The following is a 72089-nucleotide window of genomic DNA, read 5'->3' on the forward strand; positions in this document are numbered from 1 at the left end:
GAGTTTTTTTGCTTGTTTTCATATCCTGGTGGTTGCCTCATATAGACCTCCTCTTCCAGAACACCATGCAAAACACGTTCTCTACATCTAATTGTCTTAAGCAACATCTCTTGGACACAATAATGGCTAGCAGAAGTCTTATGGTCGCAGCCTTTACAACCGGAATAAAAGTGTCCTCATAATCAATATCGTAACGCTGCTTAAAACCTTTAGCAACAAGACGTGCCTTATACCTGTCAATGGAGCCATCCGCCTTTCTCTTCATTCTGTACACCCATTTACAGTCAATGATATTCTTTCCCCTCTCATTTGGTACCAAGTGCCAGTTCTTGTTCTTCATGAGTGCACTATACTCTTCATCCATGGCCTTCTTCCACTTTTGATCTCTTAATGCAACATCCAATCTTGTTGGTTCACCTGAAATACACAACATGCCATATGGTATATGGTACCATCCGTTCTTAACTTAGGATTCCTAATACCTTTTTGCAACCGAGTCATAACCCTTCATGTGCTAGGTTGAAGGCGCTGTTGAACATGAGGGTGAACTAATCTATTTGTCGAAGAAGATCTCGGAGAGGTTTCAGACCTTGTTGCAGAAGACTCAGTAGCTAGCGGTGTGTCCACCTCGCGCCTCGCCAGCTACAACCGAGCCCTGACTAGCCGGATCGTGATCCAGGGGCGATCCATGCGCACAGCTCAAAGAAGATTGGCGTACAGGAGTTTCAGGTGCTGCCATATCCTCTTCATCTTGTTTTGGCACATGAAATATAGCATCATCTTGGGCTTGATTTTGATCATGTTGATCGTTCTGTTCGCCATTTGCTCCAGGAACTTGCACACGTACAAGAGAAGAACTGGTTCCAACAAGAGTATTATCATATTGGTTAGCACAATTATTTGCCCCGTGATCAAAATCTTGAATTGTGGATGGAAGAAGAAGAATTTATTGACGAAGAAGGGCACCCGCATTTGGATGTAGGGATTCAAAAGGAAACACCGACTCGTCAAAGACGACATCTCAAGATATATAGACTCTGCCTATGGGCACATCAAGGCACTTGACCCCTTTATGCATAGGACTATAGCATAGGAACACACATCTTTTTGAACGAAACACAAGTTTGCGTGTGTGGTATGGCCTTAGGTTCGGCTAACATGCACAACCGAAGACTGAGAAATTTGTAGTCTGGTTTAACACCAAAAAGACGTGTGATGGGTTTTTCAAAGTTGATGACTTTGCTGGGACAAATATTTATGAGGTATGTGGCTCTAAGAAAAGCTTCATCCCAAAACTTAAGGGGCATGGAAGCATTTGCTAGCAACGCCAGTCCTACTTCAACAACATGGCGATGTTTTCGCTTAGCAGAACCATTTTGTTGGTGAGCATGGGGACACGACACATGATGTGAAATTCCAATTTTTTGGAAGAATGAATTTAGTTTCTCATACTCACCACCCTAGTCGGTTTGCATAGCAAGTGTTTTTGAGTCTAATTGACGTTCAACCAGATTTTGGAAATTAGGAAATAATTGGAATACATGAGATCACTTCTGTAGCAAATAAATCCAAGTGAACTTGGTGTAGTCATCAATGAAGCTAACATAATAGGAAAATCTACCGGCTGAAGTAGGAGCTAGTCCCCATACATTTGAGAAAATAAGCTGCAATGGAGCAGTGGATACACCTGTAGAGATGGGATATTGCAACTGATGACTTTTAGCCCGTTGACACGCATCACAAATTGACTCTCATTCCCATCCGAGCCAAAAATTCAGTGGCATATTTTTCCTGTTTCAACACTATGCCATCTTGACTCTTCTTAACTTCAATGCCTAGAAAGAAGTTTAAATCACCAAGATCCTTTAAGGCAAATTCTGAACTCAGGTCACACAAGAGAGCATCAATAGCATTCTTTGAAGAACTTGCAACTATAATATCATCAACATATATGAGCACAAAAATAACAGTATTTGCCTTGTTATATATAAAGGGGGATGTGTCAGCTTTTGATACAGTAAAACCAAGGTGTTTCACGTGCACACTTAACCTGGAGTACCATGCTCTAGGTGCTTGCTTTAAACCATAAAGAGCCTTGTCAAGTTTGCATATATTATGGTTTTTTTGCTTGTTTTCATATCCTGGTGGTTGCCTCATATAGACCTCCTCTTCAAGAACACCATGCAAAAACACGTTATATACATCTAGTTGTCTTAAGCTCCATCTCTTGGACACAATAATGGCTAGCACAAGTCTCATGGTCGCAGCTTTTACAACCAGAATAAAAGTGTCCTCATAATCAATATAGTAACGCTGCTTAAAACCTTTAGCAACAAGACGTGCCTTATACCTGTCAATGGAGCCATCTGCCTTTCTCTTCATTCTGTACACCAATTTATAGTCAATGATATTCTTTCCCCTCTCATTTGGTACCAAGTGCCAAGTCTTGTTCTTCATGAGTGCACTATACTCTTCATCCATGGCCTTCTTCCACTTTTGATCTCTTAATGCATCATCCAATCTTGTTGGTTCACCTGAAATACACAACATGCCATATGGTATGGTACCATCCGTTCTTAACTTAGGATTTCTAATACCTTTTTGCAACCGAGTCATAACCCTTGATGTGGTAAGTTGAAGGCGCTGTTGAACAGGAGGGTGAACTGATCTATTTGTTGAAGAAGATCCTGGAGAGGTTTCAGACCTTGTTGCAGAAGACTCAGTAGCCAGCGGTGTGTCCACCTCGCGTCCTCGCCAGCTACAACCGAGCCCTGACTAGCCGGATCGTGATCCAGGGGCGATCCATGCGCACAGATCAAAGAAGATTGGCGTACATGAGTTTTAGGTGCTGCCATATCCTCTTCATCTTGTTTTGGCACATGAAATATAGCATCATCTTGGGCCTGATTTTGATCATGTTGATCATTCTGTTCGCCATTTGCTCCAGGAACCTGCACACGTACAAGAGAAGAACTGGTTCCAAACTTCCAACAGGAGTATTATCATATTGGTTAGCACAATTGTTTGCCCCGTGATCAAAATCTTGAATTATGGATGGAAGAAGAAGAATTTCTTGACGAAGAAGGGCACCCACATTTGGATGTAGGGATTCAAAACGAAACACCGACTTGTCAAAGACGACATCTCGAGATATATAGACTCTGCCTATGGGCACATCAAGGCACTTGACCCCTTTATGCATAGGACTATAGCCTAGGAACACACATCTTTTTGAACGAAACGCAAGTTTGCATGTGTTGTATGGCCTTAGGTTCGGCTAACATGCACAACCGAAGACTAAGAGATTTGTAGTCTGGTTTAACACCAAAAAGACGTGTGATGGGTTTTTCAAAGTTGATGACTTTGTTGGGACGAATATTTATGAGGTATGTGGCTGTGAGAAAAGCTTCATCCCAAAACTTAAGGGGCATGGAAGCATTTGCTAGCAACGCCAGTCCTACTTCAACAACATGGCGATGTTTTCGCTCAGCAGAACCATTTTGTTGGTGAGCATGGGGACACGACACATGATGTGAAATTCCAATTTTTTGGAAGAATGAATTTAGTTTCTCATACTCACCACCCTAGTCGGTTTGCATAGCAAGTGTTTTTGAGTCTAATTGACGTTCAACAAGATTTTGGAAATTAGGAAATAATTGGAATACATCAGATCACTTCTTTAGCAAATAAATCCAAGTAAACTTGTTGTAGTCATCAATGAAGCTAACATAATAGGAAAATCTACCGACTGAAGTAGGAGCTAGTCCCCACACATTTGAGAAAATAAGCTGCAATGGAGCAGTGGATACACCTGTAGAGATGGGATATGGCAACTGATGACTTTTAGCCTGTTGACAGGCATCACAAATTGACTCTACACTAGACTCAAAAGGAAGTTTATTTCTACTAAGAACATGCTGAACTATAATTGAAGAAGGATGCCCCATGCGACTGTGCCGCATCGCCGAGGAAGGTTTGGTGACACTCCATGCTTGCTTATTCGACCATGATGAAGGTGATGATGATATGAGTGGATACACGCCTCCCTCACACTTTCCTCTAAGGATGACTCTCCTCGTTGCCAAGTCCTTGATCACAAAGGAATAAGGATAAAAGATTATAAGGACATATTGTCAAGAGCAAAGCGATGAACAGAGACGAGATTTTTTGATGCATGGGGAACATGAAGAACATTTTTTAGATGTAGATCTTTTACGTGAGTTTTAACAATTGAGTTACCAACATGAGTAATATCCATACATGTTCCACTTGTTGTGTGTACTTGATCACCACCATGGTACTTTTTTCGCATGGTTAATTTATCGAGCTCCCCTATGATGTGTTCGGTGGCTCCTGAATCTGCATACTAGTTTATGTCAGTCCCATAGGAATTGGTGATGAGATTTGCCGCCTTTTTCTCTTCTTGATCTTCCTCATAGCACCACCAACATGATTTTGCCCCACCAGGATGAAACTTGTAGCAAATTTGGCACTCTGGGTAGTCTCCTTCTTGCTGCTGATGTTGTTGTGGTTGCGGGCGAGGACGCTGTTGGTGGCCACCGCCTCGAGCAAGAGAGGGAGACGAGCGGTTCCCACGACCGCGTCCCCCTCTGTTACTTCGCCCACGGCCTCCTTTGCCACGAGACTGCCCTCACCCTCTATAGATGGCGTTAGCTGACGAACGAAACCCTGCTGGTCCATCACCCAGCATCTCCATCCTTTGATCAAAGGAAGAGATCTGCGAGAAGAGTTCGTCAACGGTGATGGAGTTTTTGATGGCGCCAACTGCTGCCACGACGGGGTCATAGTCCCGATCAAGACCAACAAGGATGTAGTAAACCATCTCTAGATCACTAACAGGGCGCCCAGCCGCGGCTAGTTCGTCGCCGAGGCTCTTCATCTTGGCAATGGAAGCATTGCTTGACATGCTGCCCTTCTTGGTGTTGGCAATAGCAATTCCTAGATTTGTTATTCTCGACTGAGAGTGCGAGGCGAACAATGTTGTGAGAGCAGTCCAGAGATCGAAGGTATTCTCCTTACTGACGACCTGTGCAAGAATTTCTTGCGAGGGCTAATTCAGCAGGTAGCCCAGAACCTGCTGATCCTTCGATAGCCATGGGCCATAGAGAGGGTTTGACTCTGTTGTGATAGTTTTGTCCGCTTGAGCGATCTCCACCGTCTTCGGTGGTGCGGCGTCGCTGCCATCAAGGAGTCCAGTCACCTGCGCACCTCGCAGGGCTGGCATCACTTGCGCCTTCCAGAGGAGGTAATTCCCCCTTGTGATCTTCTCGATTGGGGAAGCAAATAGCTTAAGGGCAACAGTAGCCGAGCTGGAGGCCATGGCGATGGGTGTTTTTGTGGTTGTGTCGCTTGACGATAGGGAAAAGGTTTGGCTCTGTATAGAATATAAGAGTTGATTTCGTGGAAGTGTTCCTACTCCTTGAGGGAGGAGCCGCGAGTATATGTTGATTGGGGCTGACTTGACATGGTTTACAAGGATTCTGCAGATCGCTAGGATTTAGTAGATAAGAATAGACAGTTTGAATAGGAGAGATAGAGATAGAGAAGGTGGTTTAAGATTACAACACAAATATCTCTAAGTCTAAGATCCAGCTTCGCCGGCAACAACTCTTCTACTCCCTCCGTTCCTAAATATAAGTCTTTTTAGATGTTTCATTAAAAAACTACATACGGATGTATATAGACACATTTTAAAGTATAGATTCATTCATTTTGTTATGTATGTAGTCTTGTATACGACGCAACTCGCCGGCTCCATCAATTTCGCATGCCGGTTCCAACAATTGTCACTCGCCACAAGAGCGGTAGTGAGAGACTGCCCCCGCGTCGCACCACAGGAGCGACTCGGAGGGCACCCTAGCCTCCACCCACCGCCGTCCACCTCCCTCCCCTCCCTCCCCCGCCACGGTCGGCGCACGTCACCGGGCAAAGCCCCGACGGCAGTTCGTGGTGGCAGGTCTCGTTCCTCGCACGGTTTTCGGCTCTCTTGTGTGAGATGTGCTACATTTGGGCGCTCCGGTGGTGGTACGTGCGCGGTGGCCCCTGACTGCTCCCGGCGGTGCTCCGGCTCGTGCGGCCGATGGCGCGTCGCGTTCATCTTGTGTCCTCTCGGCTCCAGGATGGGCCGACGATGGGGCCTCTACGTGGTATGGAGGGTGGACCCAAGCGGTGACTCTCCTCCGGGCTCACCCCCGATATATCGGTGCCTGGGCGTGCTGCGGCATGCGCGGCCAGATCCAATCGAGTCCGGCTCGGATCCGTTGGGGGTGCCCCCGTTCCTCTGCTTCTGCTGAAGTTCGGGCTTCCCCCCTGTCGCTTGTGTGCGTAGGGCGTGGGATGGTGCTAGGTGGGTGGCCATGGGCTTCCTGGTGTGGTGCTGTCCTGCGTGGTTCCAGGTGATGTCGTTGGTCAGCTCTTCTTTCGTCTATCGGCCTGTTGTGTTTTCACCGTCAGCAGTTCCTTGGCAGGAAGATGGTGGCCATGGATGCGGCCTGCTATTCATGTGGGAGGCAACCGTGGGTAGTCGGGGAGGTCCCCCTTTGTCTTGCTGTCATTCTGGATGGGCGCTTATCCGTCGGGTCGGCGAGCTTCATGGCTTCGCTGTGGCGGCCATGAATGCGGCTTCCTCCTACCCGGGAGGGACGTGGCTTGGGGTTGGCCGTCTTTCCATTTCTGATGGGATTTCATCCTCGTCGGTGTTCTTATGGTTCGTGCTCGAGTGCTCGTTCGTGTGTCTCTGCTAGGTGGTGCCCGATGACCTCGCTGGTGGCACATAGGTGTAGTGGCGTCGTCTCGGCCTCGCATGACCTTTCGAATGCGCCCCATAGCAAAGGTGGTGCCGCGACATTGTGTAGTGTCGGAAGCTGTTGCCTTCGATCGCGTCGACGATGCAGTGTCTTGGTTTGGTATGCCAGGTGACGCCCTTCGACTTCGCCGGTGGTGAGAGGTGCCATGGTGCCGTCTCGGCCTTGTATGTCCTTTTGAATGTACCCCACGACACACGTGGATTGTGCGGTCTCGGCACGTGATGCCTTTCGATGGCGTTGGTGGTGTAGTGTCATGGCTTGGTCTCAGCTATCCAATGTCGGTCAACTACAATGGTGTTGCTTTTTGTTTGTGTCATGTTGTGTTTTCTCCCTTTTCTGCCCTTGTGACTTGCGAGGTGTGCTGTCGGTGCATGTTGTTTTTTGTTTTATCTTTACTCTTTATGTGTCCCGTGTATCTCTGGTTTACTTGAACCCATGTTGCAACGGGCTGAAAGCCCTATAGGAAAAATGAATACTTCCCTCCTCCTCGGTGAAAACTCAAAAACAAATAAAAACCGCCATTGGAGCTTTGAAGCATCGCGACACACCGTTCCAACACACCCACTCGCTGGTTCCAACATTGGATGCCACCGCTTCCACCATTCGATTAAGTTTCAGCTCCGGCGCTTTAACATAATAATTATTAAATTTGCACTACTTTACAATTGTTTTTCTACATTGCCATGTGAGTCAAAGTTCAAATATATGGGGGTTGATTGGTTGCAGATTCTCCTTGACACATGTCGGGACGAAATGAGGGCGAAAATGTTACTCATTATTGTGGAGGGATTGGCATCTCATGATGATGCAGCCCATGGCACCGGGAAAGAAATAGCCTCACATTCGGCGGATGCAGATTTTTTGAGCACCTGCACCAAGGTCTTGCTATCCTGGCTCTTAAATGTCGCTTTAAGATCTGTGTGACACAACTAACTTATTTTGTAGTTTAATCTTTGCAGAGTGACAAATCTTTCTAACGAGAATCTAGGATAAATCTTTTAGAATTTTTGAACCGACATAAATACTAAAAATAAGATTTTTCAATCAAACAAAATTTATTTTGTGTACGTATGTTGGACCCAAAAATCTAGAAGTTTTATCCTACATTCTAGTTCAAAAGCTTCGTTGTTCTGTAAAAGTTTGAACTTCAAAGCATGTTCTATATGAGAGAAACAAAGAATAAAAATGTACTTACATGGTTCGCGATACGAGAAATGGATGGCTAGACAAGGAGGACCGAGGGGCCTTAAAGAAAGATAGCGATGTGTGCTGCCCAGGTCGAGATATTTCGACGGTCTTCGATGGTAAATCTCATGTAGCAGTAAAATAAGTCAATTTTTTTAGAAAAATCAAAGCCTTGTCGCTTTAGTATTGTTAGTACTTATGAGGAAGAGGTGAAGAGCATGTTTGAAAACTCTGATATGGAGAAGGCCAAAGCTATGTGCTCCCTGTTTCTGAAAAGTATACCTAGCCATACATCAGACCGGGTTGGGCTTTGGACCGGGCCTGACAAAGCTTGCGGCAAAAAACCAGGCTCGAGCCCGGCTCAGTCCGGCCATTAGAACTGAATTTAAGGCTCAAACCCGATCCATGAGAGGAAAAACACGTCGGGCCTCGAACCGTCGGGCCCTTTCGTAAATTGCAAAAATGTCAGGTTGAACCCGTCCCATGAGAGGAAAATCCTGTCGGACCGGACCCTTTTCTAAATTGCAAAAGTGTCGGGTCGGACTTTTTCGGGCCGGTCGGTTCGGGTATCCCATGGGCAGGTATATTGACGAGCCTTTTTTCGACAAGGATCCTTACAAGCCATGCTAACCACGATAGCCAAATCACAAGGAAACAAAGTGTTCCGAGCTGATGGCTTCCGATTGTAATTCGGGTACTCATGTTCAGCACGTAGAGGTGTTGCTGTAGTTGTTTTCTTCCTGAAACAAGTTGGAAAGAAAGATAGCGTCATCACAGTAAAAAAAATGTCCAAATCCCCGCGCTTTCGAGCTATACTCGGATTCAAACTCGGCAGATATATATGTCCTGGGTCGTTGTTCTTTCTTGCTCGCCCATTCCCGATCCATCTCAATCTCATCCTCCCTCCCGTCGCCGGATCGTTGCTCTCGCGACTCCGTCGCCGGATCGTTGCTCTCGCGACTCCGCCGCCGCGACCATGGCCGGCACCACGGAGTTTCCCCCGTCTCTGCTCCCGCGCCGTAGCGCCGCCGACAACGACGATGACCTGCACTCCTGCTCCTCCCGCGTGTGCCTAAACCCTACCCTGATGGCGAACCCCGCGGCTGCCAAGAGGCCAAAGCGTCCCGGATCCGAGCGTGACGTGCAGCCGCCGGCGCCGAAGCGCGTACGCGGTGTCACCTCCGGGGGAGAGCTCCATGTCACGGTCGCCACCAGCATCAAGAACAGCAGCGAGCTTCCGTGTCCCAGCAGCGGCAAGGATCAGAACCAGCTCGCGATCAAGAACCAAGTTGCCGAATCTCCGGAGAGCGCGACGCAAACGAAGCCGCAGCTCAGCATGCGCGAACTGATCGCGAAAGCTCGCCTCAGCATGGCTCTCCGCGACAAGGCTCGCTCTGCCTCCCCAGAAGAGGCCAGCCGTCGGCGTGAAATCGAGCGCAGCCGAGCGGAGGCCCGGCGGAAGTTGGAGCAGATGACGGACACCGTGCAGTTCAACGACCCCTGGATCCATCACTCCGACGTCACCAAGTCCCCAGAGGAGCTGCTCCAAGCAAGACAGGAAGCATGGCGTTATCAAGCTTGGCTCGTCCAGATGGCTCGTCAACGGGACTATGCTGAAGCGATGCAAATCCATGGATGATCGAACCAGAGGAAGAAATCATCAGCGCTGCAGCCTTGTTGATCTTGGTGCTAGTCTTGCTTAGCTGAGCAAAGCAGAGGAAACATAGTCTGCAGACTGCAGTAGTAGTCTTGGTTGCAAATGTGTAGGAGTATTTCACTTAGCACGTTTTTCAGTAGTGCGAGTGAGATTCTTAGTTTTCCCATTAATTAGTGTGCAGTACGATCACAATTGATCAATTAATGCAAGGGATTGTTCTATGTAAAAGCACTGGATGTGATGATCCCACCAAGAAGATCACTTCTGTCCCTGACCTACTATTCCAGATTACTTGCATTTTCCTGGAGAAGAACAGATATGTTGTCTGAATTTTGCAACTACTGCAAATTTCATTAAGTACAGTTGGTGTCAATGCCGGACCAGTTTCATGTCACACTGCACAGAAAATCAATACTTGACGGCAATGGTGTTTGCTTCACTTAATTAGCATATTCATTGACATGGATCCACTGAGTTAAGGGAATTACAATGCATGATGCATCATCTGAATTCATACTACACAGCTTTATTCTAAATCAACTCAGCTAGAACGAGAAATGTTGGCAGCATACACTTCAGCGTCAACATACACGGGTATTGCAATTCTTCCTCCTCTATACCTTCAACGTCAACATACACAGGTATTGTACTAAAAATGGAAAAACTAGATCTGCTCTGTACAAGTTTTGAAGGGGTGACTGATTCTTGTTGTCTGACTTGTAGAAACTTTTCAACTCGAGAAGCAGTAATCACAGAACCCCGAGTTAAGATCTGTAGATGCACACGCTACAAACACACCTGGGTCTCAAAATAAGCGTTGTTCAATATTTTAAAAAAAGTTCTGAATGCACCATGCTGGTTAAGATGTTTAACTCTGAACTAAAGACCGGAAAGTTAACAATGCATAAGGCACTATTACAGTGGACAAGGTTCCAGTGAGTAACAGACTCAAGATCAGGGTACCTGAAGCAGACAAAATGGGGAATCAGACTCGGATTGCAATTGCTTGGAAAGATGGAAAGATAGCAAGCAATTTGAATCTTGAGACTCTGATTCAAATAGCACTAATGTCTGAATTACTACGGATTTAAGTTGTCTGAGTTTTTGACAAGTTTTATATTTCTGGAGTTTTGTTGGTTAAAAAAGTCGATAAATGGCCGGATGGTAGAGGCTAGGGTTCTACCAGGTCTCGGACGTAGGTTGTAGGGGTGGAAGTGCGGGCTGCGAGGTTAGGGACGCCGGCGCCGGCGGTTGGGCGCCGTCGCGGCGTGAGAGAGAGAGAGAGGGAGGCGGCTAGGGTTTGGGGCTCTCGTCTCCTGAGGGAGACGACAACAGAATATACTGTTTATTGTCTGATTAATATCGAAGGGGTACATGTGTTTATAAAGGAGGACAACCTCTACTAAACCCTAGATAGCTTGGACTCTAACTTGGACTCTAATATAACTTGGACTTCTAAGATAGGTAAGATAACTTGGGCTAAGCCCGTAATTAACCCTGCCCATTGGGCCTCCTCCGTTGGTACGTTGTACCGGTCATAACATCTCTCCCCGTCTTCTCAAACAGCTCGTCCTCGAGCTGAACATCTGGAAACTGCTGGCGGAAATCGTCGAGCTTCTCCCAAGTCGCTTCCTCCTCTGGCAGGCCGGTCCATTGTACCAAGACATGCCAGACGTCGCGACGCTGCTGCGCCTGTAGTACCTTCGCCACCTGTGCGGAAGCTGGAAGGAGGCGGCCATCCGAAGTAGGAGGAAGGGCCGGTGTCGCTGTAGGAGGGTCCCCGCGGTAGGCCTTCAGTAAGCCGACATGGAAGACGTCGTGGAGGCGAGAACCAGCTGGCAGCTCCAAGCGGTATGCGAGTGTGCCGACACGCTCCAGCACACGAAAGGGACCGGCGTAGTGAGGTCCCAATTTGCGCTTGGAGCACGGGTCTAGAGACTGCGTGGTCCTGTGGAGGAGGCGCAGCCACACCCAATTGCCCACCGCGAACTCCGCCTCGCGATGATGAGCATCGTAGTACTTTCGAGCCAGCTGCTGTGCTTGGAGAAGACGCTTGCGTGCCTCAGCCAGAATGTTGTCACGGGTGCGGAGTAAGTCGCCCGCCGTCTCGGACCGAGCCGTCCCAGGCTCGTAAGGGAGCATCGCCGGAGGTGGGCGCCCGTAGACCACCTCGAAAGGCGTGGTGCGCAGGGCGGAGTGATAGGAGGTGTTTTAGCAGTACTCCGCCCATGCCAACCAGTCCACCCAAGCTCGTGGACGATCACCAGTAACACAGCGCAGGTACATGGCGATCACCTTGTTGACCACCTCGGATTGGCCGTGTGTCTGAGGGTGGAACGCCGTGCTCATGCGGAGCTTTACGCCCGCCAGTCGAAAGAGATCCCGCCAGACATGTCCCGTGAACACGGGATCACGATCGCTGACGATAAACGACGGAAAACCGTGGAGGCGGACGATGCCGTCGAAGAAGGCCCGCGCCACGGAGGCGGCTGTATATGGATGACCCAGGGCGATGAAGTGCGCGTACTTGGAGAAGCGGTCAACCACCGTGAGGTTGACGGACTTGCCGCCCACCTTGGGAAGGCCCTCGATGAAGTCCATGGAAATATCCGCCCACACCTGGGAGGGTACGTCCAGCGGCTGCAATAGACCCGCGGGTCGTAGTGTCTCCGTCTTGTTCCGCTGGCACGTCACGCACGACCGCACCCAGTCGCGGACCATCGCGCCATCACCGGGGATGTAAAAATCAGCACGGAGACGATGGAGAGTCTTCTGCACGCCCTCGTGCCCTGCAGAGTGCGCCAAGGTCAGGACCTGGTGGCGCAGGTCGCCATGGTCGGGCACGAAGATGCGGCGGCCATGTAGGAGTAGCCCCTTGTCCAAGCGCCAGGGCGCGTCCAGCTCGCCGGCGTCAAGGCGCTGGCGCAGGCCCTGGGCGTCCACGGCCGTCGACGTTGCCCGGCGAATGTCGTTGATGAAGGCAAAAGATGGCCCGGAGCGAACGCACATGATAGTGCCAGCCATGGCGATGTCGTCCGCGACATCCTCAGTGTTGCGGCGGGACAAGGCGTCGGCGACCGTGTTGAGACGGCCGGGGCGGTACTCAACGGTGAAGTCGAAGCCAAAGAGCTTGCTGATCCACTGGTGTTGCGGAACTGTGGAGAGGCGTTGGTCCAGCAAGAACTTGAGGCTGTAGTGGTCCGTGCGCACACGGAATGACCGGCCCCAAAGATAAGGCCGCCAGTGGCGCACCGCCTGAACCAGCCCAATAAGCTCGTGCTCGTAGGCCGCGAGCTTGTGATGGCGAGCGGCGAAGGGGCGACTGAAGAAGGCGAGCGGTCCCTCGCCCTGGTGAAGGACGGCGCCGAAGCCGATGCCAGAGGCGTCGCAGTCCACGATGAACGGCATATCGAAGTCCGGCATCTGGAGGACGGGTCCCGTCGTGAGCGCCCGCTGGAGAGCCTCGAATGCCGTAGTCGCCTCCTCGTCCCAGGAGAAGGTGTCGCGTCGAAGGAGACGCGTCAGTGGCGCGGCGATGAGGCAGAAGTCCCGGATGTACTTCCGGTAGTAGCCGGCGAGGCCCAAGAAGTCGCGGAGCGCCCGCGGGATCGGCCACGCGGCGACGGCGGCGACCTTGTCCGCGTCCATCGCTACCCCGTCCGCCGAGATGACGTGCCCTAGGTATGCGACGGAGGTCGTGCCGAACGAGCACTTTGAGCGCTTGAGGTGAAGACGATGCGCTCGAAGCTCGTTGAAGATGATGGCCACATGTTGTAGATGCTCCGCCCAAGATGCACTGTAGATGAGAATGTCATCAAAGAAAACAAGCACAAAGCGGCGCAAGTATGGGCTGAGCACGTCGTTCATTAGGGCCTGTAAGGTCGCCGGCGCGTTGGAGAGGCCGAACGGCATCACCAGGAACTCGAAGTGCCCATGGTGAGTGCGGAACGCCGTCTTCTCGATGTCGTCAGGGTGCATGCGCACCTGATGGTAGCCCGAGCGAAGGTCGAGCTTGGTGAAGAAGCGCGCTCCATGTAGCTCATCCAAGAGCTCATCCAAGATGGGGATGGGGAACTTGTCCTTGGACGTTAGGGCGTTGAGGGCGCGGTAGTCGATGAAGAAGCGCCATGTGCCGTCGGACTTGCGCACAAGGAGCACCGGGGCGGAGAACGGCGATGTCGAAATCCGAATGATGCCCTGCGCGAGCATGACCGCCACCTGACGCTCGAGCTCGTCTTTCTGCAGCTGAGGGTACCGGTACGGACGCACGACTACAGGTGCCGTGTCCGACAGCAGGTGGATGCGGTGGTCACAGGGCCGCATGGGAGGGAGGCCTTGTGGCTCGTCGAAGATGTCGTTGTGCTGCTGTAGGAGGTCGGCCAGGAGGGGATGCGCCTCGTCCAGTGCGGACGCCATCAACTGGAGCTGTGGAGTCACGGCGCCGGAGCCGCCGATGCCTGTCCACTGAATGCGACGGCCGCCCTCGCGCCAGAAGATGAGGGACAACACATCGAGGTCCCAAAGGATGGGGCCGAGAGTGGACAGGAAGTCGATGCCGAGGATGAAGTCGTAGCAGCCCACGTCGATGCCGACGCAGTCGATGGAGAACGGCTCGTCGCCGATGAGGACGGGAACCTGCCGCGCCACCCCCTGGCAAGCAAGGCGGTCCCCGTTGGCGAAGGTGACGCTGAACTTCTCCAAGCCCGCCGGTTGGAGTGCGAGGTGGCGCATGGCGTCCCCGGACAGGAAGTTGTGCGTCAAACCCGTGTCCACGAGCGCGGTCAGACACTCCCCGTTGATCGTCACCGGAAGCAGCATCGTCTTTGCCGTCTTGATGCCAGCCATGGCATGAAGGGAGACGACGAAGGCGGTCGCGTCGACCGGCCCGTAGGTCGTGACGCCGGCCTCGGAGAGTGTGGTGGCGTCGAGCTCCGCGGTGAGGGCCTCCACCCCCGCGTCGTCGACGGTCTCCAAGTAGAACAGGCGGGCGCACGTATGACCCGGCGCATACGGCTCGTCGCAGTTGAAGCACAGGCCCTTGCGGCGCCGCTCGAGCTGCACGGCCGACGTCAAGCGCCGGAAGGTGCGTGTCGGCGCGGGGGCAGTCGCCGTAGCGGCCGGCAGGGCGGGGCGTGTCGGGGTGGCGGCCGCCGGGGCGGGTCGGGTCGGGGAACGCGTGCCGCGGCCCGGGAACGCCTGCTACAGGGCGTTGGCGCGCTGCTCGTACGCGCGTGCGTAATACATGGCCGTCTGCAGGTCCTGGGGGTCGCGCATCTCGACGTCGATGCGGATGTGGTCGGGAAGGCCGCCGACGAAGAGCTCGGCGCGTTGGCGAGCCGTGACGTCAGGCGCATGGCAGACCAACGTCTAGAAGCGGTCGGCGAAGCCCTGCACCGAGGTGGTGAAGGGAAGGCGACCGAGCTCGGCCAAGCGGCTCCCACGTATGGGGGGGCCGAACCGGAGGAGACACAGGTCGCGAAAGCGCTCCCATGAAGGCATCCCGCCCTTGTCCTGCTCGAGGGCGTAGTACCAAGTCTGGGCGGCGCCACGGAGGTGGTAGGAGGCGATCCACGTGCGGTCAGACGCCATGGTCCGTTGCCCCCTGAAAAATTGGTCGCACTGATTCAGCCAGTTCACGGGGTCGACGGTGCCGTCGTAGGTGGCGAACTCCAGCTTGGTGAAGTGGGGTGGCTGCTGCACGTGTGGCGAGGCCGCGTAGGTGCCCTCGTGACGGCCCAGCGCGGCGGAAGGAGAGTGTTGCGGCACCATGGAGCTCCCGGCGTACGGATCAGTGTACCCGCTGAACCCCCCGAAGGTGGGGGCGGGTGGCTGCAACACCGTCGGCTGTAGTAGCGCCGTCGTGTAGGTCGGCGTGTCCATCCACGTCGGTAGCGGGGACGGCGACGGCGGCCACCGGACCTGGGTGATCGGCAGGCCCTGGGGCACGACAGTCGCCGGGGGCGGTGGCGCGAAGGGCGCAGCCGGCGGAGGCGGTGGTGGCGGGGTTGCGTACGGAGCCTGAAGGAGAGTCCGGAGGTTCGAGACCGCCAGGTTGAGGTCGCGGATCGCCGAGGACATCTCCGCCGGGGAGAGGACGGGGGCGGGTTCGGCCGCCAGGGCCGCGGGACCGGAGGCGGCCGGACCTGAGGTGGCCGGCGGCGGTGAGTGGTGCGGCGGCGGCGGCTGCTGTGAGGTGGCGGGGAAGGCGGTGGTGGCGGCGGCGGTGGTGGTGGGAAGGTCCGACAAACTCATCGAACCCAAGCTACCTGATACCAAATTGGTAGAGGCTAGGGTTCTACCAGGTCTCGGACGTAGGTTGCAGGGGTGGAAGTGCGGGCTGCGAGGTTGGGGACGCCGGCGCCGGCGGTTGGGCGCCGTCGCGGCGTAAGAGAGAGAGAGGGAGGCGGCTAGGGTTTGGGGCTCTCGTCTCCTGAGGGAGACGACAACAGAATATACTGTTTATTGTCTGATTAATATCGAAGGGGTACATGTGTTTATAAAGGAGGACAGCCTCCACTAAACCCTAGATAGCTTGGACTCTAACTTAGACTCTAATATAACTTGGACTCTAATATAACTTGGACTTCTAAGATAGATAAGATAACTTGGGCTAAGCCCGTAATTAACCCTGCCCATTGGGCCTCCTCCGTTGGTACGTTGTATCGGTCATAACACCGGACGTGTCACAACTTTCATATGATGTCAAAAGTCATCCAAACCAGGCATAGATTCCTACCATGGGACTGCCCACCTGCTTGCAAAATTCCAGGTCATTTTAAGAATGTCCAAAAATAGACCATATTTAACTGAGGGTGTTCGGGTAGGCTAGAAGGTCCCACTTGAAAACTCGTAGTTTTTCAACATCTGTCAAATGACCCCCTTTTTCACCACCTTCTGTGAACAATTCAAGGCACCATGTGAAGTTGTTTGAATTTTTGACAAAATTTGCATTTTCTGTAGTTTTCTTGGTGAAAAGGGGCCGACAAATGGTTGGACTTGTCGCGACATGTAAACAGTGTCGGAAGGCATTCAAATATGTCATGGATGCCTCATATGTTCGTGGAAGACTGTTGCATGAAGATGGGGTCATTTATCCATAGTCTAAAACATATCAGCTGAGAGGAGTGTGTCACACTATGCCAGAGCCAGACAGGTGCATCCATGAGCATGTAGTTCCTCTTAATTTGAATACTTTTGTAATTTTCGTCATTATCAATCAACAAGAATATTTTTTATGTCCTAACCATTTCTTGACATTTGCCAATTTTTTGGAATATCAAATTATGTGTGTACATTTTACAAACTTGAACACTCTTTTCAACACTTTTAACCAATTCCCAACAATTGATGAAAATCTGATTTTTTTTTTTTGCAAACAACGTGCTTTCTTTAAAAATATATAAAAAAAAAATTCAAACGCAAACATTCCTTAAATTTGTCAAAAATAAAAACAGAAACATTTATGAAATTCCAGAATATATTTTGAAATTATAACAATATTTGAAAACAAGAACATTTTATGGTATTCCAAACAATTTTTCAAGGCTTTAAACAGGTTTAAAAAGGAAAAATAAAGTTTTAAAAGGAGAAAACTGAATCATTAAAAAATAGAAAAGAAAAATATGCTTAGGTCTTGGCCGAACTAGGCGGCAACATTGCTCCCCTAGGGCACCTGTTGGGCTGGCCCAAGCATTCACGGATTTAAGAAAAACATTTGTTTTGAAAAATATGCTCTCGGACTTGAAAATTGGCACAGATTTTCAAAAAAGTGAAAAATAGTTCAAGAAATGGAAAAAGATTCACTAATCTGATATAAAGTTCATGGATTTGATTTTTTTAATTTTAAATAGTTCACCCATTTGATAAAAGAACAAAACCTGGTTTAGATAAAGTTCCCAAACGTACAATTTTTCATGCTTTTCTGCTAGTCCTACTACTCTAGGGTCTGGGTTTTTTCACTGTTTTGACCTTTCTGTTAACACATGAGCACAAAATGAATCTATTTTAAAAACATTTTACGATCTAACCCTTTTCAAAACGCCACAAGCCGTGACGTTGATGTCCCACTATGCAACGCCAGTCTACTCTGCGTTGCTGCTTTAAAGTGAAACGCCAGTCTACCATGACGTTTACTCTTTCTTATAACGCCAGTCTAGTGTGGCGTTGCTGCTCTACTGTGAAACGCCAATAGCACTGGCGTTGCTGCCTATGAGTCGACGCAGTGTGCATGTGCGGTCTAACCTAAACAAAAATACGCAGGACTGCCAGCATAGCAACGCCAGCTACCATGACGTTTCTAGCCTGGGTAGAAACGCCAGATGATGTGGCTCTGACGTTTTTAAAAGGGTCAGATCGTGAAATATTATCAGACAGAGTTCATTTCGTGGAATATTTTCGTCGCGTGAATCAAAACAGTGAAAAAAAACCTGACGTCTAGCCAGTTCTCATTGAAGTTTTCTTTTTCTTTTTTTAGCCAGGTTCTTATTAAAGTTTAGGAAGGGTTGCTCATGTTTGGGAACAGTTATTCTCATGTCTGGTGAAGGATATGGGAATAATAACCGTTTGGGAAATGCTTCTAGCCGGAGCGCCGGAATCGTTTGGCCGGTCGCTCGCGGCCCGCGCACCTGGCAGGCGGGCATGTAACATTTATTTCGCTCAGATTTGCTGCAACCATGTATAAATTTGATACAAACGTTTGTCATTTTGCTACAATTTGTCCATTCAAAAAGCTACATCCACGCTTGGTTATAACTCGAGTTCGTTGAATTTTTTGCTACAACCAGAGTTTGACTTTTGCTACGACCGGTATCCATTTTTACTGCAACCGTTTACTAAAAAAGTTACATACACGTTCGTCAGAGTTGCAACTCTTATTTTGTTTTGCTACCACGCATCATCAGCTTCGTTTTTTTGCTACGATTACGTAGATATTTTTTTTCCTACAACAATATTTTTGTTGCAACCGTTGACTAAAATTGTTACATCATAGACGAAATTTGTTGCATCAAGATTTTTTGCTGCATGGAGATCTAACCGTTTGCAAACCAAAAATTCAAGTTGACAAGCAGCAATGACATTACTCCGAGTTAAGATCTGCAGCTGCACACACTTAGAAACACATCAAGATCTCCAAATAAGCGCTGTTCTGGATTGAAAAAAGACCTTGATGCACCGTGACATGCTGGCTAAGATGTTTTAACTCTGAACTTTGAAGGTAGGAAAGTTAGCAGAGCAACCGAAGGTTAAAAGAGTCAGAGAGATTACACATTCTTCTGATTTTGACACACCGCGAAGTGAACCCAATGCTAAAAGAGGCAGGCAAGCAAGCAAGGAGAACACATTTTATATTTGTGCGTGGTCCGACTCGGATTCAGACATTCTCGGATTCAAAAACGAAGGTGCGCGCGTTTTAGCTATGCATGCCTGGTCCGACTCGGATTCAAATTGCTTGCCGCCACTTCTCTCTCCCGCGTGCAAATCCAGCGTGTTCTTTCTTGCTCGCCGGCGCATCCTGAGCCAACTCGGATTCAAACCCTAGCCAGATATAGTGGTTGCCGTCAGTTCCACAATTTCCCATCCATCTCATCGGCCTCCACCGCATCCTCTTCCTCCGTCCCGCCGCCGGAACCACGCTCTCGCGATCGTTGATCTCGCGACTCCGCCGCCACGACCATGGGCGACACCACCGTGATTCCGCCGTCTCTGCTCCCGCGCCGTAGCAGCGCCGCCGACCTGCACTCCTGCTCCTCCCGCGTGCACGCGGCCAACCCCGCGCCTGCCAAGAGCCCAAAGCGCCCCGGGTCCGTGCGCGACGTGCAACCGCCGCCGGCGAAGCGTGTACGCGGTGTCTGCTCCGGGAGCGAGCTCCATGTCGCGGTCGCCACCAACATCAAGAACAGCAGCGAGCTTCCGTGTCCGAGCAGCGGCAAGAATCAGAACCAGCTCGCGATCAAGAACCAGGTCGTCGAATCTCCGGAGAGCGCGACGCAAGCGAAGCCGCAGCTCAGCATGCGCGAACTGATCGCGAAAGCTCGGATCAGCATGGCTCTCGGCGACAAGGCTCGCTCTGCCTCCCCAGAAGAGGCCAGCCGTCGGCGTGAAATCGAGCGCAGCCGAGCGGAGGCCCGACGGAAGTTGGAGCAGATGACGGACACCGTGCAGTTCAACGACCCCTGGATCTATTACTCCGACGTGACCAAGTCCCCTGAGGAGCTGCTCCAAGCAAGACAGCAAGCATGGCGTTATCAAGCTCACCGCATCGAGATGGCTCGTCAGCGGGACTATGCTGAAGCAATGCAAATCCACGGATGAGTGCTCAAGTGATGGAAGCAGAGGAACAAATCACCATATCACTGGCATGGTGCTAGTCTTGCTTAGCTGAGCAAAGCATAGGAAGCAGAGTCGGCAGTAGTAGGCTTGGTTGCAAGTCTGTAGGAGTATTGCGCTCACTGGCATGTTTTTTAGTAATGCAAGTGAGATTATTAATTAGTGTCCATTACGATCACAATTGATCAATTAATGCAAGGGATTGTTCTATGTAAAAGCACTGGATGTGATGATCCCACCAAGAAGATCACTTCTGTCCCTGACCTACTATTCCAGATTACTTGCATTTTCCTGGAGAAGAACAGATATGTAAAAGCATTGGATCTGATGTATGCAAGCAGCACGAGATCTCTTTCTATGTTTTCCAATCTGTTGTAGTATGTTTTATGTGCTCCAAGGTTGAATGCAAGGGAGCCCAGAATTACAATGAATCACATATCCAATGACATAAATCCGATGGATTACAAGGGAATTACAATGCCTGATACATAATATGAAATTCATAGTACACAACATCACTCGATTACAATGGGAAATGTTGGCATCACTGGTTCCTAGTACACAACATCACTCGATTACAATGTCTGATACATAATCTGAATTCATAGTACACAACATCACTCGATTCACTGGTTCCTTCCCTTCCTCTTCTCCTCTGTACCTTCAGCTTTGTGCCCAGCTTCTCTGTCTTCCTCCTCAAGAGAAACCAGGAGGAGTTCGCAATTTGACATGCTGCCATGCTGGCTGTCTGATATAATGTGTCTAAGAGCTGATGATGTAGAGACAGAACAGTTCTGTTTCTGGCTGTCTAACGAGTAGCAACTCTGAACTTCAAAGTTAGTAGTAAAACGAGCTACCCGTTAAAAAGATAGTAATCTTAAACGGTCAAAACTCTGCCAACGACACCATCATCCATCTTTGCCTCCATTTGGCCATCACCAGTAATTTGTCTCCAATTCTCAAGGCAAAACTTCCACCAAGCCATCAAGTGTGATGCTACTGGCAATAGTTCCATGTCGACGTCCTGACCATGGAAAAACCGGCAGTCAGATGAGTGCCATTTTGGTTAAGAAAACAACATCAGCAACAACAAGCCGTATTATACTTACATGCTAACGGGAACTGAAGCAATCACTACTACACAGGATGCAAACATACCAACTAATCAATGGCCTTTACAGAGTAATAAAAAGAATCAGCCACAACATGTATAGAGCTAATCTTTCCACTCTCGGTTTCTCTTCAGTGCTGAGATCAATCTGCCGAGTGCTGGTCTGGTCTGGCAAGAAGAGGTACGGGAACGTCGAGTCGAATGGGACGACGCTGAAGCTGCGGAACCTGAGAAGCTGCTGCTTGCGCGACGACGTGGTGTCCTGGATCGCCACGACCTGGGCCGGGGTCAGCTGCCAGCAGAGACAGTCAGCGAGCAGAGTCCTCCACGGTGCCCTTGGCATAACTCTGCAGCAGAGCGGGGACCATGAGCTTCCCCTTGTTGTTGATACCGACCGATGCTCGGATGTAGTCTCTCATCGATTCTTGGAGCTCTGTCGAACTTTCTCGGCCGAGAAAATCCTGGCCTGTTTGATAGCAAGTTGTTTCATCGTGTTTAAAATACTTACAGCAACTGGTAGAGGCTAGGGTTCTACCAGGTCTCGGACGTAGGTTGTAGGGGTGGAAGTGCGGGCTGCGAGGTTGGGGACGCCGACGCCGGCGGTTAGGCGCCGTCGCGGCGTGAGAGAGAGAGAGAGGCGGCTAGGGTTTGGGGCTCTCGTCTCCTGAGGGAGACGACAACAGAATATACTGTTTATTGTCTGATTAATATCGAAGGGGTACATGTGTTTATAAAGGAGGACAGCCTCCACTAAACCCTAGATAACTTGGACTCTAACTTGGACTCTAATATAACTTGGACTCTAATATAACTTGGACTTCTAAGATAGGTAAGATAACTTGGGCTAAGCCCGTAATTAACCCTGCCCATTGGGCCTCCTCCGTTGGTACGTTGTACCGGTCATAACATCTCTCCCCGCCTTCTCAAACAGCTCGTCCTCGAGCTGAACATCTGGAAACTGCTGGCGGAAATCGTCGAGCTTCTCCCAAGTCGCTTCCTCCTCTGGCAGGCCGGTCCACTGTACCAAGACATGCCAGACGCCGCGACGCTGCTGCGCCTGTAGCACCTTCACCACCTGTGCGGAAGCTGGAAGGAGGCGGCCATCCGAAGTAGGAGGAAGGGCCGGTGTCGCTGCAGGAGGGTCCCCGCGGTAGGCCTTCAGTAAGCCGACATGGAAGACGTCGTGGAGGCGAGAACCAGCTGGCAGCTCCAAGCGGTATGCGAGTGTGCCGACACGCTCCAACACACGAAAGGGACCGGCGTAGCGAGGTCCCAATTTGCGCTTGGAGCGCGGGTCCAGAGACTGCGTGGTCCTGTGGAGGAGGCGCAGCCACACCCAATCGCCCACCGCGAACTCCGCCTCGCGATGATGAGCATCGTAGTACTTCCGAGCCAGCTGTTGTGCTCGGAGAAGACGCTGGCGTGCCTCAGCCAGAATGCCGTCGTGGGTGCGGAGTAAGTCGCCCGCCGTCTCGGACCGAGCCGTCCCAGGCTCGTAAGGGAGCATCGCCGGAGGTGGGCGCCCGTAGACCACCTCGAAAGGCGTGGTGCGCAGGGCGGAGTGATAGGAGGTGTTGTAGCAGTACTCCGCCCACGCCAACCAGTCCACCCAAGCTCGTGGACGATCACCAGTAACACAGCGCAGGTACATGGCGATCACCTTGTTGACCACCTCGGATTGGCCGTCTGTCTGAGGGTGGAACGCCGTGCTCATGCGGAGCTTCACGCCCGCCAGTCGAAAGAGATCCCGCCAGACATGTCCCGTGAACACGGGATCACGATCGCTGACGATGGACGACGGAAAACCGTGGAGGCGGACGATGCCGTCGAAGAAGGCCCGCGCCACGGAGGCGGCTGTATATGGATGACCCAGGGCGATGAAGTGCGCGTACTTGGAGAAGCGGTCAACCACCGTGAGGATGACGGACTTGCCGCCCACCTTGGGAAGGCCCTCGATGAAGTCCATGGAAATATCCGCCCACACCTGGGAGGGTACGTCCAGCGGCTGCAGTAGACCCGCGGGTCGTAGTGTCTCCATCTTGTTCCGCTGGCACGTCACGCACGACCGCACCCAGTCGCGGACCATCACGCCATCACCGGGGATGTAAAAATCAGCACGGAGACGATGGAGAGTCTTCTGCACGCCCTCGTGCCCTGCAGAGTGCGCCAAGGTCAGGACCTGGTGGCGCAGGTCGCCATGGTCGGGCACGAAGATGCGGCGGCCATGTAGGAGTAGCCCCTCGTCCAAGCGCCAGGGCACGTCCAGCTCGCCGTCGTCAAGGCGCTGGCGCAGGCCCTGGGCGTCCACGGCCGTCGAAGTTGCCCGGCGAATTTCGTTGATGAAGGCGAAAGATGGCCCGGAGCGAATGCACATGATAGTGCCAGCCATGGCGACGTCGTCCGCGACATCCTCAGTGTCGCGGCGGGACAAGGCGTCGGCGACCGTGTTGAGACGGCCGGGGCGGTACTCAACAGTGAAGTCGAAGCCAAAGAGCTTGCTGATCCACTGGTGTTGCGGAACTGTGGAGAGGCGCTGGTCCAGCAAGAACTTGAGGCTGTAGTGGTCCGTGCGCACACGGAATGACCGGCCCCAAAGATAAGGCCGCCAGTGGCGCACCGCTTGAACCAGTCCAATAAGCTCGCGCTCGTAGGCCGCGAGCTTGTGATGGCGAGCGGCGAAGGGGCGGCTGAAGAAGGCGAGCGGTCCCTCGCCCTGGTGAAGGACGGCGCCGAAGCCGATGCCAGAGGCGTCGCAGTCCACGATGAACGGCATATCAAAGTCCGGCATCTGGAGGACGGGTCTCGTCGTGAGCGCCTGCTGGAGAGCCTCGAATGCCGTAGTCGCCTCCTCGTCCCAGGAGAAGGCGTCGCGTCGAAGGAGACGCGTCAGTGGCGCGGCGATGAGGCCGAAGTCCAGGATGTACTTCCGGTAGTAGCCGGCGAGGCCCAAGAAGCCGCGGAGCGCCCGCGGTGACCGCGGGATCGGCCACGCGGCGACGGCGGCGACCTTGTCCGCGTCCATCGCTACCCCGTCCGCCGAGATGACGTGCCCCAGGTACGCGACGGAGGTCGTGCCGAACGAGCACTTCGAGTGCTTGAGGTAAAGACGATGCGCTCGAAGCTCGTTGAAGATGATGGCCACATGTTGTAGATGCTCCGCCCAAGATGCGCTGTAGATGAGAATGTCATCAAAGAAAACAAGCACAAAGCGGCGCAAGTATGGGCTGAGCACGTCGTTCATCAGGGCCTGGAAGGTCGCCGGCGCGTTGGAGAGGCCGAACGGCATCACCAGGAACTCGAAGTGGCCATGGTGAGTGCGGAACGCCGTCTTCTCGATGTCGTCAGGGTGCATGCGCACCTGATGGTAGCCCGAGCGAAGGTCGAGCTTGGTGAAGAAGCGCGCTCCGTGTAGCTCGTCCAAGAGCTCATCCACGACGGGGATGGGGAACTTGTCCTTGGACGTCAGGGCGTTGAGGGCGCGGTAGTCGATGCAGAAGCGCCATGTGCCGTCGGACTTGCGCACAAGGAGCACCGGGGCAGAGAACGGCGATGTCGAAATCCGGATGATGCCCTGCGCGAGCATGACCGCCACCTGACGCTCGAGCTCGTCTTTCTGCAGCTGAGGGTACCGGTACGGACGCACGGCTACAGGTGCCGTGTCCGGCAGCAGGTGGATGCGGTGGTCACAGGGCCGCACGGGAGGGAGGCCCTGTGGCTCGTCGAAGATGTCGTTGTGCTGCTGCAGGAGGTCGGCCAAGAGGGGATGCGCCTCGTCCAGTGCGGACGCCATCAACTGGAGCTGTGGAGTCACGGCGCCGGAGCCGCCGATGCCTGTCCACTGAACACGACGGCCGCCCTCGCGCCAGAAGATGAGGGACAGCACATCGAGGTCCCAAAGGATGGGGCCGAGAGTGGACAGGAAGTCGATGCCGAGGATGAAGTCGTAGCAGCCCAGGTCGATGCCGACGCAGTCGATGGAGAACGGCTCGTCGCCGATGAGGACGGGAACCTGCCGCGCCACCCCCTGGCAAGCAAGGCGGTCCCCGTTGGCGACGGTAACGCTGAACTTCTCCGAGCCCGCCGGTTGGAGTGCGAGGCGGCGCATGGCGTCCCCGGACAGGAAGTTGTGCGTCGAACCCGTGTCCACGAGCGTGGTTAGACGCTCCCCGTTGGTCGTCACCGGAAGCAGCATCGTCTTTGCCGTCTTGATGCCAGCCATGGCATGAAGGGAGACGACGAAGGCGGTCGCGTCGACCGGCCCGTAGGTCGTGACGCCGGCCTCGGAGAGTGTGGTGGCGTCGAGCTCCGCGGTGAGGGCCTCCACCTCCGCGTCGTCGACAGTCTCCAAGTAGAACAGGCGGGCGCACGTATGACCCGGCGCATACGGCTCGTCGCAGTTGAAGCACAGGCCCTTGCGGCGCCGCTCGAGCTGCTCGGCCGACGTCAAGCGCCGGAAGGTGCGTGTCGGCGCGGGGGCAGGCAGGGCGGGGCGTGTCGGGGTGGCGGCCGCCGGGGCGGGGCGGGTCGGGGGACGCGTGCCGCGGCCCGGGAACGCCTGCTGCAGGGCGTTGGCGCGCTGCTCGTACGCGCGTGCGTAATACATGGCCGTCTGCAGGTCCTGGGGGTCGCGCATCTCGACGTCGATGCGGATGTGGTCGGGAAGGCCGCCGACGAAGAGCTCGGCGCGTTGGCGAGCCGTGACGTCAGGCGCATGGCAGGCCAACGTCTGGAAGCGGTCGGCGAAGTCCTGCACCGAGGTGGTGAAGGGAAGGCGACCGAGCTCGGCCAAGCGGCTCCCACGTATGGGGGGGCCGAAACGGAGGAGACACAGGTCGCGAAAGCGCTCCCATGAAGGCATCCCGCCCTCGTCCTGCTCGAGGGCGTAGTACCAAGTCTGGGCGGCGCCACGGAGGTGGTAGGAGGCGATCCACGTGCGGTCGGACGCCATGGTCCGCTGCCCCCTGAAAAACTGGTCGCACTGATTGAGCCAGTTCAAGGGGTCGACGGTGCCGTCGTAGGTGGCGAACTCCAACTTGGTGAAGCGGGGTGGCTGCTGCACGTGTGGCGAGGCCGCGTAGGTGCCCTCGTGACGGCCCAGCGCGGCGGAAGGAGAGTGCTGCGGCACCACGGAGCTCCCGGCGTACGGATCAGTGTACCTGCCGAACCCCCCGAAGGTGGGGGCGGGTGGCTGCAACACCGTCGGCTGTAGTGGCGCCGTCGTGTAGGTCGGCGTGTCCATCCACGTCGGTAGCGGGGACGGCGACGGCGGCCACCGGACCTGGGTGATCGGCAGGCCCTGGGGCACGACAGTCGCCGGGGGCGGTGGCACGAAGGGCGCCGCCGGCGGAGGCGGTGGTGGCGGGGTTGCGTACGGAGCCTGGAGGAGAGTCCGGAGGTTCGAGACCGCCAGGTTGAGGTCGCGGATCGCCGAGGACATCTCCGCCGGGGAGAGGACGGGGGCGGGTTCGGCCGCCAGGGCCGCGGGACCGGAGGCGGCCGGACCTGAGGTGGCCGGTGGCGGTGAGTGGTGCGGCGGCTGCGGCTGCTGTGAGGTGGCGGGGAAGGCGGTGGTGGCGGCGGCGGTGGTGGTGGGAAGGTCCGACAAACTCATCGAACCCAAGCTACCTGATACCAAATTGGTAGAGGCTAGGGTTCTACCAGGTCTTGGACGTAGGTTGTAGGGGTGGAAGTGCGGGCTGCGAGGTTGGGGACACCGACGCCGGCGGTTAGGCGCCGTCGCGGCGTGAGAGAGAGAGAGAGAGGCGGCTAGGGTTTGGGGCTCTCGTCTCCTGAGGGAGACGACAACAGAATATACTGTTTTGTCTGATTAATATCGAAGGGGTACATGTGTTTATAAAGGAGGACAGCCTCCAGTAAACCCTAGATAACTTGGACTCTAACTTGGACTCTAATATAACTTGGACTTCTAAGATAGGTAAGATAACTTGGGCTAAGCCCGTAATTAACCCTGCCCATTGGGCCTCCTCCGTTGGTACGTTGTACCGGTCATAACAGCAACTGTCAGTTGTACTTGTAGCTTTGGTTTATTCAACACATTGCTAGTGTATACTTGTTGTTAACAAGATGAATTCATACACTTACAGCAGGTGAAGAGAACATTCCACTGCTGAGTGCAAACAACACCAGGGGCTCCTCGGTGACTCTGAACTTGTGAAGGGCTAACATCAAAGACTGGAAAGGACGGGCAAAAGTAATATGAATCATGACTTGCATGACAAGGAAATGAAATCGACAAATGAGGAAGAGACTACAATTTGTGGCTGGTGTGCTGGGTTCTTCATCTTTAGGATTATAAACTCTATTTCAGTTGCACTGAAGGACTGTCCACCAACCTTGTAAGTTGTAACAGGACACCATTAGGTCCAAGTTGGTTAATAATATATCATCAAGTAAACATGGCTATAACCAAATAAGTGCTCCATTAGATAAACCTTTTGAAGTAGCGAGAAAAGCATAATGTCGTTCCCGGGGACTCCATATGCTAAATATGCCTGCAAGAAAAATATGCACATAATTTGGCATATAAGCAACCAAAAATTACAGCAACACTCGTCGGTGTGACGCTACTGACAATAGTTCCTATCCTACGATAACCTACACACTGCAATTCAAACTGGGAGTACCTTCTTTAGAGGCTAAGGAATACCTTTCAAGTACATCAACTTTATAGGAGAATTTCATCTTGTGGCAAGACCGCCGGTTTGGTAGGCCAGCTCGGGAGACTAGAGGAGTTCCATGGTCAAGGTGAAATTCCCATTCTCAAGTAGTCAACGGACTGCAGGTACACTCAGTAAAGGAAAGGATGGTTAGTCCTTTTGGTAGCCCAAACCCTGGTGGGCAGAACCCTCGCAAGGGTTTCACTGACAAGCATTCGACTCAGCAATAAATTAGTACATACAAGCATCACTAATACAATATGTACGGGTATCTCCTTATTAAGTTTTTACATCTTTTACACTATTGTATGCTGAATTTTTAACCGTTGGTACTTTCTCCGGTGTGCTCTCTCCACATACGGTTCCTATCATGGCCAACATTTTTTTTTTCTGACAGTGACTGCAATCTTACCAGAGAGACTTGTATCCGGCTACTTACTGGTAGTAGGTACAACAGGACCAACCATACTTACACAGCAACCCGGGTATTCTTGTCGGTATCCTTCTCTTATTAATAAAGTTTTTACATCTTTTACATTACCTGTATGCTGAATTGTTAACTGTTACTACCTCCGATCCATAATAAGTTTTGCAGTTTCGAACTGGTTAGTTCAAAACTGCGACACGTATTTTGGATCGGAGGGGGTAGTACTTTTCTTCAGTGTGTCCGTATTACCAGGGCTCTCTCCACATGTGGTTCCAATCAAAATGGCCAATTTTTATTTTTATTTTTGGCGGTGACTACTATAACAGCAGAGAGACTTGTACATGAATACATACTGGTAGTAGGATAAAATAAGTACGACATGACCAACCATACTTACCCAGCAACCCGCGTATTCTTGTAGGTATCCTTTTCTTAAGATTGACTTATAATTTTATCATTTGCAGTACACATCCAGTTTCAACTACTTGCAGAAACTTCAAATTAGTTAACTGGATCCATTTACACGCCTTCGGACCAAGTCACTGCTCCTCTTCAGTCTTTAGATTCCAGAAGTATAGCTTTCCTCAAAATAAGAGGAAATATTTGGTACCTGTTTGCACATGTTCATCCAGTTTACATAAGGCAGCAAGCCATTGAGCACCGCAGCACCATCCTTTTCCTGTTTTCCTCATGGCTTTAGTACTAAAAATCCCAGGCAGCTTTTAGTAGTGTTCAGAGCAGTACAACTGGCTAGATGGTTTTCAGCGAAGATTCATGAGAACACCATGCAAGAGCTCCCTTTCTCGCCCAGAAACAGAGAAGGTTTATCCATGCCTTTCCTTGGACTTGCTGCTCTCCTCCTGCTCTTCTTTGCCTCTCCTACCAGCTCCTGCACCGAGCAGGAGAATAACTCTCTCATCAACTTCCTGGATGGGCTCATGCCAGACGGCAACGGTGGTCTCAACGTTTCATGGGTGAAGGGCACGGACTGCTGCAAATGGGAAGGCATAATCTGCAGCAGCGATGGGACAGTCACAGATGTCTTGCTGGCCTCCAGAGGTCTCAAAGGGGGCATCTCGCCATCCCTCGGCAATCTTACTGGCCTGCTGCATCTCAACCTGTCCCAGAATTCGCTTGAAAGCAGTCTACCGACAGAATTAGTTTTCTCCAGAAGCATTATTGGCCTCGACGTCAGCTTCAACCGCCTCAAAGGTCATCTACAAGAGATGCAATCCTCAAACCCCAGCCTTCCTCTCCAGGTACTGAATATCTCAAGCAATTTCTTCACAGGACAGTTCCCAAGAACAGCGTGGGATGTGACGAAGAATCTGGTTGCTCTTAATGCAAGCAATAACAGCTTTACAGGGCAAATACCATCTTCTATCTGCATCAATGCCCCATCATTTGCCATGCTTGATCTCTCATATAATCAATTCAGCGGCAATATTTCTCTGGGGCTTGGCAGTTGCTCGATGCTGAGAGTGCTCAAAGTTGGCCACAACAACCTTACTGGAGCTCTGCCTGACGGACTCTTCAATGCTACCTCACTGGAGCACCTTTCTTTAGCCAACAATGGTTTGCAAGGAGTTCTTGATGGTTCCCATATAGTCAAATTAAGCAGTCTGACTGTCCTTGATCTTGGATCAACTGGTCTCAGTGGCAAGATTCCAGCTTCTGTCGTCCAGCTAAGAAGATTAAAGAAACTCTACTTGGAGCACAACAATATGTCTGGTGAACTTCCATCGGCCCTAGGTAACTGCTCAAATCTCGGATACATTACCCTCAGAAACAACAGTTTTACCGGGGATCTTAGCAAAGTTAATTTCACCATGTTGGATCTGAGGACAGCTGATTTTTCATTGAACAACTTCACTGGTACAATCCCTGAAAGTATCTACTCATGCACCAACCTAGTTGCGTTACGCCTGGCTTTCAATAAATTTCATGGCCAGTTCTCACCAAGCATTGGAAATCTCAGGTCCCTCTCCTTCTTTTCAGTTACCGGCAACTCTTTTACAAATATCACAAATACACTTCAGATGCTCAAGAGATGCAACAATCTCACCTCCCTGATGATGGGAACCAATTTTAGGGGTGAAACCATACCACATGATGAAACATTTGATGGTTTTGAGAATCTTCAGGTATTGACCATAGATGATTGTTCATTGACCGGGCAAATCCCTCTTTGGATATCAAAGCTTGCAAAATTGCAGATGCTAGATTTATCATTAAATCAACTCACTGGACAAATACCATCCTGGATTGATGGACTGGGCTTCCTGTTCTTTCTAGATATATCAAACAACAAACTTACAGGGGATATACCAGCTGCATTGACAAAAATGCCGATGTTACTATCAGAGAGAAATGCTACCAAATTGGACACAAGGTTCCTTGAGTTGCCTGTATTTTGGACGCCATCACGTCAATACCGGACGGTCGGTGCTTTTCCCAGCAAATTATGTCTAGACAACAATAATTTCACTGGTGCAATTCCCCCTGAGATTGGCCAGCTGAAAATGCTCGACATCCTGAATTTAAGCTCCAACAGCTTAACTGGTGAAATACCACAAGAAATCTGCAACCTGACAAACCTGCAAATTCTTGATCTGTCAAACAACCAGCTCACAGGTGCAATACCATCTGCACTGAACGGTCTGCACTTCCTTTCTAGATTTGATGTTTCCAACAACAAGCTAGAAGGGGAAGTTCCAAGTGGAGGACAGTTTGATTCCTTTTCAAATTCCAGCTACAGTGGGAATCCAAAGCTATGCGGACCTATGATCAACAATGACTGCAACTCTGGACCATCTTCAGCCCCTGGGAAGCGACGGAACAACTTGCGTCGTGCATTAGTTATTGGAATCACCGCGGGGGGACTCATTGCTCTCATTTTGCTTGCATGTTTCCTTATTGCAAGGTTAGCATATGACGATCACACTGAAAATGTGGTTCCCCTTTGAAGCAGGCGGTGATGGAGATGTTAAGTTCTCAACAGACGCGGTGCTGAAGACCTGATGCTTTGAACATTGTGCTCTTCTTGACGGATAAGTCTCTGTACTAGGGTCTTTGTGGGGCTGCAGCACATGGTCCTTGTGTAAGAAATAAACCAACGAAAATTGTCCCAACTCTCCTAGTGTCATCTACAACTATCAATGCTCAGGCTGAAAGGTCTAACACTTCTTCCCCCCTTCACTATATATGGCTTATGTCTGTTTGCCAGGACTTTATGCACATCCTTGCCAGTTCGCCTCTGCTATGCAAATATAGCAAGATATTAGATGTCATATACTAGTACATAGTACATGTAACTCCACGCATGTCATCAAATATTCTAAAGAAGAGAAATGTATAAATCCTCCCATCAACGTTCTTCCACAGAAATGAGTCGACCAAGAACAGTATAGTGTGGGGTTTGGCTACACCAGGAGCCTAATGTAACAAATGAGGACAGAGTGCTCGGATTCAGAAGCTTGAGCTCGATAACTTACGATTCCGACGCGCATCGTTCTGCATTTCCACCACAGGGCCACTCGCACGCGTTGCCCGCGTCGGCCGCCGGGGCCACGGCAGCCCCGCTCACGCGCGCGCGGGGGTGCTGCCTCGTGGGGGAAACCGCCGCTCCGCACGGTGCCGAGGCGGCGCCGCAGTGTCGGCTCGATAGGCCGCGCAGCCAGGGCTCGACGGATGGCGTCTCCGTCGGCCGGCGCGGATGGGCGGCGGCGAGAGGGGAACTGGCTATTGGGCTATGGAGGACTTGTCATGCTGTGGGAGGGACAAAGGAGGGGAGCTCCTATGCAGCGCTGCTAGCATGGGCCGGCCCGGTGCTGTCCAGTTTTTTTTTATTTTTTCTATTACCAAATGTAAAATAAAAATCAATCTTAAAAAGTATTTGTTGAAAATTTAATAAAATTCATCAATATTCAAATAAATTCATAGAATTTAAAAAAAAAACGTCACAAGCACCTAGATAGGCCGACCCAGTTCAAATGTCATAGGCGCTAGTTAACAAAAATGCACTGATGCCTGTGGCATCAAATAGGAAATGCCACCAAGGAGATTCAGCGCCACGCACAAGAGGCACCCGACCGGGCCGGCCCATCGAGCTGTACCGCGGGCGAAAAAGATAGGAGTAGTAAAAAAGCAAGCCAGGCGCGATGCAAGGTTTGGAACTCGGGAGCAGCCGCTGGTAGCAGCGCCTAACTTAAAGAACTAACGGATCTAAAAAAAAAAAAAAAACTTAAAGAACTAACCGTAGCCGTAGAACCGGACTGCTCTATTGTAGCGAACCGGGATCAGTTGGTGTAGTGAACATTATTTTAAAACAAACTGAGAATAATATTCCTACAAATGCATATTTTCAAAAAGTACAGATTTTTTTGGATTTCTGTACAAATACTATAAAATAGGAACATTTGGTGAATATGTAAACAGACGTTTTTAATAAATGCAAACATTATTTGCAAATGGGAATTCTAAAAAAAATTGGAAACCGTGAATATTTTTTAAATTTATCAACAAATATTTGAAAAGGGGAACATTTCATGAAATTCAGAACAAAAAATATAAATCATGAACTTTTTTTTGAAATTCCTTAACATTTTCAGAAACAAAGAAGAAAAGAAAAAGGGAAAAGGAATCAAAACAAAACCAAAAAAGAAAAAAAAAGGGTTTAGGGACCTTCTAGAAGATTTTCAGAACTAGTCAGGATCCTTCTAGAAGGGTTACAAAACATATGCTCTCGCACGCTGAGATGGACCGACCTATTCTAGCACAAAATGTGGCAAATAGGATTTTTCTAGGTTGAATGTGTTCTCTAGATTTGAACATGTTGGAGGCCTAGAATGAACATTACTATTTTTCGAGCAAAAGGCAACTTTAGAGGGAGAAACGTGACTTTATTTTAAACTAGAAAAGTTGCATGTGCTTTGCAATGAAAAATACACTTCTAAATTATACATCTTTTATTCGTGTTGCCAATTATCCTTCTTCCCACCCTTGTTGACGGTGGTCGTAGTGTACACATGACCACAACTCGTCCGAATGCATTTTCCTCCACTATGATAAGGCCTCACTTCTCACCAACCACAAAAAAGTTGGTATTAATCAATAAAAACCTCAGTGGAGCAAACATCATGATATGGCTGAGGATACCAACTATGACAATAAGTTCCTTGAATTTTCTAATTGGCATGAACTAACTAATTCAATAAATGATGTCACTATACCTTGAATGTCATACTAGAAGAAACTAAACCTTCAACGTTTTCTGCTGGATAGTAAACCTCCAATGTTAAATGACATTATGACACACATGCCCTAAGACCTCGCTTCCACCACCCACACACCCACCCACCCTCCAAACACACAATCAGGCGCTCACACCCTTGTTGCTACTTATCTTCTTTCACGCCCACACCAACATCGTTCGCGGTAAACTTATGCCAATAAGTTTGTATGGAATATATTCTTATATTTTCCAATTTATTGTGTAAAAGAAATTTATTGACATCTGCATTAATGGTAAAAGTTAATACCTACATTTTTTAATAATTGGCCCTCTCTATTTTCATCAAGTTATAAGTTTTGTCATGTAAGATCGAGAGAACTCCATATTACAACCCTGAATTGTCATTGAAGTCTAAGAAACAACCCCCAAACTTCAAAACCTTCTAGGAGTACTTTACAAGCCCAACCTCTCAAAATCAGACACATATCAACCCTTCTCTATCATGAACCTAGTTCTGAGTGAGTTGGCCCGATTTTCGTCGTTTCACCATCCAGTCGACTCCTAAGTCAGTGTTGGAAGTATGCCCTAGAGACAATAATAAATGTGTTATCATATATTCATGTTCATTATTAAGTTTATACTTTTATGGTATAATTTTATTTGTTCTTGAATATGAAATTCAGATGAAAACCCAACCATTTGTTGTCTGCTCTGTCATTCTTACCATCAACTTCAACTTTCTTTGACTTTCCTCCCTTTTATGCAAAATAATCATGTCATTTAGCCATCTAGCAATCATGTTAATGGGAACACAAGGGCCGGTAATTTTAGCATTATCAAACACAATGCTATTTCTTATTTTCCAAATGGTCCAGAAGATAACAAAGACTCCCGTAAATATGAGGTGTTTTTCATCAGTTAGGAACTTATTCATTCACGCATTAACCAAAGCATTTGAACTATCATGCACGTCAAGTAAATCAAAATCTCATTTTATAATATTCCACAACATTCTATATAGGGAAAAATCATGAAAAGACGATCAATAGATTCATCCAAACCACAAAAAGGGCAAGCTCTGCTACCAACCCATCCCCTCTTGATTAAATTGTTTTTTGTTAATGTACTGTTTCTAATAACTAATCACATAAAGATCTTAACTCTCGATGGAATCTTAGTTTTACACATAACTATGTAGAAAATTAACACTGGTTTTGTCAAAGTTCACTTGATAGTATCTTTTTGGTAAGTGAGTGGCATAAGAACCCCAATTTAACATGTAATACTATGTGATTTAATGGTACATAAAACATTTTTTCACTTTACTAGATTTTTGAGCTTATAACACTAACATGTCAAATTTTAGTTTTTTACGGATTTTATTTAATGAGTAAAACAAGTCATATAATTTATTAAGATTGTGTTTATAATGACAGGGTCCTCGACCTAGGGTACCAAATGTAAGGGAGCTCGGCCTCAACCTTACCTAGGGCACGCCAGGCCCAAGGAGTATCAGGGAACCATAAAGAGGCGATGGCAATGAGTGTGCTCCCCAAGACATAGGGCGGCAGCTGAATTGACCTGACCTACCTCCTGTGTAAACCCCAGGTCTCTCCTGGCTAGATAAAGGGAGTCCTAGGTCCTCATTAGGGGGTGAATAAGAAACTCAACTCTCGGTAGACATCTCAAACACCATTGTAATCCTATGCACGAGGTACTTCCTCACCATGAATAACAAGACAAAGCAGGATGTAGGGTATTCCGCTTCGGAGGCCCGAACCTGGGTAAATTGTGTGTGGAGACTCCGTCCCAATACTTCTGGTCTCGTTGAACCCTACCGAGGGATCTAATGGAAATCCGTCCCAATACTTTTGTCCTACGGGTTAATTGTGGTATGATGTTATTGATATGAGTTGTGTGTTGATATGGTGATGTCCCGGTATCTTCCGTGAGGGGCACACATGAAGGATTCACGTTGGAGGTTTTGCAATGTGTTCATGATTCGCTTATAGTGGGTGGCTAGAGTGACAGAAGCTTACACCCGAGTAAGGAAGTTGTTTGCGTATGGGAGTAAAGAGGACTTGATGTTTAATGTTATGGTTGGGTTCTACCTTAATGATCTTTAGTAGTTGCGGATGCTTGCTAGAGTTCAAATCATAAGTGCATATGATCCAAGTATGAAAAGTGTGTTAGCGTATGCCTCTCTCACATTGCATATCTTAATTATCTATCATATTATATTCAATTTCCTATGGACAATATTTATCTTGCGTTACAAAAAGCTTTCTAATAAACAACTAACTAATTAATATTTATCTAAAACAGTACCTAACTCTTATTTCTGTGTTCTTTATTATCTTGGAAAACTATCTATTACACCTACTAAGTACTTCTAGTTTCCTTCCCGTAAAATAGTTTCATACTTGTACTAGGTAAAGTAAGTGTATGTGTGCGTAGAGTTGTATCAGTGGTCAATAGAACTTGAGAGAATATTAATTCTACCTTTAGCTCCTCATTGGGTTCTACACTCTTACTTATCAAAAAAGGCTACAAACGATCCCCTACACTTATGGGTTATCAAGACATTTTTCTGGCGCCGTTGCCGGGGAGCAATAGCATAGCGGTTGATATTCTCATGTGTGCTTGTTTGCTTTATCACTAGGTAATCTTATTTTCTGATATAAGTTGTTTTATATATTTAGTTATGGATATGGAACACGAAACACCAAAAAATTAGTTGTACTTGCCACTCATGAAGATGGGAAACTCCTAAAACCCTTGATGTTGGTTATGTGGAAAACATTAAATACTACTTTGATAATCCTGAGAAATCCCCATTGAACTTGATAATGGGACAAACATTAGATCAACGTGTGTACTTTAGGGATTATCGCTTGACTGAAAAATCCAAACATTTATGGGATCAAATTAAAATGTTGCGTTGGTATGCTTGGAATTTATGCTTGAGATGTGATTATACTTGTTGCTCTAAGATGGAGACTTCACACCTTCCCTTTCAATGCGAATTTAATGATAATGAAACCTTGACCTCTTATGCTAATGATGTATATGATTACTACGATATGGGACAAATAGAAGAATTTGGTGCTTTTAAGGTTGCTTGTGAAATTGCTTCTTTGATTGAAAAGTATGATGCTATTCTTTACAAATCTGAAATTTTTGACATACTTAAATATTACTATGAGAACTATGAATACAATGCCTATATTAATGAATTTTTTGAAAGAATGTTTGTTGCCTTGGAAGAGACTAGTATTTTGTAGGAATCTATGAAAGAAGAAATTGTTGAATCTGTGAGCTCATTAGATGAAAAAGATGAGGAGAAAAGCGAAGAACAAAAGGAGGAAGCACGGATTAGCTACCCGTGCCTACCTTCTAATGAGAGTAACTCTTTAACTCATACAATGTTTGATTCTCCTTCCGGCATACCGAAGGATAAATGCTATGATAATTGCTATGATCGCTTGGATTCGGTTTGAAATATCCTTTTTTGATGAACTTGATGCTTGCTATGCTTATGACCATGATACCAATATGAATTATACTTATGAAGATGAACTAGCTATAGTTTCTTATGTTAAGCATGTAATTGTTGCTATTGCACCCACACATGATAATTTCAGTTTTCTTTTTTGAATTCTTCCAACTACACCATATCGGAAAAGTTTGCACTTATTAATGATTATATTAATGGGTTACGTTTACCATTATACATAAACATAAATATCTGCATACAGTTTGCACATAAATTACACTATTTTATACTAGTAATATGCAAACACAAGCATTTGGTAGTGCGTTCTTTAAACAATAATACGATATTTTCCATCCGCTCAAAAAATATATGATTTGCCCGTAAAGTTCATAGAACTTGAATGTACATATTTTATGTTGAAAACTAACCAACCTTTTTTTGCGTTGTAAAAATAGTGTTTTATTCCTAAAATACCAACCAAAAAATTCAGGAATACCATGCAATCTGAAGAATACCAACAAAAAAAAATCAGGAATACCATGCAATCTGAAGAATACCAACCAAAAAATTCAGGAATAGCCCAATCGGGCTCATACTTTGCATTTGTTTTCGTTCTATGTTGGGACATGCCATGGCACTGTTTTACCCCCCACATAGCTCCGTCGCTGTCCATTAATACATATACCAATGCTGGTACATGGGCACCGAAACGGTTGGTTAATTTGTGTGTGTGCATGTGGATATATTGCCTAGAAAGAACTCACATCAGTGATAACCAGGAAAACATCCATTTTATTCATTTGTAATAATCTGACCCATTATATAAAGTAGACCGCGTTTCAAAAAGTTATATATAATCTGGCACCCTAGACAATATATACACATGCACACACACACAAATAGAGAAATGAATAGTTGACGCATAGATAAATAAAGGAAAAGGAGAGTAAATACAAATGGAGAAAAAGACTTAAACGGAATAAGAAAAAAATCTTGCATTGGTTAAATAGCAGAGCCGATATTAGAGCATCTATAACCCGTCCCCTCAAATTGACAAGACATGCAATCCGACCACTAAGCAGATAAAATAGAGAAGGAATAAATCTGCCTAACGCTTCACTTTGTCCTCATGTGCCCAGATTGTCCACAAACTCCTATATTCAACTCATGTGTGGGCCATTGCCCAGGAGTATGGTATGCAACGAGTGCAAATTGAAACTGATGCTCAGCTGCTCGTCAAAGCCGTTTCGTCGACGGATCTGGACTTATCCCCAAATGGTGTGTTGTTTCGTGAGATTAAAGCGCAAGCATTCTTACATTTCAGCAGCTTTTCCTTGTCTTATTGCCCAAGGGCTTGTAATAGAGTAGCACATGTACTTACTAATTTCGGCGCGAAGATGGTCGTGGAACCCCAAGCCGTATGGCCGGGCCGCGTTCCTACCTTCGCCCGGGATTTTGTTGCCAGCGATTTAGCTGCACACGTTTGATTGAATGGCATTGAGATGGTTTCAAAAAAAAAAACTCATGTGTGGGGCAATATAAAAAGTGTGAGTTGACACATAGGATTTGATCCATCGTGAATCATCTTTTCTCTTTCTTTAGTTTTTCGTTTTTCTTCATTACTTTCATCTTCATAAATCACATGCATGTAACTGGACAGATAACATACAAGAAAAAAAGGAAAATAATATATAGTTGGATGCACGAACAAATATATAGAAGCTTAAAACGAACAAATTCGAACACACGGAGGTTCGAGACGCCAGATTTGGGCAGTCTAATTTCAGGTGCTCTTGGAAGAACCGAGAGTCGCCCATGAACACCCCCAGCAGCTCTGAAACGCCAGCGAGCCAAGGAAACGATAAGCATACCAGGAGCTAGCCGACGTCGCACCTCACAGCAATCCTCCAAAACCCCGCAAAGCCCCGACGGCAACGGAAGTACTACACTATAATCATCTGGAACTCCCCTCAAGAAAAAAGAAAAAAAAATCATCATCCGGAACCGGGCGAACACGTCCGTACAGAAAAGCCCCTCCGTCTCGATCAGAACACATCGCGTGATGGCATCACTAACGAACACGACCATTTTTATCGTACCAGCGTCTGATCCGATCACCCGGAGCAACGTGACGACTCTCAGGCCCGGCCCAGATATATATAAATAAACAAAACAAACGGGGAGGCAACATGGATGGGTGTCTTGCGTGCTCGAGAGGGAGGGAGGGATTCCCACTCGAGGCCTCGAGCTCCGGCCAATGAGCCGCCCCTTGGAGGCCCCATCAGCCGCACTTGCCAAAAGTCAGACCTGCCCCATGCCCACAGCAGCAGCAGCTCCACAACATGACATGACTCGCGAAGCACTACCTCCATGGCCATGGCCGTTGACCTCGAGCAGGCCGGATAATAACCTATGCTCCTACGGCGACGGATAAATAAAACGCGCCCCATGCTGCATACCGCGCCGGCCAATGGGACGCTAGCTTCAACCTCCTTCGCGGTCCGTTCCCGCCCCCATCCAAAGAAAAAAGTCCACGCGCCAGACGAACCGGCTACGACGACCTGCGATCGATCGGTTACTCATTCCCCATGTTGCTGGCGGCGGTGGAGGCCTCGCTATGATCATCGGTCACCACCGGCAGCGGGTCGTCATTTCGCCGGGAGCGGTGGTGGCTGCCGTCGTCCTGCCGTTCCTCCTGCTGTTGTTGGCGGGCTCGGCCGCCGGCGCGTGCGGCGAGGGGGAGAGGCAGGCGCTGCTGGCCTTCCTCGACGCGCTCTCGCCGCGGCCCGGGGACGGCATCGCCGCCTCGTGGCGCGGCTCGCGGGACTGCTGCGCTTGGGAGGGCGTGGGATGCGATGTGGGAGGTGGTGGCGGGGTCACCAGCGTGTCCCTCCCCGGCCGCGGGCTCGGCGGGACGATCTCGCCGGCGGTGGCCAGGCTCGCCGCGCTCACGCACCTCAACCTCTCCGGTAACGGCCTCGCCGGGGCCTTCCCCGCGGAGCTGCTCGCCCTGCCCAACGCCTCCGTCGTCGACGTCAGCTACAACCGCCTCTCCGGCGCGCTCCCGGACGTGCCGGCCTCCGTCGGACGCGCCCGCCTCCCGCTGCAGGTGCTGGACGTGTCCAGCAACCATCTGTCCGGGCGGTTCCCTTCCACGGTCTGGCAGCTCACGCCCGGCCTCGTGTCGCTCAATGCCAGCAATAACAGCTTCGCCGGCGCGATCCCGTCGCTCTGCGTCATCTGCCCGGCGCTCGCCGTGCTCGACGTCTCCGTCAACGCGTTCGGCGGGGCCGTCCCCGTCGGATTCGGCAACTGCTCGCGGCTGCGGGTCCTCAGCGCCGGCCGCAACAATCTCACCGGCGAGCTCCCCGACGACCTCTTCGACGTGACGTCGCTGGAGCAGCTGGCGCTCCCGTCCAATAGGATACAGGGGAGGCTTGATCGCCTGCGGATCGCCAGGCTGATCAATCTCGTCAAGCTTGACCTGACCTACAATGCGCTCACCGGCGGGCTGCCGGAGTCCATCGGCGAGCTCACGATGCTGGAGGAGCTCCGGCTCGGGAAGAACAACCTCACCGGCACCATCCCGCCGGTGATCGGCAACTGGACCAGCCTCCGGTACCTGGACCTTCGGTCCAACAGCTTCGTCGGGGACCTCGGGGCCGTTGACTTCTCCCGCCTCACCAATCTCACCGTCTTGGACCTCGCCGCCAACAACCTCACCGGCACCATGCCGCCCAGCGTCTACTCCTGCACGTCGATGACAGCCCTGCGCGTGGCCAACAACGACATCAATGGGCAGGTGGCGCCGGAGATCGGCAACATGAGAGGGCTGCAGTTCCTCTCGTTGACCATCAACAATTTTACTAACATCAGCGGCATGTTCTGGAACCTTCAGGGCTGCAAGGACCTCACCGCGCTGCTCGTCTCCTACAACTTCTACGGCGAGGCCCTGCCGGACGCCGGCTGGGTCGGTGACCACGTCAGCAACGTCCGGCTGATCGTCATGGAGGAGTGCGGTCTCAAGGGCCAGATACCGTTGTGGATGTCCAAGCTGCAGGGCCTCAATGTCCTGAACCTCGCCGGGAACCGCCTCACCGGCCCGATCCCCAGCTGGCTCGGCGCCATGAAGAAGCTCTACTACGTGGACCTGTCGGGCAACCACTTCGCCGGGGAGTTACCGCCGTCGTTGATGGAGCTGCCACTGCTGACGTCGGAAAAGGCCATGGCGGAGTTCAATCCGGGCCCTCTGCCGCTCGTCTTCACCCTGACGCCCGACAACGGGGCGGCGGTCAGGACGGGCCGCGCGTACTACCAGATGTCCGGCGTCGCCGCCACCCTCAACCTCAGCGACAACGACATCTCCGGCGCGATCCCGCGAGAGGTCGGGCAGATGAAGACGCTGCAGGTGCTTGACCTCAGCTACAACAACCTCTCCGGCGGCATCCCGCCGGAGCTCAGCGGCCTGACAGAGATTGAGATTCTTGACCTCCGCCAGAACCGTCTGACGGGCTCCATCCCGCCGGCGCTCACCAAGCTCCACTTCCTCTCCGACTTCAACGTCGCACACAACGATCTCGAGGGCCCGATCCCGACGGGCAGGCAGTTCGATGCTTTCCCGGCGGCGAACTTCGCGGGGAACCCGAAGCTTTGCGGCGAGGCGATCTCGGTCCGCTGCGGCAAGAAGACCGAGACGGCGACAGGAAAGGCTTCGTCGTCCAAGACCGTGGGCAAGAGAGTGCTCGTGGCCATCGTTCTTGGAGTCTGCTTCGGTTTGGTCGCCGTCGTCGTCTTGATAGGACTCGCCGTGATCGCCATCAGAAGGTTCATATCGAACGGATCCATCAGCGACGGCGGCAAGTGCGCGGAGTCGGCCCTGTTCGACTACTCCATGTCGGATCTGCACGGCGACGAGTCCAAGGACACGATCCTGTTCATGTCGGAGGAGGCGGGCGGCGGCGACCCGGCGAGGAAGAGCGTCACGTTCGTGGACATCCTGAAGGCGACGAACAACTTCAGCCCGGCTCAGATCATCGGAACGGGGGGCTATGGCTTGGTGTTCCTGGCGGAGCTGGAGGGCGGCGTGAAGCTCGCCGTGAAGAAGCTCAACGGCGACATGTGCCTGGTGGAGCGGGAGTTCCGGGCGGAGGTGGAGGCGCTCTCGGTGACGCGGCACGAGAACCTGGTGCCGCTCCAGGGCTTCTGCATCCGCGGCCGGCTCCGGCTGCTGCTGTACCCATACATGGCGAACGGCAGCCTCCACGACTGGCTGCACGACCGGCGGCCGGAGCAGGAGGAGCTGGACTGGCGCGCCCGGCTGAGGATCGCGCGGGGCGCGGGGCGCGGGGTGCTGCACATCCACGAGGCGTGCACGCCGCAGATCGTGCACCGGGACATCAAGTCGAGCAACATCCTGCTGGACGAGTCCGGCGAGGCGCGGGTGGCGGACTTCGGGCTGGCGCGGCTGATCCTGCCGGACCGGACGCACGTGACGACGGAGCTGGTGGGCACGCTGGGGTACATCCCGCCAGAGTACGGGCAGGGGTGGGTGGCGACGCTGCGGGGAGACGTGTACAGCTTCGGCGTCGTGCTGCTGGAGCTGCTCACCGGGAGGCGGCCCGTGGAGATGATGGCGGCGGCGGGGCAGCCGAGGGAGCTCGTCGGGTGGGTGATGCAGCTGCGGTCGGCCGGGAGGCACGCCGAGGTGCTGGACCCGCGGTTGAGGCAGGGGAGCCGGCCGGGCGACGAGGCGCAGATGTTATACGTGCTCGACCTCGCCTGCCTCTGCGTCGATGCCATCCCGCTCAGCCGGCCGGCGATCCAGGAGGTGGTCAGCTGGCTCGACAACGTCGACACCATCGGCACGTCCTGACGTGGTCTGTGTAAAGCCAAAGATGGTTAGATTTTGGGACGATGGATGGAGTCGATCGATGAGATAGAAAATCAGAATCAGAATTCATAAATGGCCATGTTCTTCAGGCAAATGGCTGAATGAAGGACACTCCACCATCCATAATTACACATACTCTGTCCCGTCGACTAAAGCAAACATGGACTAATTTCTGAACCCTGATTGGTGGAGTACAGTTACTAGCTTGAACCAAGCCATTAGATCATCTCCAATTGCATATCTATATTCATATAGACAATGGTCTAAAAAAAATCTCCCATATACACGTCCAGTATTACAGTGGCACGACTATATTCTTTCTCCTGTACTTAAATATTATTTTATAACTATTAATTCAACTACTTTATTCCAACTGCTATATTTCAGGCTTATATATATCACCCATTATCACCTCTCTCTCAAATCATTTCATCTCGTGCTTCTCTAATCTCTCTTCTAAGTTCATGTGTCTTCTCTCCTACAACACAATGAGTGGAACAAGATTCGTTTTGGATATGCCCTTGAATTCTTCATCGTTGTCTTCATCGGACGACGACAGACTAATTCTTGCAGCATTTCCGGAGTGCGAGGAGGAAGAGGAGGCGAATGCTCGACGTCATGGCGGTTCCACGCTGGTGCGGCAGTATTTGTATCGCTGAAGAGATGCTGGATTTGTTCTACTCTCGGACGACTACTTCAAAGAAAATCCCACCTTTTCCGAAAGTTATTTTCGTCAAAGGTCAGTATTACTACATCATTCTCTATATGCCTATTTGTCTTCTCCCTATCTCATATTTGTTTATCCGCACAGGTATAGAATGTCTCGTAATTTGTGTAGTCGCATAACTGAAGCAGTACTTGAGCATGTTAGTTATATTAAGCGAAAAATAAATTATGTTCGAGCTCTTGGGGTGCATCCTCTGCAAAAGATGACAGCCGCAATGTGAATACTATCTTATGGATATGTCGCTGATGCCGCAGATGAGTATTGTCGCTCCGGAGAATCTACTAATCTAGCATCTTGCAAAAAGTTTGTGATAGCTATTTGTGAAGTCTTTGAGGACCGGTATGTGAAATCTTCACGTGAAGAAGATACTGCTAGATTACTTGAGACAAGGGAGCAAAGAGATTTTCCTCGTATGTTAGGGTGTATACATTGTATGCATTGGACTTGGAAAAATTACCCTAAAAATGGCATGGCGTGTTTAAAGTTCATGTGAATAAGCCTACAATGAATCTAGAGGCAGTTGCTTCGAAGGATCTTTGAATTTGGCATGCATTCTTTGGTTTACCAGGGTCTCTCAATGACATAAATGTTCTTCAACATTCACCTGTGTTTGCAAAGCTAACCGAAGGTGAAGCTCCAAAAGTGAATTATACCATTAATGGTCATCCCTGCACAATGGGATACTACCTTGTAGATGGTATATATCCATCATGTGCAACATTTGTGAAGAAAATACCAGCTCCACAAGGCAGAAAGAAGAAACATTTTGACAAAAGACAAGGGGGAGCCAGAAAGAATGTGGAGAGAGCTTTTGGAGTTCTACAATCACATTTTGCCATTGTTCGGGAGCCAACTAAAGGTTTGAAACACAAATAAATTGGTGATATCATGAAAACTTACATCATAATGCACAGTATGATAGTTGAAGATGAGCGAGACAGATGTCCACGAGACTACACCTACGACTCTATGGGAGTAAAGGTGATCCCATCTCGTAGTCACGTAGAACAATTGAGTATCTTTATTCAAATGAATCAACAGATCACAAATAACGCATTTCATTCTCTTGCTTCAAGATGATCTAGTTGAGCACATCTGGCAGAAGTTTGGAGATGAATAATTATGTACGTAGTTGTAATAATGTAGTTGAATCTTATCATGTACTCCCTCCGTTCCAAAATAAGTGACTCAAAAGTGACTCAACTTTGTACTAATGTTAATGCAAAGTTGAGTCATTTTTGAGTCACTTATTTTTGGGACGGAGGGAGTACTATATCAGTTATGGCATAATGTAGTGTTTCTAATATACCCATTCTACTTGTTCACACGACAAATACTTAACATGACAAATAGTTCACACGACAAATAGTTAACACCATAAATAGTTCACATGCGAATTAGTTCACACGACAAACATGATGTGTTATATCGGCGAGCGGCAAACTCATTCTTCTTATTCATGTAGTATTGTTGTTCTGCTCTATTCATAGCACTAGTGTCCATGGACATGATCTTCTCTTCTGACTCAAACTGTGTCTATGTCATCTCCCTCTCTTGGATTGTCATTTGCCTCTTCCTCTCTTTGTTGGCCATCTGTCTCTCCATCTCTTGGTTTGCTATCAGCCTCTCCTGCATTGCAATTTGCTTCTCTTGCAATCCAGACGCAGTGAGCTAGACGAGGCGGCGGCCCCTGCCTTGTTTGCAACCCCCACTCGCGCGCCCCTCCCTCGACCTAGATGCGCGTCGACGGTAGCCATATCCACATCGGTAGGCCTCTCCTCTCATCCCTTTTACTCCATGAGAAAAAGAGCATACCTCACCTCGGGATGGTGTGGTGTGGCGCGATGAAGACCTCACGACAACATCTTCCTCGTCTCCAGAGCAAGTGAGTTGGTGGGAGAGAGAGCCAGGAAGTTGGTGGGAGAGAGAAATGGTGCGTGTTGTTCAGCTATGGATGACGCCTTCACATCGTCCAGGCCTCGACATCCAGGATGTCAATTTAGACGATATGCATATTTGTACACCCATTTAAACAAGTTGTTGAACGCCATTTTTGGGCCCATGTCATGAAAAACTAGCATACACGTTCATATAGACAAGCTATTGGAGAAGCTCTTACAAGCTTAGGTAGGATAAAGAGCGATAGATGGTCTGAACTGGGGGATGGCCTCTCTCCTTCTACAAAACTAGAAATAGACAATAAAAAGGAAATATTGCAACTCATGTCCGTTTGCACTTTATATAGAAAGAACAAAATATTATTTCTAAGAAATTTAGATTTATTCAAGAATGGGTGCGGCAAAATCGCAGTCGACTCAGACATAATCAAGTCTTAGTCAAGTGATATAGTATGTAAGAAGAAAAAAACTGACAAGACTGTTTTGTACGAAATCTCCATGCAAGACTAAAGAAATATATTATTGACCAAGACATAATGAAGTATCAGTTGATTGAGACTTAGCAAAACTGTTCGAGAATAGTGAAAGTTTTGATGGTGAAATCCGTATTAAAGTTTGTGCGGAGAAATCTTCAGAAAAAATCATATTATGCTTCGCGCGAAGGAATGTTTACAAAAAACAACTCTCAACCTTTAAAAACCTTTGACTCAAATAGGTTTGCCACAAAAACGGATGGATCATTGCTCTTCGTTCGACAAAGAGATACCTTGGTCTCTGCATCGACTGATGCACACAATCATATTTATTGTGAAATTTTAATCCCTACACAAGTGTAAAATGAAAATAGAAAAGATTAACATGGTATATCTGGGCCAACAAAAAGCATAATGGATTACTTTCTACAACTTGTGCATAGTAATTCATATCGATAGACAATCACCCAATTTGGTCGAACAAGGTTCGAGCTACAACCGCCAAGTGGGATGCCTAGAGACCTAAATTATCCTGCTTCTCAACACACTACAATGAGTACCACATATGTATCTAGTGTGTCTCATATAAATGAGCTTCAATAAATTCATAAAATAGTTTCTTGCTTAACAATTGTATTATTGTAGGAGTTCTTCATAGCCCGATATGAAGCACATACCCCCCAATATAAGACTTAAGTTGAACCAAAATCCCAAAGAGGCATCTCACAAACATATTTGAGATTAAGCTTGGTGGGAAATATTGAAAGCCACAAATACAACTCACCACGAAATCTAAGCGGATGGTCATGATCTTCTCTTCTGACTCAAACTGTGTCTATGTCATCTCCCTCTCTTGGATTGTCATTTGCCTCTTCCTCTCTTTGTTGGCCATCTGTCTCTCCATCTCTTGGTTTGCTATCAGCCTCTCCTGCATTGCAATTTGCTTCTCTTGCAATCCAGACGCAGTGAGCCAGACGAGGCGGCGGCCCCTGCCTTGTTTGCAACCCCCACTCGCGCGCCCCTCCCTCGACCTAGATGCGCGTCGACGGTAGCCATATCCACATCGGTAGGCCTCTCCTCTCATCCCTTTTACTCCATGAGAAAAAGAGCATACCTCACCTCGGGATGGTGTGGTGTGGCGCGATGAAGACCTCACGACAACATCTTCCTCGTCTCCAGAGCAAGTGAGTTGGTGGGAGAGAGAGCCAGGAAGTTGGTGGGAGAGAGAGCCAGGAAGTTGGTGGGAGAGAGAAATGGTGTGTGTTGTTCAGCTATGGATGACGCCTTCACATCGTCCAGGCCTTGACATCGAGGATGTCAATTTAGACGATATGCATATTTGTACACCCATTTAAACAAGTTGTCGAACGCCATTTTTGGGCCCATGTCATGGAAAACTAGCATACACGTTCATATAGACAAGCTATTGGAGAAGCTCTTACAAGCTTAGGTAGGATAAAGAGCGATAGATGGTCTGAACTGGGGGATGGCCTCTCTCCTTCTACAAAACTAGAAATAGACAATAAAAAGGAAATATGGCAACTCATGTCCGTTTGCACTTTATATAGAAAGAACAAAATATTATTTCTAAGAAATTTAGATTTATTCAAGAATGGGTGCGGCAAAATCGCAGTCGACTCAGACATAATCAAGTTTTAGTCAAGTGATATAGTATGTAAGAAGAAAAAAACTGACAAGACTGTTTTGTACGAAATCTCCATGCAAGACTAAAGAAATATATTATCGACCAAGACATAATGAAGTATCAGTTGATTGAGACTTAGCAAAACTGTTCGAGAATAGTGAAAGTTTTGATGGTGAAATCCGTATTAAAGTTTGTGCGGAGAAATCTTCACAAAAAAAATCATATTATGCTTCGCGCGAAGGAATGTTTACAAAAAACAACTCTCAACCTTTAAAAACCTTTGACTCAAATAGGTTTGCCACAAAAACGGATGGATCATTGCTCTTCGTTCGACAAAGAGATACCTTGGTCTCTGCATCGACTGATGCACACAATCATATTTATTGTGAAATTTTAATCCCTACACAAGTGTAAAATGAAAAGAGAAAAGATTAACATGGTATATCTGGGCCAACAAAAAGCATAATGGATTACTTTCTACAACTTGTGCATAGTAATTCATATCGATAGACAATCACCCAATTTGGTCGAACAAGGTTCGAGCTACAACCGCCAAGTGGGATGCCTAGAGACCTAAATTATCCTGCTTCTCAACACACTACAATGAGTACCACATATGTATCTAGTGTGTCCCATATAAATGAGCTTCAATAAATTCATAAAATAGTTTCTTGCTTACGAATTATATTATTGTAGGAGTTCTTCATAGCCCGATATGAAGCACATACCCCCCAATATAAGACTTAAGTTGAACCAAAATCCCAAAGAGGCATCTCACAAACATATTTGAGATTGAGCTTGGTGGGAAATATTGAAAGCCACAAATACTACTCACCACGAAAGCTAAGCGGATGGTCATGAAAAGGAAAACATTGAATCCATGTTGTCTCGATATTTCCTTATCAAAATCACTCCTTTACACAGGTGCCATATAAATATCTTCATCTTAAGTGAACATTGAGCTTCCAAATTATTGTTCTATGGAAGTTATATTTGTCATTTATCATTCACATATATAGATTTTTGATAGAAATAATTGTTGATGCATGATGATCCCAAATGAATGCATCCTAGCTAGTCATGTGCTAGGTTTAACACTGCACCAAATGAAACCAGATTATCTGTTTATTGTCGGTTAATGCTCATGAAAAGCTAATAAAATGGTATTTGGATACGAAGTATATCGTTATAACATGATTTCGTTCAAGTATGTTACATGGTGATGGGTACTGCTTGGGTAATAAGTTATCAACAAACTGAGAATCTTCCTACATAAGTCATTGCTACTCCCGTAGGAGTTGTTGGACTCCCCGGAGAGGAAAGGTGATGTAGCACAACAATAGAAATTATTTACCTTAGTTAAGAACTATGATTTGTCGAACCAGTAGGAGAGACCAAGCAAACAACGTTGGCAGCACCTAGACACAAACAAATAAAATTGCTTGCACCCAATAATAGCAAGGAGGTTGTCAATCCCCTTGTTCTTGCTAGTTACAAGATTAAAAGGAAATATATTGTAACGCCCAAAATGCGACCCTATCCTTATTTTGGCACGAAGGCCTTGCCAGGGATAGAAGCGCATCTCGTCATTTCGCAAGAATGGGTATCGTTACAAGTACATGTATAGAAGAGATGAGTATAAGGAATTGTCTTACACTCGTCACAAGCTACGTGAGAAATCTTGTCAATGGAAAACCCGTGATATCCTTGGATTCATGGTGGAAAACCTCAACATCGAGATATCCCAAAGTATCCTCAGAATCCCTCACACAAGATGTTTGATAAAGGTAAAATAAATCCAGCAAGGCAAGCCGACACGTCGACTATCCCAATAAGAGCCGTGTATCTCGTTCTCAGGACATGACGGATGATCTATGGTTACCATGCCAAACACCAAGTTGCCCCGAGTAGCATTAATAAGGTGCTTTGGGTTGGACCAACACTCACGAGGAGCACTGGCCCGGGGGGTTGATTAATTATCCACGGGGGTCGACGAGTCCCTATGCAAGTTTATTACTTATTAGGCAAATGTAGTATCAATGTTGGGCCTTATCAGAAGAGTTTTATCCCAAAACGAAAGTCAAGGGGGGTCCCCATAACAACCCCAACCATGTTAGGAGCGCTCAATTATGGAACATAACACCGATACACAAGTAACTAGGGCGGCAAAGATGGAAGAAAACACCAGGCTAGAAGGCCAAGCCTCCCACCTTTTACCAACTATATAGTTGCATTAAGTTAAATAGCAATAATATGGTGATATAACAAGGAACCCATGTTTTCATATGTAAGCAAATGCACCTGCAACTAGCAATGATATAAGAAGGCTGAGCAAGTGGTAACATAGCCAAACACTAGTTTGCTGGGGTGTGGAGGGGTTATTTTCATGGCAATGTTGGGAGGCTGACATTAACAGGTGGTAGGCAACAAGACATATCGATAGAAATGAAACAACTAGCATAACAATGATAGTAGTGGTATCTAGGAAAATGATCATCTTGCTTGTGATCCCGCTTGGAAGAAGAATGAATCCATGAAGTAGACGAACCATGCAGTCGAACGAGTCCTCACACTCCGAAGGGGTTCGGAACTCTATCGAGAAGAAACAATCCGAAAAATAACAATAAACACACAATAAACACCACAACATATGCATGGCATGATGTGCAAGCACTTATGATGCATGTCCATTTAATTATGCATGATATGACAAAGCACAATAATCAACTCCTACACATTAAATGAAGCTCAATATGTTGCATATTGACGAAAATCCAAATTTGATTACTTAGTTCACTCCCATTTAGGTATACGACAATGTTAAATGTTGTTAAACATGTCAAGTGGTGAAGCATAAATAAACTACACGATCTAGGCATCTTAAATGAGGTCGGGGACAACATATAGCATCTCGGAAGTGACCCCATATGTCAATTTCAAAATTGGTCCAGATCTGTCTAAAACATATTTTATATTTATTAAACATCAAAATAAAGTGGAACACGTGATTATACAAGTCATTCTAGTCGGTTTACATATATAGATCACCTAAAACGGAGCTATGATTATTTAGTTATGAGACCAATCGTTTTAGCATGTTATTATGCAATTTTTAATGCAAACATCATTTTAATTGTTTTTAACATGCATGAGGATGACATTTACAGGTTATATGCAATTTTATGAATTTTTTTGACATATATCTTGATATAGATCATTTGTCACCATGGCGGAAGGAATTGGGTGCCACGGTGACAAAAACGAAAACGTGTCACGACAACGTTTTGGTTTCAACAACCCATTGAGTTGTTGGTGCAAAACAGACATAGGATGTGTGGACGTGCAAGAGATGGTGGGGTGATCCCGGTTACCGGGTTCCCACATGTAGGTGGCATGGCAAACGAGACACAAGCATATATAATCACATACGATGCAAACACAAGCACCTCATGCATCATAAACATTCGTTCATGGCGGTCGTTCCATGGGTTATACCTTCAAAACATGCATCTTTGGAGCGATTCGAGTCATTGCAGTGTAGATGTTCATGGGTCATCGCGGACGTAGTCGTTCCCGTGATGGTAGTGGAAGTAGTGGTACACAGGTCTTCGGTGATGGTAGTTGTACTCGCGATCTTGGGCGTGAGGTTCAGGTCTTGCAAGGCTTGTGTTTGTGTAGTCGATCTTGGCGTAAACGAGGGGTACTTGGTGATACGTCTCAAACGTATCTATAATTTTTGATGTTTTCATGCTATTATCTTGCCTTCTTTGTATGTTTTATGTACCTTTTTATATCTTTTTGGGACTAACTTATTAATTCAGTGCCAAGTGCCAGTTCCTGTTTTTTCCGTGTTTTTGACTCTTTTCAGATCTGATTTTAGAACGGAGTCCAAACGGAAGAAAAACCCCGAAATGATTTTTTCCCGAACGGAAGAAGTCCAGGGGGCTTTTGGGCCAAGCCAGGCGGGCTCCAGGGAGCCCACAAGCCCCCACTCTGCCACTAGGGGGGAGGCGGCGGTGGGCAGACTTGTGGCCTCCCTGGCCGCCCACTGACCTAGGTCTTTGGCCTATAAATTCCCAAATATTCCGCAAAAAATCAGGGGATCCTCGAAAATACTTTTCCGCCGCCGCAAGCTTCCGTTTCCGCGAGATCTCATCTGGAGACCCTTCCCGGCACCCTATTGGAGGGGACTTTGGAGGTGGAGGGTTTCTTCATCATCATCATCGCCCCTCCAATGACTCGCGAGTAGTTCACTTCAGACCTACGGGTCCGTAGTTAGTAGCTAGATGGCTTCTTCTCTCTCTTGGATCTTCAATACAAAGTTCTCCATGATCTTCATGGAGATCTATCCGATGTAATCTTCTTTGGCGGTGTGTTTGTCGAGATCCGATGAATTGTGGACTTGTGATCAGATTATCTATGATATATATTTGAGTCTTTGCTGATTTCTTATATGCATGATTTGATATCCTTGTAAGTCTCTCCGAGTCTTGGGTTTTGTTTGGCCAACTAGATCTATGATTCTTGCAATGGGAGAAGTGCTTGGTTTTGGGTTCTGCCATGTGGTGACCTTTCCGAGTGACAGTAGGGGCAGCAAGGCACACATCAAGCAGTTGCCATCAAGGGCAAAAAGATGGGGTTTTATCATTGGTTTGAGATTATCCCTCTACATCATGTCATCTTGCTTAAGGCGTTACTCTGTTCTTATGGACTTAATACACTAGATGCATGCTGGATAGCGGTCGACGTGTGGAGTAATAGTAGTCGATGCAGAAAGTATCGGTCTACTTGTTTCCGACGTGATGCCTATAGAAATAATCATTGCATAGATATCGTCACGACTCTGCACAGTTCTATCAATTGCTCGACAGTAATTTGTTCACCCACCGTCTACTTGCTTTCATGAGAGAAGCCACTAGTAAACACTACAGCCCCCGGGTCTATTCACATCCATCGTTTACACCTCCGCTTTTACTTTGCTTTGTTACTTTGTTGCTTTCAGTTCTCACTTGGCAAACAATATATAAGGGATTTACAACCCCTTCATAGCGTTGGGTGCGAGCTTTTGTGTTTGTGCAGGATCTTGAGATACTCTTCCGCCGGATTGATACTTTGGTTCTCAAACTGAGGGAAATACTTACCGTCGCTGTGCTACATCACCCTTTCCGCTTCGAGGGAACACCAACGCAAGGCTCCAACGCCACGGGGGAAATCCTTTGCATACTTGCCTAGGAAGTCCCTTAAGGCGTAGCCGTAGCCGAAGGATTCCTGGTGCCGTCGACACAACTATTTCTGGCGCCGTTGCAAGGGATACACAACAAACATCACTTGGTCTCATGCAGTGAACTTGACGTGATCCAAAACAAAATATCACACAAGGATTCGGGACAACAATTCCAAAATGACAAAACAAACTGGTCGCAACCCCGACAGCGGACTTGCACAGATGGTGATCACAGGAGCCATGGTGGAACTTGGGCAGGGGATGCAGGAACAACGGAGGTGACGAGTTCGAGGTCAAGAAGAGAGAAGGGATCATCAGTGGACAGGGCAAGGAGGCGCTTGCATCGGGCGGAACGGGGGTGCTGGACAGAGGGCGAGGCCACGGAGCGGGAAGGTGAGGTGGAAGAAGCAAGGCATGTCGGTGAAGCAGTGGCTTGGCGCGACGACGGTCCGAACCGCTTCAGCAAGGAAGATGGCCAATGGGGGCTCGTCGAACCTTGTGATAGCCCAAGACCGATGCTCGAGAAGATTCCCCTTTTATTCTGTTCCCGTCATGTGACTAGATTGTTTGTCACATTCATCATCGCATCATTCGTATCATCTGCATTGCATCGGCACTCTGTTGCGTCAGTTTTCAAAACATGCATCCGTTATTAGTTATCGTTCTCTCTGATATCGTCGTTGACCGTTTCGAGACCAACCACACACGTCCGTGCCCACGACATCGTTAAAATATTGTTTTTAAAGGTGAAATATTTTTGGATTGGGTTGAAACTTGGCACACGGTCTTATTTTAATGTAGGTAGGCCGCCTGCCAAATTTCGTCCCAATCGGAGTTCGTTTGATACCCGAAGAGTCGACCGTCACGGCACCGTCATCTGTTTATCGGCGGAAGTTTTTCAGTGTTGGAAATCTCATTGCCGGACTGCAAACCTCCCTCTCTACCCCATCTAGCCTATTCTACACAGCTCAATACCATCCACCGAGACTACCCCTCCGTTTTGGACCGTCCGATCGAGATCCGATGGCCCAAAAACGGTGCAAAACTGCTAACCCTAGCCCCGTGTCTCCTCGTTTCCCATGCTTCCTAGCCCCTAACCGCGCAGCCTCTCCTCCCACATCAATCGCCGAGCCCGCGAAACACATCTGAGGCCCGCCCCGGGCCCGGATCTGTCGCTGTTCCCTGCAGCCAGGAGGAGAGCTCCTCCTCGATCTGGATCGGGAGGGAGCCTCGAGCCCCGAGCCTCCCACTCAACCCCGCCGTCCCTGCTGGTCGCCGGTGACTGTCGGAGGGCCACTAGCCTCGCGGGGCCTAGGCACCGCCCTCCTTCCTCCCTCTCCCTTCTTCTTCCTTCCTTCCTCTCCCCCTCACAAGATCTCTCCCTCTATGTCCGTAGGTGCTCTGCCATGGATTGTCGCCGAGCTCGCGCCACGCCTCGTAGCCGGAGTCCGCTAGGAGTGGGCGGATCTGGGCAGCCCTGCCCCGGATCCGTGCCTCGCCTGCGCCTTGTCCCACCTCGCCGTCCTCCCCGCAGCGCCGTCGGCGTAGCACCCATCGCCTCCCTCCTCTGTTCGTGGGAGGAGGATGATGTGCTACGGCCCCGCTGCCGCTCGCGTGGCGTGGTGGGCCTCGCCCCCACGTGGCCCAGCAGCCGGTCCAACCATTGCCTCGTCAGGCCACCGCTGCCTAGCCGCTCGCCTCCTAGACCAGGCCGTCGGCCAGCCTCTTCCGCCTGGGCCGAAGCCCGCTGTGGTGAGCTGCCCTTTTCCCTATTCCTCGCCTAGTGCGAGATATAATTATCTCGTGCGTGCCCGTGTTTCATCCCATTACCATATTCGGCACATGCATCGTTTTTTTCTAGTCCTATGATTTATTTAATTTCAGAAAAAAATATTATTTTAAAACACCCATCTTTCGAACCGTGCGTCGGATCACAACGAGTTATATATGTAGCTTGATCATAATTTCGCGTAGATTAATATCTTCCAGCTCTCATGCATATTTAAAGCTGTTAGTTGTGCTGTTTGCATTGGTTTGCGTGACACCGTGTTAAAAACAGTTTAGTTCATAGTTAATTAATCGTAGCTCTGTTGGAGATGAGCCATATATTTAAATGGACTAGAACGACGAGAAGAATCACGTGAACCACTTTGTTTTGGTGTTTAACAAAAATAAAATGTGATTAGGAAAAATCTATACATATTTAGAATTTAACATGTGGGGTCATTTTGGAGATGCTATATGTTGTTTCCGACCTCATTTAAAATGCTTAGATATATAGTTTATTTGTGCTTCACCCCTTGCCATGGTTAAACAACATTTAACATTGATGTGTACCTAATCGGGAGTGAACTAAATAATTCTTATGTGGAGTTTCGTCAATATGCAACTCATTGCATATTGAGTTTCACATAATGTGTATTGTTTGATTGTTGTGAATTGTCATGTCATTCTTGCATAATTTAACCGATCATGCATCATATTAGGGTGTGCATCATGTCGTGCATGTGCCGTGGTGAATATCGTCTGTTGATTCTTGTTTCCGGTTTGCTTCGTCTTGATAGAGTTCCGCAAGCGTGTCGGAATGTGAGGACCTGTTCGACTGAATCGGTTCGTCTGCTTCACGGAGGCGTTCTTCTTCCAAGCGGGATCTCAGGCAAGATGAACATTTCCCTAGATACCATTACTATCAATGCCATGCTACTTGTCTTTCTTCTTTTGTTATGTCTCGCTGCCTACCACCTGTTAAATGTCAGCCTCTCAACATTGCCATGAAAACCTTTAACCTTTCTACAACCTAGCAAACCACTGATTAACTATGTTACCGCTTGCTTACCCATTTGATAGCATTGCTAGTTGTAGGTGCAATTACTTTCATGTAATAACATGGGTTCCTTGTTATATCACCATATTAATGATATTTAAATTAAGGCACCTATATACTTGCTAAAAGGTGGAAGGCTCAACCTTTCTAGCCTGGTGTTTTGTTCCACCTTTGCCGCCTTAGTTTCGGCTACCGGTGTTATATTCCATAATTGAGCGCTCCTAACACGATCGGGGTTGTTATGGGGACCCCTTGATAATTCGTCTTAGTTAAAGCTTGTCTGGCAAGGCCCAACTTTGGTTTTACATTTGCCTAATACCTGATAAATACCATAGGGACCCATCGGCACCCGCAGATAATTAATCAACCCCCGGGCCAGTGCTCCTCATGAGTGTTGGTCCAAAAAGGGTAGACTACGGAGCCACCAGGGGGCAAGTCAAGGTTTGGTTTTACTCCTAGGCTTTCCCATCCGGTCGTGTCCTGAGAACGGGATGAGCGGCTCCTATCGGGTTCGTCGACACGTGGGCGGCCTTGCTGGACTTGTTTTACCTCTTACAAAATATCTTGTGCATCGGGATTCCGGTGATGCTTTGGGCTATCTCAGAGTTGAGGTTTTCCACTAAGGAATCCAAGGAGATCACGAGTTTCGTGATCGAGGCTTTCTATGCGGCTTGTGATTATTTGTGATGGACTAGTTGGAGCACCCGTGCAGGGTTAAATATTTCAGAAAGTCGTGCCTGCGATTATGTGGCAACGTGGAAACTTTGTTTAACATCCGGTTCTAGATAACTCGAAGTAAACTTAACAAAAACTTGCCAATTGAGTGCGTAACCATGATTGTCTCTTTCGTGAGCTCCTTCTCCGACCGAGGATACGGTGGGGTTATGTCTGACGTAAGTAGGTGTTTAGGATCATTCAATTGATCATTATTAGTTCACGTACGATATGCATAGATCATCCCCCTCTTAATCTTGTACTCGTAAGTTAGCCACCTCAAATAAATGCTTAGTTGCTTGCTGCAGCCTCACCACTTAACCATGCCTCATCCATTAAGCTTTGCTAGTCTTGATACCTTTGGAAATGAGATTACTAAGTCCCTATGGCTCACAGATTACTACAACACCAGTTGTAGGTACAGGTAAAGAGTTACTTTGACGTGAGCGCGTTGATTGTGCTATTTCGAGTTGCTTCTTATTCTTCTTCTTCTTCATCAATCTAGGATGGGTTCCAGGACGGTAGCCTAGGATAGCAAGGATGGACGTCGTTCTTTTATCGTCTGTTTTCGTCTATAGACGGACCTTGCTCTTCTTCATGATGATTGGATATTGTTGTATTGATGTGACCTTGATGTAGCTTGTGGTGAGTGTAAGTCAATTCCATATACTCATCTATTATGTACATGTACCTGTGAGGATATCCATTCTTGCGAAACGACGAGATGCGTTTCTATCCCTGTCGAGGCCCTCGTGCCAAAATAAGGATAGGATCGCATCTTGGGTGTTACAAACCTGGCTGGAGGCGGAGGTCGCATGGTCAACGACGACAACGGCCACGAATGAGATCCTCGAGGTGGTCATGGCAGGAGGCGAGGAGGAGGCTGAGAGGGCATGGTGAGGCGCAAGCAGGAGGTTGGGGGAGGCACGTCGCTGAAATGGGGGGGCCAGGGTGGACGCGGCGACGCGGCCTGGGCTTACCGATGGAAGGAGGCGTGGGGAGCGCGGCCATGGGGGCTGGGCTGGAGGAGCTCCTCCCTCGGCAAGATGCGTGTGTGTGCGCGTCGCGTGGGAGTTGGGAAGGAAGGCGATGTTGTTGGGAGGAATGGGAGGAAAATGAGGGTGACCGAGAGGAGTGGGGATCGGGGCTAGATTAAGAGGGTTAGGTGGCTTAGGTGTAGAGGAACCTGGTTGAGTTACTCCTCTCTCTCTCCCCCCCCTCTCTCTCTCATACTCTCTAATATTTCCCAAAACAGAAAATAGCAAAGATGAAAAAGAGAAGAAAGGAAGGGTTAGGGGTCGAATTTAGACATGGGGATTGTTTTCTTGGACTCACAAAAATGAGCTTGACCCAAGAAATATAGAAATGAGCATGAATGAAGTTTTAATTCGAACTTATATGAATTAAATTCAAATGAGTTTGAATAGGAAGTGGGCATTTGGAAGGTCCAAAATGTTGAGTTTTTTTGGAGGGGCTTGGTCACGCGACAAAAGAATTGTGGGCAAGGTTTTAGGCCAACATTAGAGGTAGAAAAAGGCATGGGATTTAAGATGTAAGTGTGTTAGTTGATTCCAATTAATGGAATATTTATTGTAGCTCCCTAAAATATTGGGAGGATATTTTATAAGTTATAAGACAAATCACCATGTGAATGTCCCTCGATTTAAATGGATCAAAGACCCATACAACTTATTTATTTGCGTTGCAGAAAATTTAATGACATGATGAATGCAATAAACAAATAAATCACACGCAACAAGGGGATAAAAGGAGAATCTTCTAGAGTGTCGGTTCCGGGCTGTTACATGTATAGTGATAGGGAAAACAACCAGAAAGTAAAGGAGTAAATTGTAGGAGCTTTTGTATTAATGGAGAATAGACCCGGGGGGCATAGGTTCACTAGTGACATCTCCCTCGAAAAAGGTCATTGCAATTGACAAAATATCAACATCTATAACTATGATCGTCAATGACATGATGTCACATAGGCATTATGTCTGTGATAAGTAGTCCGTTAAATTTATTGATAAGTAGTCCGTCACAGTTCATAAATTACTTCTTTATCATTCACCTACTCGAGGATGAGTAGGAATTAAGCTTGATGATGCCGATGCGTCTCCAACGTATCGATAATTTATGAAGTATCCATTCCATATTTACCCATGTTTATAATATTTTATATATGTTTTTATGCACTTTATATGATTTAAGGAACTAACACGGACTAAAGATGTTTTTGAGCATAATTACTGTGTTGTTGTTTTTTAGGCAAAAAATAAAAGTCCTCAGAATCGCCTGAAACTTTTTGATGATATTTATCGAAGGAAAGAGGCCCGGGAAGCTTCTAAGGAGTACCATGCGACCCATGAGGAGGTGACAAGGCAAGTGGGCACTCCCACCACCCTAGGGCGTGCCATGTTGCCTTGTGGGCTCCTTGTGGCTCCATTTCGCGTGATTCCAATGCTGAAAAATCCTATATATACATAAACCTTCGAAGGTCAACCGAGAACTTCCGCTCCGCCGCCGCAAGCCTGTGTTCCTAAGCGTCCTCAACTAGAGCCCTGTTTCGACACGCTGCCGTAGGGGGAAATTATTACCGCAGGCCATCTTCATCATCCCAACGGTCTCCATGACGAGGAGGGAGTAGTTAACCCTCGGGACTGGGGGTATGTACCAGTAGCTATGTGTTTGATCTATCTCTCTCTCCCTCCCTCCCTCTCTCTCTCCCTATCTTTCTCTCTCTCTCTCTCTATCTCTCTCTCTATATATATATACACACACACACACACACGGAGAAGATTAAATTATTCCTCACCCGAGGTAATTTTACGACCATTTCATAATAAATTAAATTTGAAATGCAAATAGATACGTTTATATTGATTCACTACGAAAAATTTGACATAAGAAAACAAAAATATAGGTCATAAGACCAGAACAATCACATTTTATGAATAATTTACACTATGTTTTTATGTTTGTAATTTTACAGATATAAAATATTTTTTACGGTGACTATGTATTTTTTTACGGTCTCTTTTTACGTATGAGATAAGATTAAAATTTCACAAACGTAAAATTACACTGTGTTGATGTGAAAATAGAGGGGGTGAAGAATAACTATTTCTCACCCAGGGTGACGAATAGCGCGACCCTATATATATGTATATATATATCTTGCTCTGTGTCTCCCTCTCCCTCTCTCGCTCTCGCTCTCCCTCCCTCCCTCTCTCTACCTATCTCTCCCTCTCCCTACCTCTCCCTCTCTTTCCCCTCTCCCTCTCCCTCCCTCTCCCTCTCTCCCTCCCTCTCCCTCTCTCCCTCTCTCTCCCTATCTCCCTCCCTCCCTCCCTATCTGATGGGGTTATAGTCCCAGGGTAGGGTCATAGGTCTGCCCTATAGGTCCTACCCAAGGACTACCTTCATAGGGGACAAGGCCCTTAGACAGTTCCGACTGAACTAAGGATGCCCCCATCATCCAGTCGGCGACGACCCACTCGGAGCATATCTAACGTACCGACTGGAATCCACTCTGTACATCGTAACCTCCCAGGAGGGCAACGGTCATACGTTTTCGTACACCATAACTAGCATTTAAGGCTTACGTTACCAGTAACGCCAGCGTTTACTCGCCACTACCCCACCCCTGTCCACCGGACCATTATGAAGGGCAGCGCACTCTATATAAGCCGCCCTTCACCACTGGTATAGGGGTTGGCACTTGCTGTAATCCCTCAATACACTCGACACAAAGCTCCCAAGAGCACTGAGACGTAGGGCTTTTACCTCCACCGTAGAGGGGCCTGAACTCATACATCCTCACCGTAGCTAAGGCTCCGCCCATATACTTTCGTACCCCGTACTTCTACTGTCTGACTTATACCCACGACAGTTGGCGCCCACCTTGGGGCAGGCGTCTAAGCGACTTCCGACGAGTTTGCGATTTCATCTTTTCGTCATGTCATCCGGCGGAGATCTGTGCATGGGTCATGAGATCCTCTTCGGTGCACTCTCCTTCATCGCCGATGATTCGGCATGGCTTCAGGATGCGCCCCTCGACATCAAGACGCTTCCGAGTCGCGGGGCTACGCACTTCCGTGCCAGTTCCTGCGACGTTCTTCTTCTCCAGCCATCGACCCCGATGTCGATCTTCGCCCCCGTCACGCGCCGCAACAAGCGATCGGTCGTTCGCGGCTCCGGCGTTGGGTGCGACACGCCCTAGCACGACAAAACATGTCCTCTCAAGTGGCGGTGCTCGAATCGATTGTGGTCCCGCGGTCATCCCAGTGCTTGGAGTCAGTTCCGACTGAACTACCTTCCGAGTATCAGGGTCACGGGCCTGCAGCCGAAGTACTCATGGACGATTCCCACGAAAGTCCCTCCGGGACTGGTCGGAACAAGGGTGAGATCGGAACAACGATTCCCACTAACTTCCGGCGCTCGTCGTCAGCACCCTCGTTCTTCCGGTCGACGCGCTCGCCAGAGCAACGTCGAGGTGTTCCGCACACCCATCCTCAACTTGGCTGCAGCCGCCAGGATCGCTGACTCTCTCCAACCGACTGATTCGGAGGCTGGTAGAGGAATCGAGCAGATCCGTGCCTTGTTACATATGGCGCAGCAGTAAAACTCGGCGGTCTCCCAGTCGCACAACAAGATCCACAACAGTTCCGTTCAAGCGAACACACATCGGTCAGTTTTCAGTCCCGGCTCTCACCAGCGTCGCAGAGGGGGCAGCCTCTGGAACGATCGTTCCAGGGACCAGAGTCGGAATCCGCTTTCCATTCGGTCTCATCCCGAAGATCGTCGCCGTTCGCATACTCCTCCGCGGAGTTGGCCTCACGGACCCCGGCATTACGATGGTCATCGTTCGGGCGGTGACGCGCATGATCAAAGGCCTGATGCAAGAGGGTATATCACTCAGAAGAAGGTTGATAGAAGCCGAGCCCACCGCGATGGTCACGATAGAGATCATCCGAGTGGAAGCAGGACCGTTGTTTCTGGTCCTGAGTGTTTCAGTTGGGCCATTCGCTCGGCTGACATCCCTCCCAACTTCCGATTGGCGACGGGAATCAGCAAATTCACAGGAGAGTCCAAACCAGAAACTTGGTTAGACGACTACAGAGTGGCGGTCCAGATCGGTGGCGGAGATGACCATGTCGCCATGAAACATCTCCCACTGATGCTCGACGGTTCGGCTCGAGCTTGGCTAAACCAGTTAGCTCCATCAAGCATTTACAGTTGGGCAGATCTGTCCCGAGTCTTCATCAGGACCTTCGAGGGTACGTGCAAACGCCCTGCCGGTCTCACAGAGCTTCAACACTATGTCCAGAAGCAAAACGAGCCCTTGCGCGATTTCATCCAGCGCTGGACAACCCTCTACCACACGGTGGAGAATGTTACAGAACACCAAGCAGTCTGCGCCTTCAAGGCAGGCGTTCGGTACAGAGATCTATACCTGAAGTTTGGTCGGACAGGCGACATCTTCATGAGCAAGATGATGGAGATAGCCGCGCGCTATGTGAGTGGCGAAGAGGAGGACCGCATACGTAGCGGCAAGCATAAGTCAGTCGTTGACGGAGATGGGAGCAGCAGTCGGAAGCAGAAACAGAAAGCCCAATCCACTCCGCAAGCAGAGGCAACACTCGTTACAAACGCTAAGTCCAAAGGCAGGGGGAAAGCACAGTACACCCCCAAGAAGAAATAGTCAGGAAATTCCATCCTAGATCAACTGTGTCCGATCCACACAAAGACGGATGAAGAAGGCAATGTCATATTGCCGAAACATACCACTCGGCAGTGTCGCCTCCCGATCCAAGGATTCGGTGAAGGACAGCCGAGTGAGAAAGACTCCGAGCAAGATGATGAGGACAAGGGGGATCCGTTCCCTCAAGTCCATGCAACGTTAATGATTTTTGCTGATGTAGAAAGCAAAAGTCGACTGAAGCTGGTCAACAGGGAGGTAAACATGGCAACCCCATCCACTCCCACGTTCCTCAAGTGGTCACAGACTGTAATCACTTTTGATCACTCAGACCACCCAGCACACGTACCCACCCCAGGGAGGCAAGCTCTGGTCGTCGACCCGGTGGTGGAAGGAGTTAGGCTGCGCAAAGTCCTCATGGACGGGGGCAGCGGCTTGAATATCATGTACGGTGATACTCTCAAGGGAATGGGCATTCCGATGTCCAGACTTAGCGAGAGCAGTATGCAATTCCATGGAGTCGTCCCAGGAAGAAAGGCCAAATCACTCGGCCAGATTGCGTTGGATGTCGTTTTCGGCTCTGACAAGAACTTCCGCAAAGAGAAATTAACATTCGAGGTGGTAGACTTCCAGAGTGCATACCATGCCATTCTGGGTCGTCCGGCATACTTACGTTTCATGGCCCATCCATGTTATGTATATTTGAAGCTGAAGATGCCTGGTCCCAAAGGCGTGATTACTGTCACAGGCAATCGGCAGCGGGCCGAGGATTGTCTGCAGCAGGGGTCGAGAATTGCAGACCATCAGATGGTTGTACTCGAGTTGGATGAGTACAAGAAGATTGTCGACCCCGCCGACCTGATGCGTTCAAAGAAGCCAGCTTCCGAGTCCGCATTCTAGTCGGCGGGAGACACGAAGAAAGTAAGCATCCACCCGACGGATGCCACCGCCGCCCCAACAAACATCTCCACCACCCTTGATCCAAAATAGGAAGCCGAGCTCATCCAATTCCTCCGTGAGAACTGGGACATTTTTGCATGGAAGCCTGCTGACATGCCAGGTGTACCCAGGGAGTTGGCTGAGCACCGATTGCATGTGGATCCTGCCGCTCGGCCCGTCCGAGAACGCGTGCGTCGGTCCGCTGCGCACAAGAGCAAAGCAATCGGAGAGGAGGTAGCTAAACTTCTGGCAGCCAACTTCATTCGCGAGGTACACCACTCCGAGTGGCTCGCTAATGTTGTCATGGTGCCCAAGAAGGACAAGTCTCTCCGTATGTGCATCGATTTCAAGCACCTTAATAAGGTCTGTCCGAAAGACCACTTCCCGCTCCCCCGCATTGATCAAATCGTTGATTCGACTGCGGGTTGCGACCGCTTATCCTTCCTTGATGCCTATTCGGGCTATCATCAGATCCGTCTGTATGGTCCAGATGAATTAAAAACATCTTTCATCACCCCATTCGGGTGCTTCTGTTAGGGTGTGTTTGGTTGTTGTCATCGGCTGGAATGTCACGGGTCGGACCCGTTCCTAGTCCTCGTTCCTGCGTTTGGTTTACCAACTGGAACAGAACCCACTCATTCCACTTTAGGGAATATTCCACTCAGATCCGGAACGTGCTAGTACCACGAAATTGATGGAATCACACGGAACGGCTCGTCTGCTCGCGCTGCTCGTCGCCTGCTCGCGCTGCTCGTCGCCGCCCACCCGCGCTGCGCCTGCCGGGGCCGCCTCGCCCTCGCCGGGGCCGCCGCCCACCTGCGTTGCGCCCGCCGGGGCCGCCGCGCCATCGCCGGGGCCGCCGCGCCCTCGTCGCCGCCGCGCTGCGCCGGGTGCGCGACCCGGACTCGCCGCCGCGCGCGCCATCGCCGGGGCCGCCGCGCCCTCGGCCCCCGTGGCGCTCGGCCCCCTCCCTCTCTGTTGTCGCGCTGCGCCGCCGGCCCTCTCCCTCCCTCTCTGCTGCCGCGCCGCGCCGCCGCCCCCTCCCTCTCTGCTGCCGCGCCGCGCCGCCGGCCCTCTCCCTTCCTCTCTGTTGCGTCACCGCCGACCCTCTTCCTTCCATTTTTCATTCCATGCCTCCCAACCAAACACTCGAACGGAACCATCCCGTTCCACTTTTTTGCTCGTATCAAACACAGGAACGGAACCGACACGTTCCTCTGGAATGGAACCATTCCATTCCATGACAGTTGGTTCTCCAACCAAACACACCCTTACATCACTATGCCATTCGGTTTGAAAAATGCACGAGCAACTTTTATGCGAATGATCCAAAAATGCCTCCTAGACCAGATTGGTCGAAATGTGGAGGCATATATGGACGATATCGTAGTCAAGTCACACAAAGGTTCCGACCTGCTGACTGACTTGGCAGAAACATTCGCCAACCTACATAGGTACGATATCAATCTCAACCCAGCCAAGTGTTCATTCGGCGTTCCTAGCGGGAAGTTACTCGGTTTCTTTGTTTCGGAACGAGGGATCGATGTCAACCCCGAAAAGATCGGGACCATTGTTCGAATGGAGCGGCCGGTAAGAGTACATGACGTACAAAAGCTCACAGGTTGCCTAGCGGCTTTGAGCAGGTTTATCGCTCGACTCGGCGAGAAGGCGTTACCTCTGTACCGACTCATGAAGAAGTCGGATACCTTCGAGTGGACAGACGAAGCCCAAACCGCATTCGACGACCTCAAAGCCCTGATTTCCACCCAGCCGGTTCTTACTGTCCCGCTCAGTAAAGAACCCCTTCTTCTGTACATTGCGACTACAAATCAAGTCGTCAGCACCGTTCTGACAGTCGAACGCGAAGAAGAAGGCAAAGCGTACAGGGTTCAGCGGCCAGTATATTATGTTTTCGAAGTCCTGACTCCTTCCAAGCAAAGGTATCCCCATTATCAGAAGCTTATTTATGGGATCTACATGACTGCAAAGAAGGTGGCTCATTATTTCCAAGACCACTCGGTATCTGTCATATCTGATGCTCCGTTGTCGGAAATTCTCCACAATCGGGACGCATCAGGCCGAGTGGCAAATGGGCAATGGAGATGCTATATTGCGACATCAAGTTCGAAGCCAAGAAAGCTATAAAGTCTCAAGCTCTTGCTGACTTCATAGCATAATGGGTAGAACAACAGCAACCGACTCACATCTACTCGGCTCATTGGACCATGTTCTTCGATGGGTCCAAGATGTTGAATGGCTCCGGCGCCGGCATAGTGCTCATATCCCCGAAAGGTGATAAACTCAAGTATGTGATGCAGATCCATTTTGATTCTTCCAACAACGAAGCAGAGTATGAAGCTCTCCTTTACGGGTTGCGCATGGCCATCACACTCGGCGTCCGTCGCCTGATGGTCTATGGCGACTCAGATCTAGTGGTTAATCAAGTAATGAAGGATTGGGATGTAAGGAACCCCACCATGACTGCATACTGCAACGCAATAAGAAAGCTCGAAAAGAAGTTCGAAGGTCTGGAACTTCACCATGTTCCCCGACTGAAAAACCAAGCAGCAGATGAATTGGCAAAACTTGGATCCACAGGGTGACCTGTCCCGAGTGATGTCTGCCTCGAGCACCTACACCTCCCCTTGGTAAAAGAAGATTCTTTTACAGAGGAACCGGTGCAACCGAAGAGCTCAACAGATTAGACTGAAGTCGAGGTTCCCGCTGTGGTTGACCTGATCATGGAGATTCTGGCTGTCATTCCCGAATGGACTGTGCCATTCATTGCGTACATCCTGAGGCAAGAGTTACCGGAAGACGAGGTCCAAGCTAGGCAGATCGTTCGCAGGTCGAAGTCCTTCACCGTCGTTGATGACCAGTTATACACAGAAAGTGTTTCAGGCGTCCTTCAGCGGTGTTCTCTCCTGAGGAGGGTCGGTTAATTTTGGAAGAAATTCACTCGGGAACCTGCGGCCATCATGCCTCCTCAAGGGCAATCGTCGCCAAAGCATTCAAAGCTGGTTTCTTCTGGTTGCAGGCGAATGAAATGGCAAAAGATATAGTCGACCATTGCGAAGGTTGTTAGTTCTATTCAAACAAGTCCCACAAGCCAACGTCCGCGCTGAAGACAATTCCCCTTTCTTGGCCATTCGCCGTGTGGGGATTAGATACAGTCGGGCCATTCAGAACAGGCCAAGGAGGATTCACCCATCTGCTGGTAGCAGTCGACAAGTTTACCAAGTGGATTGAAGCCAAGCCAATCAAGAAGCATGATGCCCTTACGGCCATCAAATTTATCAGAGACATCATCGCCAGATACGGGGTTCCACACAGCATAATCACCGACAATGGCACAAACTTTAACTCGGACGAGTTCAAAGGTTTTTGCGCAGGCCAAGGTATCCGAGTGGATTTTGCATCCGTTGCGCACCCTCAAACAAATGGACAAGCGGAGCGGGCGAATGGACTCATTCTTCAGGGGTTGAAGCCTCGACTCCTACGGGAAGTTGGACATGCCGCCGGCGCATGGGTCACCGAGCTGCCTTCGGTGCTGTGGGGCCTCCGAACAACTCCGAATAGATCGACAGGACGATCCCCGTTTTTCCTCGTTTATGGAGCAGTGGCAGTCCTTCCGAGTGACTTGCTTCACAACTCTCCACGAGTCGAACTCTTCTCCGAAGCCGAAGCAGAGCAAGCCAGGAAAGACGGAGTAGACCTTTTAGAAGAGGAGCGCGAGATGGCATTGATCCGTTCAACAATTTATCAGCAAGATCTGCGGCGATTTCATGCGCGGCACGTCAGGAGCTGCACGTTCCAAGCAGGCGACCTGGTGCTCCGAGTGGATCAACAGAGACCACACAAGTTGGCTCCCGCCTGGGAAGGACCGTTCACCATTTCTAAGGTGCTGAACAACGGAGCGTATCGACTCTACAACCTCGAAAGGGAGACGGACGAATCGCGAGCATGGAATGGAGATCTACTGAAGCGCTTCTACACATAACTGCCGACGGAGACAATGTAAAGAACAAATGTCATCGAAGTAATACAAAGCGGATTAATTTCTTGCCGATTCAAAATTCTCCCGCGTTTGCAGACTCCGGTCTAAAGTCACACTCGGGGACTTAGCTGCGACCCAGAGTCGCCTAAGTAAACAACATGCTCCGAGTGTGCACCAAAAGTCACACTCGGGGAATTAGCTGTGACCCAGAGTCGCCAAAGTAAACAACTCGCTCCGAGTGTGCACCAAAAGTCACACTCGGGGACTTAGCTGTGACCCAGAGTCGCCTAAGTAAACAACTCGCTCCGAGTGTGCACCAAAAGTCACATTCGGGGACTTAGCTGCGACCCAGAGTCGCCTAAGTAAACAACTCGCTCCGAGTGTGCACCAAAAGTCACACTCGGGGACTTAGCTGCGACCCAGAGTCGCCTAAGTAAACAACTCGCTCCGAGTGTGCACCAAAAGTCACACTCGGGGACTTAGCTGCGACCCAGAGTCGCCTAAGTAAACAACTCGCTCCGAGTGTGCACCAAAAGTCACACTCGGGGACTTAGCTGCGACCGAGAGTCGCCTAAGTAAACAACTCGCTTCGAGTGTGCACCAAAAGTCACACTCGGGGACTTAGCTGCGACCCAGAGTCGCCTAAGTAAACAACTCGCTCCGAGTGTGCACCAAAAGTCACACTCGGGGACTTAGCTGCGACCTAGAGTCGCCTAAGTAAACAACTTGTTCCGAGTGTGCACCAAAAGTCACACTCGGGGACTTAGCTGCGACCCAGAGTCGCCTAAGTAAACAACTTGCTCCGAGTGTGCACCAAAAGTCACACTCGGGGACTTAGCTGCGACCCAGAGTCGCCTAAGTAAACAACTTGCTCCGAGTGTGCACCAAAAGTCACACTCGGGGACTTAGGTGCGGCCCAGAGTCGCCTAAGTAAACAACTAACTCCGAGTGTGCACCAAAAGCCACACTCGGGGACTTAGCTGTGAACCAGAGTTGCCTAAGTAAAGAGCTTCCTCCGAGTGGGCACACAAGTTACACTTGGAGGCTTAGCTGAGTCGCCTAAACAAAAACCACGAGCCAAAATCGTGTCAAAAAAAACTCAGCGAAAGAAGAGCAAAAGATTCGGTTCGAATTCAAATTGAGTTCAACGATCAGTCGGCTCGGTGTGAATCAAGTTTATCCACACTGAGCCACGAATGTACCGGCCAACAACAGTGGCCAAAGTTTAATACAAACTCCACTCGGCATACCGAGGTAAATGCGCGTTCAACATAAAGTCAATCAAGCATCGCCGGGGCTGGCAGGCTCCACGAAGGTGTCGAGGTCGATTCCATCTGCAATCCGAGTGGCCGTGTCGAGGAAGGTCTCCATGAAGTCTTCAAATCGAAGCTTCTTGGTGTTGGCGACCTGCAACGTCTTCAGCTTGTCTTCACGGGCTTCCTTACAATGCACTCGGACCAGAGACAGCGCCACGTCCGCGCCACATCGAGCGGCAGACTTCTTCCATGCGTGCACTCTGCTTGGAACATCCTCTAGTCGAGTCATCAACCCCTCTATCTCATTCCGGGAGTCATCTTCAGGCCACATCTCTTTGTCAATTCGGCCGACAACTTCTCTCAGGTGACCAACGAAAGGACCCACCTTGTTAAGGCGGGAATTCAGTCGGAACATGTCCCGGTTAGCTTCATCACCGAGTGGAACATTCGGTTGCCCAAGCGCCCGTTCAATTTCGGCGGTCTCGGCTTCAACGTCCCGACAGAAATCTGCAAAGAAAAGACAGGGAGAAAATAAGCGCGGAGTGAACTCCAAAGTCAAAGAGCACTCGACAAGCAACTTACCACCAAGCTGTGCGACCATCTTCTTCGCCCAGTCGCCGACGTATTTCTCCCGCGCTTTGCACCGAGCGTTCATTGACTTCAGCTGGCCCACCCATTCAGATATCTCCTTCTTCATATTTTCTAACTCGGCTAACAGTGCCTTGTTAGTCTCCCGAGATTCCTCCAAAGATTTTTCTCGTTCAGCGAGAGCCTTCTTCATGCCAGCCATATCGTTTGCGGCTACCTCCAAGTCGGCAGCAAGTTGAGTCTTCTCGGCCATCAAAGCAGTATAGGCCGATCCCACTTCACAAGTCTTCTGTCAAAGAGACACAAAGGGAGGATCAGCCAGATTCAACAAGGAAAAAGTCTCGACAGATATGACAAAACAATCAAAACTCAAGATTCTTCAGACCCCTGCCGATGCAAGCAATCGACAGCAGTCTCGGGGACTACACCTAGTGGGTTCACTGAGAGTGACCCCACTGGTATGAAGCTCGAATAGGTCGGTCCCATTGAGCTCCATAGCAAACCAACAACACTATGAGACTACTATTACTCGACCCGAGTAACACTACTCTCGGGGACTACACCCAGTGGGTGCACTCGGCATGCCCCCACTGGTACCATTCGGGCAGATCAGTTCTCATCTGTAGAGATTATGGAAAATACATATAAAGACAACTGCTGGTGCAAACACTCGGCAGAAGTCTCAGGGACTACACCCACTGGGTTCACTCGGAGTGAACCCACTGGAAAATTAACCTACTGTATCCGAGTATCTCACCAAAACCCCCAGTGGACACCAAGAGGAATGTAAACACTTACTAGCGCACTTACTCGGATATCATCCCGAAGCTCCAAGCTCTTCTTGTACAGGGACGCAACGGAGTCATATGCTCCCTTGGCTTCGCCCACCATGAGCTCCACTTGTACCATGGCATCCTTGGCAGCTCCTACTTGATCTTCCGGGAGGCGTCGGGCATCATAGCGAACAGTCGACGGACCCAGCGTGGCAGAAGGCGCCCTAGGCATCCCGAGCTCCCTGGGCATCCCGAGCTCTGCTCCAGTCGGTTCCGCCGTGAAGGCCACCGTCTCAGTCGGCGGCACGCTCATGGCGGGGCTGGCAGCAGGTTGGATAACCCCAGGGACAGGCGCCAAAGCTGGTTCCGACCCCCTTTGGTCATCGTCGTCCAGATGGATCACCTCCGAAGGAAGCCCGACTGAACAAAATAAAAATACATAAAAAGATCAAGATCAAAGACAGCACTCGTGAAACGGTAATACAGCTCTCGGAGTCGTGACAACGTACCTTGCTGGGACGTGGCAGCGTTATCAATGTCCATGGGATCGTCATCCTGACGCGGCAGAGAGTTGGCGGAGGTAGCAGCTCTGTTGAGTGAAATCCATTCGATGGGTAAACATGAATTCCCAAAAAGAAGGGTCCAATCGGATACTGAAGGAAGATGGAAGAGCAAAGGTACTTACGCTGAGGCGACCGGAACAACGATCCTCATCCGGGGCAAAGCTTTTCGAGGTTTAGACCCGCTTGGTTTAGCCACCTTGGACGGCTGATCCACGGGCTCGGCGCAAGAACCCCTGGTTCTCTTCACACTCTGAGCACTCGGGGCCACGGGAGGAGCTAGCGGAACAACGGGGTCATGACGGTGCTTGGTTCGGAGTTCTGATGGTGAGGGTGACAAGCTCTGCTCTTCACTCTCCTCCTCCTCCTCTTCTGTTTCCTCCTCCATCTCCCTACTGTCAGAGACGTACACGGCACTACCCGCGCTACCCTCCATGCTGCCTTCTTCTTCCTCGACCGGATCCCCACCTGAGACTGCAGAATGCCAGTTCGTCCACTCCTGCACAAAACACAGTCGGCAACGTCAGTCGGCGAGACAAGAAAAGCAATAAAACTGAGAAGGTTAAAAGCACTCGACAACATGTACTCACCTCATTCGGAGGAGGATTTTGGGCGCGGAAGGCCTTCACCCGCCGAGCTCCCACGGGGTTATCACATGTGCCCGTGATGCTGCGGACACACGCACCCACGGTCTCCTCGCTCACGTCTTCAGGATGGGACCAAGTGGTATCCGAAGGCCCCGTGTAATGCCACATTGCGTGGTCTCGGGCCTGGAGCGGCTGGATGCGTCGACCCAGAAAAGTCTCCAACAGGTCCATGTCGGTGACTCCATTCCGGACGACAGTTACCAGCGCATCGATCAAAGGCTGGATCTGGGTTTTTTCTCCCTTACAGAGCGCTAGCTTCCTGGGAGGGCCCGGACGGTCTAAACTAAAAGGTGGTAACCCACTCGGAGCATTCGGGCAGGCAATGTCCTGGCAATAGAACCAGGACGATTGCCAGTTCCTAACCGACTCGGATAGCTGAAGGGAGGGATAACTACTTTTCGTTTTCTTCTGAAATCCTAAACCCCCGCAGAGCTGGAGGATGTGTGTCTTATCATCAGACTGGCTAGGTTTCTTAACCGTTTGAGATCTAGCAGAGAAAACATATTTGAAGAGCCCCCAGTGGGGAGGACATCCTATGAAACACTCGCAGAGGGTGATGAATGCAGAAAGATGAGCTATCGCATTCGGCGGAAAGTGATGGAGCTGCGCCCCAAAGTAGTTCATAATACCTCGGAAGAAAGGATGGGGAGGCAGGGAGAAACCTCTGGCCACGTGGCTGAGCAGCAGGACGCGCTCCCCCTCCCTCGGCGCCGGCTCCGTCTCGCCTTCCGGCAGCCTCCAAGACTTATTGACGACCATGCCGTGCTCCACTAGCTCCAACACGTCGGTCTCCCTCACCGTGGAGGGGAGGAAGTCCCCCTGGATCCAGCCCGCAGGCAACGCCCGCTTCCGCTGCTGAGTGGAGGCCGCCCCCTTCTTCTTCTTCTTCGCCTCGAGCTTGCTGGTCTGCCCCTTCGTCATGGCGAGGGCGACGGATTCGCAGAGGAGGAGGGGAAGGGGGTGGCTAGAGGTGTGCAGGGAGTTGCCGGGGGGGGGGAGGGGGCGAGATCAATGGGAGGAAGACGAGCAACGCAACAGGAAGGTCCGCCAGGAAGGTTTTAAAAGGCCTCCGACTGAGTCACCTACAAGTGGGCCCAAGATCTTATCCTCCCAACCGGCCACTGCAAGATTAGTGGAGAAGATCGCGGCGCGGTAATCGAGGAGGCGAAATCTACTCGATGGCGATGACGTCATCCCCGCTGAGCGCGCGGCAACCGAAATTTGAGAATCCCGGAAAATCCGGCGCTGTCAGTATGACCGGTCACGTTGAAAGATTCCGCGGAAGCAATCGGTC

The 72089-nt window shown here is 49.5% G+C and overlaps 1 protein-coding gene, 1 long non-coding RNA gene and 1 pseudogene across 2 annotated transcripts; 2 read left to right on the plus strand and 1 right to left on the minus strand.

Annotated features, from left to right (window-relative positions):
* Positions 1-20547: 20547 nt before the first annotated feature.
* LOC123410674 lies at positions 20548-31781 on the minus strand. Its single transcript, XR_006613069.1, has 7 exons — positions 31705-31781; positions 27774-27902; positions 27559-27618; positions 27379-27459; positions 27209-27298; positions 21105-21572; positions 20548-21019 (listed from the first exon to the last, which is right to left on the minus strand). It is a non-coding gene; the product is annotated as an uncharacterized LOC123410674 (long non-coding RNA).
* On the plus strand, positions 27929-31463 carry LOC123410673 (annotated as a pseudogene).
* A 6870-nt stretch (positions 31782-38651) lies between the features above and the next one.
* LOC123408976 (tyrosine-sulfated glycopeptide receptor 1-like) lies at positions 38652-42902 on the plus strand. The gene has a single exon (XM_045101990.1). It carries the CDS (start codon positions 39557-39559, stop codon positions 42809-42811), a length of 3255 nt encoding a protein of 1084 aa, XP_044957925.1. The 5' UTR covers positions 38652-39556; the 3' UTR covers positions 42812-42902.
* The last annotated feature ends 29187 nt before the right edge of the window (positions 42903-72089 follow it).

This window comes from Hordeum vulgare, chromosome 7H, assembly GCF_904849725.1.
Source record: "Hordeum vulgare subsp. vulgare chromosome 7H, MorexV3_pseudomolecules_assembly, whole genome shotgun sequence".
Classification (NCBI taxonomy): domain Eukaryota; kingdom Viridiplantae; phylum Streptophyta; class Magnoliopsida; order Poales; family Poaceae; genus Hordeum; species Hordeum vulgare.

Excerpts from the sequence above, each read along its gene's own strand:
- LOC123408976 (XM_045101990.1), top strand. The coding sequence starts at position 39,557 with ATGATCATCGGTCACCACCGGCAGCGGGTCGTCATTTCGCCGGGAGCG.